Genomic DNA, 72,089 nt, shown 5'->3' on the forward strand with positions numbered 1-72,089 from the left:
TACATTCCTACCAACAGTGGATGAGGGTTCCTATTTCTCCACATCCTCACCAGCATTTATTTTCATTTGATTTTTTGGTGTTTGCTGTCCTTAATGGGGTAAGGTAGAATCTCATATTTGGTTTAATTTGCATTTCCCTGATGATTAGGGATGATGAACTTTTTCTTAAGTGTGTATTTGCCACTTGTATCCCTTCCTCTGTGAACTGCCTGTCCAGCACTTGTCCCATTTTGTAAGTGGTTTATTTGACTTTTTCTTGTTTAGGTTTTTGAGTTCTTTGTAGATTCTAGAGATTAGGCCTCTGTCTATTGGATATTCAGCAAATATTTCCTCCCATTCTGTGGTTAATTTATTGGCTTTGCTTATTGAAATTTTGTGAAGAAACTCTTCAGCTTCATGTGATCACATTGGTTGATTGAGTATTTAAGATCCTGTGCTACTGGGGTTTTGTTATAGAAGTCTTTTTCCATTTCTATATCATGGAAAGTTCCTCCTATATTTTCTTCCAGTACTTGCCAAGTTTCCTGACTTATATTGAGGTCTTTTATCCATTTGGACTTCATTGTTTTGTAAGGTAAGATCTGTGGATCAAGTTTCAATTTCCTTCATATGGTTATCCAGTTTGTTTAGCACCATTTGATGAAGATACTGTCTTTTATTCCAGCCTATATTGTTAGGGTCTTTGTCAAACATCAAGTATCTGTAGTTGCTTGACACAAAGTCTGGGTTCTCAATTCTATTCCATTGGTCAATACTCTTGTTTTTATGCCAGTACAGTGCTGTTTTTATTACTGATACTTTGCTAAAGAACTTAATCACATTCAAGAGTTTTGGGATGGAGACCCTCAGGTCTCCTACATATAGAATCATGTCATCACCAAATAGAACTAACTTAACTTATTCCTTTCCAAATTGTATCCTTTTATTTCCTTCTCCTGTCTTATTGCTTGAGCTAGGACTTCCAGTACTATATTGAAGAGCAGAGATGAGAGGGGACATACCTATCTTGTTCTTGATCTCAATGGGAATTCCTCTAGTCTCTCTCCATTAAGTATTATTTGGGCTTTAGGAGCTTTGTATATAGCCTATATTATGTTTAGATATAAACCTACTGTGCCAATTATCTCCAATGTTTTGATCATGAAGTGATGTGCTATTTTGTCAAAGGCCTTTTCTGCATCTGTTGAAATGATCATGTGGTTCTTGTGTTTAACCTTGTTTATATTGTGTATTACATTGACAGATTTCCATATGTTGAACCACTACTATGTTCCTGGGATGAATCCAACTTGATCAAGGTGGATAATTGTTTTAATGTGTTGTTGGATTAGGTTGGCAAGGATTTTGTTCAGGATCTTTGGATCTAAGTTCATCAGGGAAATAGGCTGGTAGTTTTCTTTTCTTGTGGCATCTCTGCCTGGTTTGGAAGTAAATTTATACTAGATTGATAGAAGGAGTTGGGGAGCTTTACCTGTTCTTGAATTGTGTGGCACATTTTGAGAAAGATTGGTTTGAGTTCTTCCATGAAGGTTTGGTAAAATTCAGCTGAGAAGCCATCTGGTCCAGGACTCTTCTTTTTGGGTAATTTTTTTTATTACCTTTTCAATCTTAATGAGTGTGTTTTTTGTTTAGGAGATTAATCTGTTAGGAGGTTAGCTTTGATAGATGGTATGTGTCCAGGAATTTATCCATTTCCTCCATATTATCATTTTGTGGAGTAGAGATTTTTGAAATAAGTCCTGATGGTTCAACCAATTTCACTTCTCTCTGTTGTGAGTTCTCCTTTTTCATTTCTAATTTTATTAATTTGAAGCATCTCTTTTTGCTTGATCAATCGGACAGGTATTTGTCAATCTTGTTCATTGTTTTGAAAGAACCAACTCTTTGTTTCATCAATTTTCTTAATTGTTTTCCTAGCTTCCAATTCATTAATTTCTCCTCTGATCTTAATTATTTCTTTCCATCTGAGGCTTTTTGGGTTCTATTCTTCTTGTTTTTACAGTGCCTTTAGGTGGATAGTTCTGGTATTGATTTGTGATTTCTCTGTATTTGTTATGAAGCCATGTAGTACTATGAATTTTCACCTGGGGACCACCTTCTTTGTGTCCTCTAAGTTTGGTATAACGTATTCTAATCATCATTCATTTCTAGAAATATCACATTTTTTTTTATTTCATCCACTACCCATTTAATGTGTAAATGTGTGCAGTTCAGTTTCCAGGAGCCAATGGGATTCTTTGTGGTTCTTTTGTTGTTAATGTCTAGCAATATAGAATTGTGGTCTGATATGCGGGGAATTATGACAATCTTCCTAAATATATGGAGGCAGGCTTTGTGCCCCAGTATATGATCTATTTTAGAGAATGCCCCATGGGCTGCTGAGAACAATGTATAGTCCATATACTTGGGCTGGAATATTCTGTAGATGTCTTTTAGGTCTAAGTGCTCTATGGTTTTGTTGAGCTCTTTTATATCCCTGTTGAGTTTCTGTTTGGACCATCAATCTATTACTGATAATGGTGTATTGAAGTTCCAACTATGATGGTCTTGGTGGTTATTTCTGTTTTATTGTCAAGTAGTTGTTTTTTTTAATGAACTGTGGTGCCCCTGTGTTTTGTGCATGAAGATTTATTATTGACTTCTGCTTAAAATGGCAGCATAGGTACCACACCAAAGCAGCCTAGGGGAAAAAAGACCAAAATCACTCAACAAAATACACACTACTACTAAAAAGTGAGGTGGAGACTTCTGGTTAAGATGGCGGCATACGTACCATGCCAAAGCAGCCTAGGGGGGAAAAAAGACCAAAAAATCTCAGCAAAATACACACTTTTACTAAAAAGTGAGGTGTATAGGAAATTGAAGCAGCAGCAGAGAGGTAGAAGAGTTCCAGAGCATCCAGAGCCCGCACAGGCGGGAAAAGTGGCTCCAGCAGCTTGGCCAACAGCCGCGGCTGCGGCGCACCAGAAAGCGGTCAGACTTGGCTCGAGCAGCAGGAAAAGCCAGGTGCGGGAGCTTTCCCTCACACCGCGCTCTCCGCAACTCGGGAAACATGAGGGGAGAGCAGCAGCAAGCAACGGAGGAGCAGACCGTGAGGTAGAAGAACGCTTGGAGCAGCGAGAGAACCAGAGCAGCTGCGGCTCCCTCCCCCACCGCCTGAGCCCAGCTCCGGTGAACAGAACAGCAGCCCGGGACCCGGCCACACAAACAGCGGGACCCAAGCAGGAGCAGAGTTCAGCAGCAACATCAGCGGCTCTGGCACAGGTAACAGCGGCCCCAGCAGCAGCAGACCCAGGAGTGGCAGCAGCGGCAGACTTGGCAGCAGCAGCTTCAGGAGGAGCAGCGGCAGTGGACACAGCAGCAGCAGCTTCAGCAGCAGTGGTGGCTCCAGCAGTGGCAGCTACAGCAGCAGCAGAGGCAGCAGCAGCGGTGGGTCCAGGAGCAACACCTTCAGCAGCAGTGGCTACAGTCCCAGCAGAGGCAGCTTGAGCAGCAGCAGTTCCAGCAGCAAGGGTGCTGATCTGCAGGGCCACACTTGCCAGGCTCGATTTGCCCCATAGGAAAAGCAAGTGCCCAGGTCCAGAAATCAGAACAGCAGCCCGATGGCCCAGGCAGCAACTTGACTGAGACCAAAATCATCCAAGGTAACTGGGATTGCACCAGGGAAGAGTCTCACTTGGTCACAAGCTGACTTGGATCCCTCAACAGACCAGAAATCTTATCCTCTTTGTTGATAGAGGATCTGGTCATTGTAATAATTACTCTTGCATACATACTTGGGGCTGTTTTTGTTTGAATGTGTACAGTGTTTAGTTAAATTTTAGAATCTACCTGTATTTTATTCCACTCAGCCTGCTTGAATACTCCTATAGCAGGGAAACTCAACCCCTAAGAACATCTTTGTAGATACTCTGAGAGTCTTAAGAGCCACACTTAATAACTTAAGGTCCTACCTTGAAAATATATTACATCAAATCAATTGATACAGCTGAGAATACACAGCTAGCTACAAAATCCAAGCATTAACTTAATCCAAGATGCAAAAATATATACATTATAACACAAGAAACACTAAAAAGCAAGACGATATAAACCCACCTAAAAGTATTAACGCATCAGAAATGTCCTCCAGTGAGAAAGAGTTAGAGGAAATGCCTGAGAAAGAGTTCAAAAGAATGATTGTAAATATGTTCAAAGAAGTCAGAGAACAAATCAAAGGAGTCAAAGAGGAACTTAAAGAGGAAATCAAAGGAATCAAAGAAGATGCAGGACACCAATTTCATGAAATAAAGAAGGCAATACAAGACATAAATAAGGGAATAGAAATAATAAAGAAAAACCAGTCAGAATTACTAGCAATGAAGAACACAGCTAATGAAATAAAAATCTCTGTAGAAAATCTCACCAGTAGGATGGATGAAGGAGAAGACAGAATATCTAAGCTAGAAGAACAGGTGGCAGACCTAATGCAGTCCAACAAAGAGAAAGACAAACTTATAGAAAAGTATGAGTGGGAATTTCAAAATATTCGGGACATTATGAAAAGATCCAATATATGAATTCAGGGCATAGTAGAAGGAGAAGAACTCCACTCCAGAGGCATAGTAGGTGTCTTCAACAAAATCATAGAAGAAAATTTCCCCCAAATTGGGAAAGAGGTGCCAATGCAGATACAGGAAGCCTTTAGAACCCCAGCCAGACAAAACCCAGAAAGAACCTCTCCTCGCCATATTATAATCAAACTTCCAAACACACATACCAAAGAAAAAATATTGAAAGCAGTTAGAGCGAAAAATCAAGTTACCTACAAAAGTAAGCCCATCAGGATTACAGCAGATTATTCAACACAAACTTTTAAAGCCAGAAGGGCTTGGAGTGATATCTTCCAAGTTCTGAAAGATAACAACTGTCAACCAAGGTTTCTTTATCCTGCAAAGTTATCCATTCAAATAGAAGGAGAAATAAAGACATTCCACGACAAAAGCAGGTTAAAGGAGTATTTGAAGACAAAACCAGCTCTACAGAAAATACTTGATAGAATCCTCCATGCTGAAGAAAAGGAAAAGCACACATATAAGGAACCTAGAAAAAGCAAGCAATACTCAAATACTAGTTAACAGAAGAGAGCGCAGGTAGAACCAGAAACACACACACACACACACAAATGGCAAACAAAAATACACACCTTTCAATAATATCTCTTTATATCAACGGCCTCAATGCCCCAATGAAAAGACATAGATTTGCAGACTGGGTTAAAAAGCAGGATCCTACAATTTGTTGTCTCCAAGAAACTCACCTTTCTACAAAGGAGAGACATTATCTTAGGGTGAAAGGTTGCAAGATGGTGTTTCAAGCAAATGGGCCTAGAAAACAAGAAGGGGTTGCTATCCTAACATCAGACAGGGTAGACTTTAGTCCGACGTTAGTCAAGAAAGATAAGGAAGGTCACTTTATATTGATTAAGGGCACACTCCAACAGGAGGACATTACAATCCTAAACATATATGCACCTAACATGTGGGCTCCCAAATTTGTCAAACAAACACTATTTGAACTAAGGTCACAGATAACACCAAACATAGTGGTGGTGGGTGACTTTAACACCCCACTCTCATCAATTGACAGGTCATGCCAGGAAAGAATAAACAGAGAGGCATCTGGACTAAATGAGGTCATAGAAGGAACGGACTTAACAGATATATAACAGGACATTTCATCCAAAGGCTGCAGAATATACATTCTTTTCAGCAGCACATGGAACATTCTCTAAAATAGACCATATGTTACGACACAAAGCAAATCTTAATAAATTCAGGAAAATTGAAATAATTCCTTGCATTCTATCTGACCACAATGGAATTAAACTACAAATCAGTAGCAAGAAAGGCTATAGAGCATACACAAAATTATGGAAACTAAACAATACACTACTAAATGATGAATGGCTCAATGAAGAAATGAAAAAGGAAATCAAAAAATTTATAGAGTCAAATGATAATGAGAATACAACATACCAAAATCTCTGGGACACAATGAAGGCAGTTCTAAGAGGTAAATTTATAGCCTTGAGTGCCTATATTAAGAAATTAGAAAGGTCACAAGTAAACCATCTAATGCTTCGCCTTAAAGCCTTGGAAAAAGAAGAACAAGGCAAACCAAAAATCAGTAGACGGGAAGAAATAATAAAGATTAGGGCAGAAATTAATGAAATAGAAACAAAAAGAACAATCCAAAGAATTAATGAAACAAAGAGTTGGTTCTTTGAAAGGATAAACAACATTGATAAACCCTTAGCAAATCTGACCAAAAGAAAGAGAGAAGAGACACAAACTGATAAAATCAGAGATGAACAAGGTAACATCACAACAGATTCAAGAGAAATTCAAAAAATCATAGGGACATACTATAAAAGCATATACTCCACAAAGTATGAATATCTGAAAGAAATGGATGATTTCCTTGATCTATATGACCTACCTAAATTAAATCAAAATGAGATTAATCACTTAAATAGACCTATAACAAACATGGAGATCCGAACAGTTATCAATAATCTTCCAACTAAAAAAAGCCCAGGCCCGGACGGATTCACTGCTGAATTTTACCAGACTTTTAAGGAAGAGCTAACACCATTGCTTCTTAAGCTTTTCCAGGAAATAGAAAAAGAAGGAATTCTACCAAACTCCTTCTATGAGGCCAGCATCACCCTGATACCAAAACCAGGCAAAGATAGAACAAAAAAAGAAATGTACAGACCAATCTCCCTCATGAACATAGATGCAAAAATTCTCAACAAAATATTGGCAAACAGAATACAAGAATATATCAAAAAGATCATTCACCCTGACCAAGTAGGCTTTATCCCAGAGATGCAGGGATGGTTCAACATATGCAAATCTATAAATGTAATACATTACATAAACGGGTTGAAGGACAAAAATCACATGATCATCTCATTAGACGCAGAGAAAGCATTTGACAAAATCCAACATCCCTTCATGATAAAAGTCCTACAGAGACTGGGAATAGAAGGAATATATCTCAATATAATAAAGGCTATTTATGATAAGCCTACAGCCAACATATTACTAAATGGGGAAAAACTGGAAGCTTTTCCACTAAAATCAGGAACAAGACAAGGGTGTCCACTATCCCCACTTTTATTTAATATACTTTTGGAAGTCTTAGCCATAGCAATAAGGCAAGAGACACACATAAAAGGGATACAAATTGGGGGCTGGGGAGATGGCTTAGTGGTTAAGCGCTTGCCTGTGAAGCCTAAGGACCCCGGTTCGAGGCTCGGTTCCCCAGGTCCCATGTTAGCCAGATGCACAAGGGGGCGCACGCGTCTGGAGTTCGTTTGCAGAGGCTGGAAGCCCTGGCGCGCCCATTCTCTCTCTCTCCCTCTGTCTTTCTCTCTGTGTCTGTCCCTCTCAAATAAATAAATTAAAAAAAAAAGGATACAAATTGGAAAGGAAGAAATCAAGTTATCATTATTTGCAGATGACATGATTCTATACATAAAGGACCCTAAAGACTCTACTAGCAAGCTGTTAGAGCTGATCAAAACCTACAGCAATGTAGCAGGATACAAAATAAATACACACAAATCAGTAGCCTTCATATATGCTAACAACAAACACACAGAGGATGAAATCAGAAAATCACTCCCATTCACAATTGCATCAAAAAAATAAAGTACCTTGGAATAAACCTAACTAAGGAAGTAATGAATCTCTACAATGAGAACTTTAAAACACTCAAGCGAGAAATTGCAGAAGACACTAGAAAGTGGAGAAACATCCCTTGTTCCTGGATTGGAACAATCAATATTGTGAAAATGGCAATCTTTCCTAAAGCAATCTACACATTTAATGCAATCCCTATCAAAATTCCAAAGGCTTTCTTCATGGAAATAGAAAAAACAATCCAAAAATTCATTTGGAATCACAAAAAACCTCGAATATCTAAAATAATACTGAGCAACAAAAAAGAGGCTGGTGGTATCACCATACCTGATTTTAACCTATACTACAGAGCCATAGTAACAAAAACAGCATGGTACTGGCACAAAAATAGACATGTAGATCAGTGGAACAGAATAGAGGATCCAGATGTCAGCCCAAGTAGCTATAGCCACCTGATATTCGATAAAAATGCCAAAAATACTCATTGGAGAAAAGACAGCCTCTTCAGCAAATGGTGTTTTGAAAACTGGATATATATCTGCAGAAGGATGAAAATAGATTATTCTCTCTCTCCATGCACAAGAATTAAGTCCAAATTGATTAAAGACCATCAGACCTGAAACTCTGAAACTGCTAGGGGAAAAAGTAGGGGAATCCCTTCTACATGTTGGTCTTGGCAAAGACTTTCTGAATACAACCCCAATTGCTCAGGCAATAAAACCAGAGATTAATCAGTGGGACCTTATGAAATTACAAAGATTTTGCACTACAAAGGACACAGTGAAAAAAGCAAAGAGGCAACCTACAGAATGGGAAACAATCTTCACCAGCTATATATCTGATAGAGGATTAATATCTAGGATATACAAAGAATTAAAATGTTCTTGCCTGGGCCTCCTTTTTTCTCTGGCTTCCTGATTGACTCCTCAGTCCCCAACTTCTAGTTCCCCTTGTCAGAGGGTTCATGCATGGAGTGAGTAGGCCAGAACTCCCAATTAGTTCACCACCACCCAGTTCCCCAGGTATCCTTGTTGCACTTACAAACTCCACAATCTGCACATCTACAGTTATAACCTCATCCTACTTAAATCAGGTTCAAATTTAAAATAGAACACTCACTGAAGATGCAACAAGGACAAATACTTGCTCCTTTCTTATAAAATAAGACTTTTACGTAGAGATGGATAGACCACAAAGCAAAAACAAAAAGAAAAGAAAAGAAAACTGAGAGATTGCCACCAAGGATTCCTTGTCCAAAATGGAAGTCTCCAGTGAAAACATAGAAAACAACAGAAACTGGATCCCCAAATGAAAACACAATAACCAATGTGGCCCTGAATAAGCCAGTTGCTTAAATGGAATCAATCATCAAAAAACCAACAATCACATAAATGAAACTGACCAGTAGCTTCTCTAATAGCACATAGCTTTTGTCACTAGGCTTAACTTAATTGAAGACAGCCAGAAAGGGCTGAAAGGAGAGATTAAAGAATTGAAGGTGAGTCAACAATAGAGGATTTCAACAACCAGCTGACTAAGCTTGATAAAGACATGATCAAATACAAGAAGGAATTCCAGGAAGCCCCAACAAAATCAGGCCCTAAACTACAATCATAACAAAAAAGAGATGGAAACAATGCAAGAAAACACACAAGAAACAAAAAAAACAAACAGAACTTTTAAAAAATATATATTTATTTGTTATTTAAGAGAGAGAGATAGGCAAGCAGATAGAATGGGTGTGTCAGGGCCTCTAGCCACTGCAAAGAAAATCCAGACCCATGTGCCACCTTCGGCACCTGGATAATGTAGGTTCTAGTGAATCGAACCCATTATCTTTGGCTTTGCAGCCCAGTGCCTTAATTGCTAACCCAGCTCTTCAGCCCAAATAGAGCTTTTAAAAGCCTCCCTAGAAGTCCTCACTAACAGTCACTCATGTGGAAGACAGAAACTCTGAACTGGGAAACAAGACAGAAGAAATTGATTGGGAGTCCAAAAAAATTGCTATGTTCAAAAAAATCTTGTGAACAGAATAAGAGGAAACTGTGGGATACCTAAATCACCAAACATCCAGATCATGGGTATGCCAGAAGGGGAAGAAATCCTGCCCAGAGGCATAGAGAATATATTCAACAAAATTATTGAAGAAAAATTTTCAAATCTCACAAAAGAGGGGCCCATCCAGATTAAAAAAAGAAAAGCTCACAGATCACCAAATATACAGGACCAAAGAAGAAATTATCCAGGGCATATCATAGTTAAATATCTAAACAATGAAAAAGAGGGAGAGTGCTATAAGCAGCAAGAGAGAAACAACTCATTACATACAAAAGCAATCCCACCAGAATTACCTCAATTTTCTCCATGGAAACTTTAAGAGCCAGAAGGCCTGAAAGGAAGCATGTCAAATTCTAAAAACTACAGCTTTCAACTCATACAACTGTAACTTTTCAAAGTACCTCTTATAATATGTGGTGAGAGGAAATATTTCATAATAAAAACCAGATATATGATTTTATGAATACAAAGTCAAATCCACAGAGAATACTTCAGGGAATACTCCACACAGAAAAGTCAAACAACTAATCTCAAGTGCCTATAAGAAGAACACAATAACCAACTACAGAAGGCTCAAAAGAGCACAAAGTCCACGAAAGCATCAAGCCCCATAAAACACCCCATGATGGCAGGGAATAGATCAAACCTCACAGTTATAACTTAAATGTAAAGCTCTTAACACACTCATCAAAAGACATAAGTTCACGGGGTATATTAGAAAAATGGTCCCTTTGATCTGCTGTCTTCAAGAAACTCACCTCACCACTAAAGACATACAACTCCATGGGGTGAAAGGATGGAAAGTGATATTACAAACAAATGGAAATATGAAAGCAGGTGTTGCTATATTATCTGATAAAATAGAATTCAACCCAAAAGTTCTTAAAAATGGCAAAGAAAGGCTGGAGAGATGGATTAATATTTAAAGTGCTTGACTGCAAAGCCTAGGGACCCATGTTAGAATCCCCAGATCCCACATGAGTCAGATGCACAAAGGTGAGGCAAGTACAAGATTGCACATACCCACAAGGTGGCACAAGTGCCTGGAGTTCAATTTCAGTGGCTGTGGCCCTGGTGCACCAATTCCCCCTCCCTTTTCTCTGTCTTTTACACTCTCTCTAAAATAGAAAAAGTAAAAGAAGACCACTTATTTCTCAACAGTGCAACAATCCAACAAAAGGACATCATAATCATAAATCTATGCACCATAAACAGGTACACCACATCTTATAAAAGAAAATCTACTTGACGACAAAGCAGGAATAGACCCCATCATAATTGGGGACTTAAATATTCCACTATCATATATAGACAGATCATACAATTAAGAAATCAACAGGGAAATAATAGAGCTTGACAACACCATTGATCAACTAGACCTAGTGGGCATCTACAGACATTCCAGTCCAGTTCTACAGGACACACAGTTTTCTCAGTAGCCCATGAAACCACCTCCTAAATAAATTATATATTAGGCCATAAAGCATGACTTCACAAATTCAGGAAAATTGATGTAACTTCTTGCATCATATTAGATCAAAATCCTTTAAAGCTAGAAATTAACAATAAGACACAGATCAGGAATTCAACCAGTTCCTACAGACTGAAGGACACTTTTAAACAATGAATGGGTTGGGGAAGAAATCAAAGAACAAATTGTAAAATTCCTAGAATTGAATGATAATAACAAAAAATTATCAAAACTTAGGGGATACAATGAAGGCAGTCCCAAGGGGGAAATTCATAGTGCTAATGTCTTCATAACAGGCAGAGAGATCTCAAGTTAATAACCTAACCACCTCCCTAAAGGCAATGGAAAAACAGGAAGCATTCAACCCTAAGAGCCCCGGATAGAAAGAAAGAATCAAGATTAGAACAGAAATTAATGAATTACAAACTAAGAAAACAATTAAGAAAGCTGGGTATGGTGGCACATGCCTTAAATCCCAGCAATCAGGAGGCAGAGGTAGGAGGATAGCCATGAATTCTAGGCCACCCTGAGAATACAGAGGGAATTCCAGGTCAGCTTGAGTCAGAGCTAGATTTATAATGCTTTGGCCAATTCAATCAAATGAAGAAAACAAAAAAAACAAAACAGATGCTTCAAATTAACAAAATCAGAAGTTAAAAGGAAGAGGTCACAATAGTCTTCAATGCAATTTGAAGAATCATCAGGAATTGATTCTAAAAACCTCAATTCCACAAAATCAGATAATCTGGAAGAAATGGATGAATTCCTAGATGCATAACACCTACCAAAACCAAACTCAGAGCAGATTAATCTACTAAATAAACCTATCAAATCCATTGAGATTGAAAAGGTAATCAAAAACCTCCCCAGATAGAAAAGTCCAGGACTAGATGGCTACTCATCTGGATTCTGTCAAACCTTAATTGAAGAAATGAAGCCAGTTGTTCTTAAACTTTTTCACATAACTAGAGAACATAAAATGCTCACCAATTCCTTTTTATGAAGCTAGCATCACCTTAATTCCAAAACCAGAATGAGATACAACTGGACTAGAAAACTATAGGCCTATATCCCTCATGAACTTAGATACAAAGATCCTAAAAAACTTCCTCGCCAACTGAATTCACCAACATATCAAAAGCATTATCTATCCTGATCAAGCAGATTTCATCCTAGGGATGCAGGGATGGTTCAACATATGGAAATCAGTTAACATAATTCACTGAATAAATAAACTTATTCACAAGAACCACATAATCATTTCAATAGATTCAGTGAAGGTCTTCAACAAAATACAACATCACCTCATGATCAAAACCCTTGAGAGAATAGGCATGGAGAGTTTATAGCTGAACACAATAAAGGCTATATATAAAGCTCCTAAAGCCCAAATAATATTTAATGGGGAAAACTTCAATGTGTTGCCATAGAGATTGGGAGCAAGAGAGGGGTGCCCACTCTCACCACTGCTCTTTAACACAGTACTATAAGTCCTAACCCAAGCAATAAGACAGGAGAATGAAATAAAATAGATTCAAATTGGAAAGTAAGAAGTCAAGCTAGCTCTATTTTTCAGATGACATGATCTTAATAAAATTCTCCATCTCAAAACTTCTAAAGGATATTAAGTTCTTTATCATATGGCAGGATACAAAATCAACACCAACAATCAGTAGCCTTATTTATGCAAAGGAAAGATATACCAAGAAATCAGTAAGGCTGTTCCATTTTTTTACTATTTATTTTTATTTTTTTCTTTATTAGTTATGTACATACTCAGTATGTAAACAGCACATGTTGGTACCATCATTAGCCTCCTCCTTGTATGCCCCCCTATGAAGGGACCCTCCTCATTGGGGATTGTGGGTTGTGCATTGTGAGGGTTGCCATCAGTTCATTATCAGGCTGTTCCATTTTTAATAGCCACAAAATGTTAAATACCTTAGAATAATACTAACCAAATAAATGCAAGACCTATACAATGAAAACATAAAACCACTCAAGAAATAAATTGACGAGCACTTGAGAAGATGGAAAAACCTCCTATGCTCCTAAATAGGTAGAATTAGTATTGTGAACTGGCAATTCTATCAAAACCAATATACAGATTTAATGCAATACCAATAAAAATCCCAGCAGAACTCTTCATGGAGGTAGAAAAAAATGATCTCAAAATTCATATTGAATGGCAGCAGGCCTCCGATGTACAAACATATCCTCAGCAAAAGAAATACCTCTGGAGGTATTACCATAACCAATCTAATGCTATACTAGAAATCCATAATAACACAAACATCATGTAATTGGGAAAAAAACCAGCAGGGGGCTGGAGAGATGGCTTAGTGCTTGCCTGTGAAGCCTAAGGAGCCTGGTTCGAGGCTCCATTCCCCAGGACCCACATTAGTCAGATGCACAAGGTGGCACATGTATCTGGAGTTCGTTTGCAGTGGCTGGAAGCCCTGGCATGCCCATTCTCTCTGTCTCTACCTGCCTCTTTATCTCTCTGTCACTTTCAAATAAATAAATAAAAATAATTAAAAAAAAAACAGAAGGACTGGAAATATGGCTTAGCACTTAAGGTGCATACCTGTGAAGCCTAAGGAACCAGGTTCAATTCTCCAGGTCCCACATAAGCCAGATGTGCATGGTGGCACATGCATCTGGAGTTTGTTTGCAGTGCCTAGAGGCCCTGGCATGCCCATTCTCCCTCTCTCTCTCTCCCTCTCTCTGTCTCTAATAATAATAATAAAAAATCAGAAATATAGACCAACAGAACATACCTGAAGAACAAGACCATAGGTCAAGTAGCTACAGCTACTTGATCTTTGACAAAGGTGCCAATAACCTAAACTCGAGAAAAGATAGTATCTTCAACAAATGGACAAATTTGATAACCATATGTAGAAAAATGAAACTAGACCCACTCATCTCATCATACACAAAAATTAGCCCCAAGTGGATTAAAGACTCAATATATGACCTGAAACTCTTCAAGTACTGGGAGAAAAAAAAATAGGAGGCACACTCTACCATATATAAGTGGGGAAAGACTTTCTGAACAAAACCTCAATAACCCAGGAAATTAAATATGCATTCAACCAATGGGATCTCATGAAGCTAAAAAGCTTTTGTGCTGACAAACTTATCACAATCAGAACCAATAGATTACCAACAGAATGGGAGAAGATTTTCACCATGTATATGACTGACAGAGACCTAATATCTAGATCGTACTTGGAACTCAAAAAACTAAGCAATAAAAATTCAAACAATCCACTCAAAAAATTGGGGTAGAGAACCTAATACGGTGTTCTTGGAGGAAGAAATAGAAATGGCTAATACACACTTGAGAAAATGTTCATATCCCTAACCATCCATGGAAATACTAATTAAAACCACTATGAGATTCCACCGTACTTCTGGAAGGATGGCAATCATTAAAACATCAAACAATAACAAATGTTGGTGAGGATGTGGGTAAGAGTAACCCTCACTCACTGTTGGTGAGAATGCAAATTTTTACAAGTATGGGAGTCAATATGGAGATTCCTGGGAAAATGAATATAGAACTACCTACAGATCCAGTTACTTCCTAAATTACCTAAATTACTCCCTAAATTCCCCATGGTTCACTAGAGAGATATTTGCTCAATCATGTTTATAGTTGCTCAATTCATAATAGGTAAAAACTGGGATCAACCTAGGTGCTCATCTTTGGACAAATGGATAATGAAGTTGTGGTACATTTACATGATGGAATTATACTCAGTAGTAAGAGAAAATAGATGCCATGAAATTTGTAGGAAAATGGATGAACTTAGAACAGATCATACTCAGAGATCACACACAGTCACAGAAGACAAATGCTACATGGTCTCACTCATCTGCAGCTTGAGTTGCTAGCATATGTGATATGTGATAGGCAACTAGAGGCCCAGAAAATACGGTTGGAAGGGTCTGGGTGAACGGGAAGAGGGTTTGGGGAAAGTAAACACAAAACTAATTACAAAATGAACTGGTACCATAGAAAACTTTATTCTTGAAGGTAGACTAAAAGATTTAATTCTCAACAGGAGTATAATGGGAGTGTCTGAAAAGAATTGTCCTGGAGAGGGTAGGATGAAGTCTAACCTTAAAAACTTTTGGCTCTGGCCTGTAACTTCCAGTAGAAGACATTGGTGCTATCCACATTGAGCTGTTGATTGGAGAGACCTATAATGTCCCCAAAACAATACAGATTTCTGTCGAAGAACTTCATTATATGATTGAGGTAAAAGATACGACCCTATTGCTGAAGAAAACATATGATGCCCACATAGAACAGCTGGAATCTGGAAGAGAGCTGGTCCCCAGACAGCCCATCTACTGCTACTGGGGGAAAGTGGCCAACAATGGCGTGAACAAGTAGGGGTTTAAGCTACTCAGAAGCAACCAGCCTGTCAATAAGTACAGACCAGTACAATGGTGACTCACAACCAATGACTTCTGATTGGCTTAGAGATCTGCTCAGTGGAAAGGAACCCATATCTAGAACTGGGACCCAGGTCTGAATCATATGGAGACAAAGCTTATGCTCCCCAATGTTAAGCTCCCACTAGTCTTTGTCTAGAAGGGGGGCTACATTGATGAAATTCTCCCTAAATTAACAACACTTATCCAGTTTAACCTATGCTGACTTCAGTCTCTGTTGGAGAATCTGATTTTCTTTTTCAGAAGGTAGGGAGACCTGAGGAGATAACCACCTCTCAGATCTCAGTCAAGGCCCTGGCAAAGCCACAGAGGAAGTGGGGAAACAGGCAAGAATGCCTCCATGGTAAGCCTGACAATCAGCACCTGGGTGAAAGAGACAGATGCTAAACATACTCAACTCATACCAAAGCAGAAATCTATAGGCTCCTGAGAGTACATCACTGAAGTAGACTTAAAACATGCACACCAAGGCTCAGGGAATTTTGTGGAAGAGGGGGCATTGCCTGCCCCCAGTAACTGCTGCTCCCACAATGCAAAACCCACAATCTCATGGGGAATACTAGCAATCCCATAAAGAAGGGCTGAAGCAGAATGGGGGCAAGAAGGGGGGAAAAGATGGAATGAACACATGATGTATGCATACAAATTATGTTATTAGTAAAAAATATAATTAAAAAAGCAGAATAAAATCTTATAATTTGTGGTGGTGTGGATATTAAGAGAATATTTCCTAAAGCCAGGCTTGTTAAGTGAAAAAAAAATATATGATTGTTGTGATAGTTAAGGTGTTGTCAACTTGATCTGTGACATTTAATTAATAATATACACATTTGTCAAATTTCACAATGATTATGTTTTAAAACCATATTGTACCTTCTAACTTTATCAAAGAAATTACCTAAATATTTTATTGTCTGTCATAATTTGTTGGATTAAATAAAGAATAACTTGAAAAAATAAAATGCCAAGAAATTTAAATAAGTGCTAGGCATTTTAGTTGTGAATGTCTGCTCTTTATAATACTTGTGGGAAGTAGATATTTTACAGTTATGAGTTAGTATTGTACCAGAATTCCTGCATATGCTTAAGTATATTTTTAATGCAAGCTTTCAAGAAAGTAACTTTAAAATTAAATATTATTGGGATTTTAAACAAGCATTGCAATGATGATTTCTGTGTTACTACAGAACAAAAATCATGATTACTGAGGGAAGATGTCAGAACTAAAATAATTATCATTGAAGAAATATTTGAGAATTAAAATCATGACTACTGAGGGAAGATGTCAGAACCAAAATCATTATAACTGATAGAAGATCTCAAAAATGTGCACCTTTGAAAGTAAAATTTAAAAGCATAAAAGAACTGATAGACTGGGAAGATAGTTCAGTTTGTAAAGTGCTTGCCTTGTGAGTTTGAATACCCAAGTAAAAGCAGGGTGTGGTAGCACACATGCAATCCCAGCCCTGGGGAGGTGGAGACAGAAGGATGCCTGAGGCTTCTTGGCTAGGGAGTCTAGTAAATCATGGGCTTTGGGTCTCAGTGAGAATCCATATGTCAAAACATAAGATAGTGATTTAGTAAGACAACTGACATTGACCTGGTCTCCACATGTACAAACACACATACATGTGTACCTAGACATACATATTTAAGCACACACTTGCAAACATGTAACCACATGCATGGATACCACACATATGTACATGCACAAAAATGATGGAACAAATAACTTAAATATCTTGATCTCCTGTATATAAGCAGAGAAAAAATATTAAGAACATTTTAAAATCTGAAGTTATCACCACCCAATTTGTTAGACAAGACCAAAAAGTGATGGACTCTCATGAAAATTTTGAGGAAATAAGATGGAAGGAAAGTTAAAGAAGGTTAATTACTAAACTGATTTTTCAAACTAATTAGGTATTTTAACTACTCTTAATTATTAAAAATATAGCACACATATTTAGTTTATATTTAGATATTCCCTAGCTCTTAAGCGTATGACATTATAAAACAAAACTATGGCATTAGGATGCTACATTAGAAGATATTGAAGAAAATTATATAAGACTATCAAACACTTTTAAATGTTATGATCTTTGGTTTCTTGAGAAACCAACATCACTATCAAATCCAATTTCCTTACCTTGTATAGCAACAGATAGTAAGGCTTTTAAATAAGGCAATTGGAAATCAATTTTTACTTATAGCCATGTTTATTCTTCCATTTTATAAACAGAAAGCAGTCATGGATCATCTCAAATTCCTTTTATGCAAAACCCCCATGATCCTCTGAGATCTAGCATCTGCAGGACTGCATTTGAAAACCACGATCACCCAAGTGTCAACCTGTGCAGCTTTTATTTCTTCACATCTATCATGCATTCTGCTTTCCCTGGTGTATTTTTCAGAGGCTGATTCTTCATATCTTTAAAATTCAAGTAGGCTTTTAAACCTAACTGATCCCTCCAGAGCTTTCCTCAACAAAGATTTATAGAATCACCTGGGGAATCAGTACAGAAGACATTCTAATAAAACAGAATATGTTCAAGCCTTTCACTGGGGTTGCATCTAAAGAGGGCATATCCACTCTTATTAGAGAGATCGTAGTTAAGAAAATTGGGTTAGAATTCTATGAAAAAAGTGGAAATAAATTGAGACCTTACATCAAGGCAGCAAAAACTATTTTTAAAAGTAGAACATGCAAGTTAGATGTGAATATAAAGGAACCATGGGGAAAGGTCTTTTATTTATTTGTAAGCAGAGAGTGAAAAAGAGGGCTGGGAGAATGAGCACACCAGGGACTCCAGTCACTGCAAATGAACTCCACATGCATGAGCTACTTCATGTGTCTGGCTTTACATGGGTACTGGGAAATCCAGCCCAGGCTGTTAGGGTTAGCAGGCAAATGCCTTAACCACTGAGCAATCTCTCTGGCCTGTGAAGAATATTTTTTAAATGACAATTAAAATGTAGTATTTAGCAAAACTTATCCCATTTCAGAAAATGCACAATGTATTTAACATAAGCTATAATATTTTGCATAAAAACCCAATCAACTCCACTTATTTATATAGCTACTGAGGTATAAATTACTCCTTTGACATTTATACTACTCCTTTTTTATACATATGTATATGTGAGTATATTGATGTGTGCATAGGTGCACCATCCACTGCTTTGGATTAATTTTTCGCTCACTTATCTGGAGGTAGACAAGTAAGTTATACTTCCCAGTGATCCACAGAGATCTCCCTGTTTCTACCTCCCCAGAACTGGGATTACAAGTACATATCACCATGCCTAGCTTTTTTCTCATGTGGGTTCCAGGAATTAAACTCATGTTCTCATACTTGCCAGACAAGCAATTTACTAGTTGAGCTATCTTCTCAGTCCATAGTCTTAATACACAGTAGATTAGTAACAGTGAGTACCCAAAACAAATACTTCTTAAAATTATAAAACCATAATAGAGACTGATTCCAAGGTATGCATAAGAACATCGCTTAGATTTCTGCTTATCCTTAAATAGCAATTTACCCTGAAAGGTTGTAATGAAGTTTCATTGTAACAATTAAAAGCTTAAATTAATATAAATTTAAATTTTTATATTTAAGCATGTACCTACATTATTTTCATTTTAAGCCCTAATACAGAACAAAATATGTTTATTTTTTAAAACTCTTTTGAGGTAAATATATCTCCATTATAATATATTAATGACCTTCCATGGTTTACATTTTCCTAAATGACAAAGATATTCAATCACTGTAATAGATATCCTGTTTATGGTAAAAATCAAACTACCAATGTTAGGGCAATGAATCATCAAAGTGATAAACAAATTACTGTCCCTGGTAAATTCAATAAACAACATTTAAAAGGAAGACCAAAGCCAAACAGAAATTACTAACAGAGATAAATCATGTAGTTAGCAATGACCTTTAAAACTGAGTACATGCACTTTAATAGATATTATCAGCTTCCATGGTTTCAGAAAGATAAACTGGGCACCACCCAATAATTCAAGGGTAAACTTTTAAAGAGCTTTGTAAGTGATGATTTTTTTTATTTCAGCTTACTGAAAAATTTTACCCTGGAGTGTTATTTAACATCATGCTTTAAAATGATCAATAGACTAAAACACACTGGTCCATCAACAGATATTTATTCAGTAATTGCAATGTGAAAGTGCTGTCAAACTCAAGGTTTTTTTGTAGATCTGAAGCCTCAAATGTGTTCTTTCTTCCTACAAACAAGAAATTTTTCATCTTGTTTCAGAACATAAAAACTTCCAAGGTTAGTAGTCAAGAGGCTTTATTATGTGTAAAATTTGTTATTGAAGCATATGATGTGCATATATATATATATATATATATATATATATATATATATATATATTGCAAGCAGAGAGAGAGAGAGAGATGGATGAGAGAGAGTGTGAGAGAATGGGTGCACTAGGACCTCTTGCCACTCCACTTTGGCATCTGGCTTTATATGGGTACCGGGAAATGGAATCTGGACTAGAAGGCTTTCCAAGCAATTTCCTTTAACTACTGAACAATCTTCCCAGCTCCTGAATCATATGGCATATAAATGGATGTATTTTATAAGTATGAATCTCAGTAACTCTTTCCTAAGTAGCTAATGATAGAATCAATACCTTGGTTAAGAACTAGAGAAGTATAGAAACTTCTTTATCTCTTCCTCCAACTCATTGCACTTATATAAAAACTATTATACTGACTCTAAAGTTATATATAAGCATTCACATGCCACTGCAGGCCTGTTCATAGAATCACATATTGTAGACTCTGGTCACTAGCTTATTTTAATATCTTATCTGAGTCCTTCATCCACATTGATGCATGTAATTGCAGTTAAAACTTACTTTATTACTTCCTGCTATCCTATTGTACAGCTGCACTAACAATATATTTATTTCTATGTTGGAGAATTTGAGTATTTTCAGTATAGAACTATCACAAGTAGTAACTCTAGGAACATATAATATAATATGTGCCTTTGGTAAACATATGGGTACATAACTAAGAATGAATTTTCTAGGCAATATAGCCTTATCAATTTGTAAATTCATTTTCAAACTTGAAAACTCGAACAAAGTGGTCAAAGGTAATTTAAATCCTAAATATATATATTCACAATATATAACACATACAGTAAGAAACTCAAGGACATCTCCCAATTCTTATTTAATGTCAAATCCTACATTTACTATGCATTACACACATATCTGGACTTTTTCTGTGCAATATGGAATTAATAAAGGCAAAACAATGAGTAAAAATGAGAGTTATGAGTTGAACTACATAATGCATCAAGTAGTAATGTAAATTCTTATCTCAACATTATTACCAATATAAACACTTTTTCTGACCATATCATCACGGTAACGAACTAAGAATATACTATCAGCCACCATTTCTTTCCCCCATGAAGAAGTTCTCTATGAGAACCAGAATAAATCCTTCCTCCATGGAGTTTTTTTCTGCCAGGTACTTTGTGTCAGTGATGAGAAAATAATTAATACAGGGAATAAAGATAGTATTTCTAGCTAAAATGATTGAGATAGTGGCAATAATATACTAAATGGCCAACAAATTTAAGTTTTGATAATAATATCTATTATATTGTTTTCATTTGATAAATGACAAATATGCCATTTTAGGATTCAAATATTGTCCAAGGTCATATATTTAATAAATGTTGAAACCTGGAATCATGCCCAGGGTTGACTGCTAGCAAAAATAAAAAAAAAAACCCACTATTTCTAAATATTGTGTGAGAGTTACATTAAATGTAAAGTTTTGACACATAAAACAGAAGGGAACTGTGATAGTTTGTATACCCTGGCCTCGACCTCCACAGTGCTTGCAGGCATGCATAATCATAACTGAGTTACATAATGTAGGAGATCAAAAGCAAAGCCAGATGCATGTTAGACAAGCACTGTAGCAACTTTGCAGCATTCATAGTACAGAAAAGTAACTTGTGTGGTTCTCTACCTTAAGCTTCTGGCCATGGTCTCTTATTGAACCTAGAGCTCACTGATGAAGTTATGCTATACATGCACTTTCTATTCAAAAAATAGAATTATTTTGTTTAAAAAGTGAATAAAATAAAAATAAAGTATTCTAGATAAAATATAACTTAACACTCAAATACAATTATCTTCATAGCCTTCAAATCCAGAAGAAATCCCCCCAAACATTAATAAACAAGAAATGAATGAAATCAATAAGTAGGATCTTAAACAAGATTTTCCATATTCTTTCCACAACTGTGTGCAGTCTTAAGTGGTACTATACAAGAGAAATAAACTATAAGCATCTTTGTGCCTAGAAAAGGAAAATAAAATTGAAACATTAAAAAAAAATGGCACCTACTTTCCTAAGCTATAAGTAAGGATTTATCTAAGGGAAATAAAACAATGAGCTCTACCTAACAAATAATTGTGGGACAGGATTCAAATGTATTATTATTTCAAGTTGGTAGCCATGTTATGCATCCAAAATGTCTCCATAATACTTTCCACATTTCAAGGAATACAAATCCCAGAGACATTTTAAATAGTATTCAATGAAGTAAACCTCCAAAGGAGAGCTAGCATATGTTCATATGCTGTAGAATTCATTACACAAGAAAAATGGGTAGAAGTGATGAATCAATTTTATGCCCTGTTGGGATCAAAGCAAAGTTGTATGTGGTAGGTAAGCACACCACCATTGAACTTCACACCTAGCCTTAGTAATCCTTTACAATGTATTCAGTTCCATAGTTTGAGGAAATCCTGGTCTACATGAGGTCCTGTATCAAAACAAACAAAAAAAACTATATTTTTCCTTTGCTTCTCATTAAAAACACAACCAGAGCAAGACATAGATCTAAAAGTCATTTCAAATCATGTAAAATATATTTAACTCACATACAAACATCTCAGTTCTAAATATGAACTACTAGATTTGTGATTCCCAAATCTAGACCCAAACAGCAATGGCACCATAAAATTCTACATCCTAAAAGGCAGACCAAACGGCTAAACCTTCACTAGGCCTTTAGAGGGAACACCTGAGCCACAAGACATTGGAGAGGGTATGATGAAGACTGACCTTAATCTTCTACAGCTTCTTTCTCTCTCTCTCTTTCTCTTTCTCTCTCTCTCCTCTCTAACTCTTTTATATTAGTTATCTTTCTTCCTTTTCTTAATGGGCACTGACCTGTAACTCCCAGTACCAGCATGTGGCTATCATCCACAATGAGCTTTTGATCAGAGAGACCTACAAGGTTTCCTAAAAGAAAGACAGATTTCTGTCAGAGTACTTGATGACCCACCAAATGTTAGTGGTAAGATTCTACTGCTGAAGACACCTTATGTGGTTGACATGTAAAATGGAATGGTATGGCTGGAAGCTGGAAGACAAGTCAGTGCCAGACAGTCAGCGCATCTAGTGCCAGAAGGTGCTACATGGGAGACTGGGGGAAAATGACCAATATCTGTCTAAGCAACTCATGGTCTAACCTACTTAGCAGAAAATAACTTGTTGTGATGTTCACACAAGTACAATAGTGGCACACAGCTGTGGTGGGAAACCACATGGTCTTAATTTGCCTAAGTGATCCCCTCAGTGGTATGGGACCCATAGCTGGAGCTGGGAAACAAGTCAGAACCATATCCAAACATAAGCCCGCTCTCCATTATCCAGCTACCACCAATCATGGGCTACAAGAGGGCCTACACCTATTAAATTCTCTATAAAAAAAAGTAAGGGTTATCTCATTTGTTCTGGTGCTAACTCACTCTCCATTGGAAAATCTGCTTCTCTTTTTTCAGATAGATGTAGATCCTAAGGAGAGAGCCACCCCATCATGCCTCAAAATGGCCCTGGTTGAAACTAAGAACAACTGGCGAAACATGCAAGGATGCTGTTTTCCTGGTGAACCAGATACCAGCACAAGGGTGAAGATCAACACAGAGAAAAATCAAGTCCTACTAAATCAGAGACAGACCCAGAGGCCCCCAACACCTCATCACTGAAGCAGACCAAAAATGAACCCAGCATGTCTCAGGGAAATTTTGCCACAGAGGGGGCGGAAAGCATGTCAGAGACACATGTTGGATGATGATAGCAAAACAAAAAATGATTTTACTGCATTGCTGCCATAGGTTATCATGCACTCTGGGCCCAGAAGAATGATGATTGTTTCTCTTATAGGTTTATTTTTCCATTTATTCTCTCAAAGCCTCTTCAAGGGAGATTCACTTGCACATTTTATGATGCAAAGGACTCTCCTCTTGAGATAGATCATTCTTTTTACATAGCTTTTCTATTGTTTTCCTGTGGCTCCTTATACTTATCCACTTTATACAAGACTTAAGAATCTCATGGCATACCTGTCTCCTCACCTGACCTGCATCAGGTCCAACCACATATTTTTAAAGATTTTTTTTTATTATTATCTATGAGAGAGAAAAAAATGCACATGGCAGGACCTCTAGCCACTGCAAATGAACTCCAGGCACAGGTGCCACCTTTTGCATCTGGTTTATGTGGGTCCTAGGGATTTGAACCTGGATCCTTTTGGCTTTGCAGGCAACCGCCTTAAATACTAAGCCATGTCTACAGACTTAATCACATCTTTTTTGTTTATGTTTTTGTTTTTGTTTTTCAAGGTAGGGTCTCACTGTAGCCCAGGCTGACCTGGAATTTACTATGAAGTCTCAGGGTGGCCTTGAACTCACAGCGATCCTCCTAGCTCTGCCTCCCTAGTGCTGGAATTAAAGGTGTGTGCCACCACACCTGGCCCACATCGTTTTAAATAGTCAAATTCCATGCCACTGCCCTTCTTGTCACACAATGAGACTCATAAATCCCATATAAAGCCAGTCAGATTTATACTCCGCAGCTGTGTATCAGATGATACTTACTCTATCCCTACATATAGAGAAACACAAATCAAGTTCCTTGAGCATTTCTGTCAAATATCAAACTGTTTCTCACCTGTGGTGAAATCAAATAGAATCCCTTATGTCTTTCCTCAGTGGCATGAATGCACAGCATGCTAGCTATTCTCCCCCAAGGAATACAAAATACCAACCCTTTTTAAATTACTGCTTCAGGTCAAAATTAACCCAAAACTCCTGAGATGCCAGCAATAAAACCTTTAATTTTGACTTAACAACTAAAAATCATTATTCTTATTTTCTATAGAATATGTAGAATTTAGATATAATACTGTACTAGTTACAAGGCAAGAAGGAGTCAACTGTAATTTTTGGTTATTTCTAAAATAAATATATAATATAATAAGAAATTTTCATCCTCCTTTTGAATTTAATTAGCTCTCTCTACAGATGGTTGTGCTGTAAGAAATATTTATGGATTGTAAACTTGTTTCCAACCTAACATAGGAATCCACTAATATTAAATTCCCCACTTGTGAAAAGATTTTGCAATGATTTTGAGCAGTGATTTCAATTTATCTTAGCAACTGTGTCAACCAGGAAAGGCCAGCATGAAAGACCATCATGTTAACAAAGAGGATTGGTTGAGAGATGTTGCAGTCTGGTTTGCATTGCTGGTAGAAATCACCCAACCAAGAGCAGCTTCTGAGAAAAAGAGATTTATTTTGGCTTACAGGCTCAACGGGAAGCTCCACGATGGCAGGGGAAAACGATGGCATGAGCAGAGGGTTGACATTAACCCCTGGCAAACATAAGGTGGACCACAGCAACAGGAGAGTGTGCCAAGCACTGGCATGGGAAAACTGGCTATAAAGCCCATAAGCCTGTGCCCAAGAATACACCCCTCCAGGAGGTTTTAATTCCCAAATATTCATCAGCTGGGAACCTAGCATTCAGAACACTTAAGTTTATGGGGGACACCTGAATCAAACCACCACATTCCGCCCCTGGCCCCCATAAACTGATATCCATACATGATGTAAAATACAATGCATTCAGTCTGACTTTAAAAGTCCCCATAGTTTTTATCAATTCCAATGATGTTTATACATCGCCATAGTCCAAGATCTTTTAACTGAGCCATAATACCAAAAAAAAAAAAAAAACCCTCAAAAAACCCATAATGGCACAGAATAAATATTCACACTGCAAAAGATGGCATTTGGCATAGCAAAGAAACGTTAAAGCACTACAAGATGTAAAACAACCAGGGAAAATATCAAACTCTGTAGCTTCAAGTCCAGCAACTCTACCCAGTGACAAATCTACAAGTGCAATAATTCTAACCAGCAACAAGTCTCTGGCATTCCAATTCCACCCCTCCAGCTAGGCTACTCACAGTACTGGAAAACTTCATCAGGGCCGGCAGCTCCTTAGCAGCCATCTCATGGTCCCAGCATCTCCACTGGGTCTCCACTGCAATCCATGGTTCATCCTCATGGCCCCATGGGGTCTCTATGCAGGCAACCAGCAAACCCGCTTCACACTGCCCATGGCCATTTCCAAACCACAAGACCGTGTTGCAAACTCAATGACCCTCTTTCCAGCATTTCTTATACTCCACGATCCCAGGAAGGGTGCCAATTTGTTAATCCAGGGGGGAATAAAGCCGACTTTGAAGAACAGGACACTCCTTGAGCACTCAGACCCCTTCAAAAGAGTCTACATTCTTCCTGTTATCCCAGCGCAGGTCAGCTAGCCCAGTCTCAAAGGTTGTAATCTCTCAGTTGCAGCTGAATGGGCAACAATTCACCCAAAGATTTTTCTTTCTGCGCCATATCCCTCTGCTCACACCAGTTTATTTCTACGCAAAGCAATCCTGCACAACTTCTCAGGACATGGGCATAAGAGCAAGCTTCTCACACAACCTGCTAACCCAGTCCAGGCAAAGCTCTTTCTCACCCTCATAAGCCAAACCTCATAGTCCTTATTTTTATTGCATTCAGGTCTTCCAGCTCTGACCAGAATAGTCCATCAAGCTGTACTTACAGCACTGCAAGGCATCTCTTAGGCCAAGGTTTCAACTCCTCCCACATTCCTCTTGAAAATCAGCTCCAAAAGGCCAAAGCTACACAGTCAGGTGTCTAGCAGCAACCCCTCTCCAGGTACCACTTTATTGTTGCAGTCCAGTTCACATTGCTGGTAGAAATCACACAACTAAGAGCAGCTTCTGGGAAAAAAGAGATTTATTTTGGTTTACAGGCTCAAGGGGAAGCTCCATGATGGCAGGGGAAAACGATGTCATGAACAGAGAGTGGATATCACCCCTTGGCCAACATAAGGTGGACAATAGCAACAGGAGAATATGCCAATCACTGGCATGGGGAAACTGATTATAACAGCCATAAGCCCACCCCCAACAATACACTCCTTCCAACAGGTGTTAATTCCAAAATCTCCATCAGCTGGAACCTAGCATTCAGAACACCTTAGTTTATGGGAGATACTTGAATCAAACCACCAGAGGAGAGAATAGGCTAATTGCATATCCTGTGGATTCATTACCAAATATGCTAATGTTGTGACAACCTTTTCTTGTCTTAAAAATTCACAAAAGAAGGTTTGGATAATGGACACCCACTCTATCCATGATCCATGAGCACATGTATGTTAGTAAGACAGGATAGCACATAGGAGGTCACTTTCCAATCACAAAGATGTGGACATTAATGGGTTAAATAACTGTCAGCTCTGGAATAGTTTTGACTAATGTATCTCCTCGTGATGGGTATTATTATCCAATTTCTTAGCATGCTTGCATGAATTTTAATTTATTAGGTCATGATTTTTTTTGTAATGATAAAATATCTGAGCTTGATTCTGGGATGCCAATAGGTGATTGAAAATCATTTGATTGTTTTCAATAATCCTTTCCTTACTAGTTTAAAAGGACAAGAGAATTGCTCACCTTCAGTGATAAGGCAAGACTTTTCTGTGTACTCCATCTAATGTCTCCTGTGTCATAAAGTAATCCAGTCTGGCTGGTGGGATTAAGCACTATTCCCAGAACTGAATGTATTTTGGCACTTTCAACTTTAATCATTTTAGACTTTTCTTTCTCATGCCTTGGATGGTTTCTCATTATGTGTTGCTGCACAGCAATTAGGTGAATACTTGCATAGAATTCCTTCCAGACTATTTGTTTTTCTGTATGTGAAGTACTTTCATCTCTGGTGCTCAGTTCTGTTTCCTCTACTCACTTTTTTCTCCCAAGACTGCAAATTCACTGCTATCATCTAGGTTTCCTATACCTCCATCTCTACTATGAGAGCCCCATATCCTATAAAACTACTATGGCTTTGAGCTAACTTCCTCATGAGAGATAGAGAATATGGAGAGCATCCATAGAACTCTATTTTCTCTGCCATTTCTGTCCTTCATCACCTGATATTGAAAGTTTCATTCTTTTTTTAAAAAAAAAATTTATTCATTTATTTGAGAGCGACAGACACAGAGAAAAAGACAGATAGAGGGAGAGAGAGAGAATGGGCGTGCCAGGGCTTCCAGCCACTGCAAACGAACTCCAGACGCGTGCGCCCCCTTGTGCATCTGGCTAACGTGGGACCTGGGGAACCAAGCCTCGAACCGGGGTCCTCAGGCTTCACAGGCAAGCGCTTAACCACTAAGCCATCTCTCCAGCCCCATTAATTTTTTTTAATTATTGATCTTGATTCAGCCATGATGGTAAATAATGTCCTTCATAGTCCTCATTACTTAGAAATGAAATCCTTGAAATTTGAAAAATATATATATACAGATACACCCACCTCTGTGTATCTATGAATGCACATGTGCCCATCTATACACAGGCATATGTGCACATACATGCACATACATATACTTTAAACCTGAGTACCATCTGAGGTGCTGTTTCATCACAGATTGTCAGAGATATTCCAACATAGTCACTAAAGCTGCTGAAATTGGCTGCTAATTATTCTATGGCTGCCACAAGGACATCCTGTTTAGGGACCAGTTCTTGTTTCTTTTTTTCTCTCTGTGAACTTGAAAGCTGCTTTTTAATGTTCCCAAGAGGAAAATTTGGAGCTTCCTGAGTTTGAAGCAAACTTCTCCAGGAGAATCCCATGGTGCTACTAAACTTACATGAAAAATATTATGGCTCTTCTCCCCCAAAACACACCAAACAACTCTTCTGGAGAGATGGAAACTTTTGTTTCCCTACACCTCTTTTCTCAAAACTTCCTAGAATCCATGAATTCTTATATCCTTACAAATATTTGATCTGGATGCTACATTTACACACACACACACACACACACACACACACACACTGGAGTTTTTGAGGTGTAGGGTCTCACACTAGCCCAAGCTAACCTGGAATTCACTCTGTAGTCTCAGGCTGGCATTACACTCACTGCGGCCCTCCTACCTCAGCTTTCAGGATGCTAGGATTAAAGGTGTGCACCACCACACCTGGCTCAGATTATATATTTTTTGATCCCTCCCTTTTGTATCTGTCTCACCTGGATTCTCCAAGTAGCTAGTTTATTTATGTATTTTATATATCCTTTTTTTTTTTTTTTTTTTTTTTTTTTGCTCCATAAGTAACGGTATTTCCCATGTTAGAGAATTTTTTTGACAAATAACATTAAAAAGTTGTTTTTGTCATATGAACGGGAGTTAACACTTGAAAATTTAAACAGATTGTGATCATAATGCATATAGAAAATATCAAATTTCTGTCTATGAATAAAGGAACACATTTTAAAGTTTCTCACATGAAATACACCAAGTCAATAATAGTGAAGACTTTTGTGGCTCCTTTTTGTCCCATCCTTCTCAGTTTTAATTCACTTTTCATTTGGAAGCCTTGAGCTTTTGTTTTACATTTGAAAACGTTTTACTTCATTTGGAGCAATCCTATTCCCTTTAGTTTATTTACCCTCCTCTGGATTGCCTTTGAATCTATTTTGTATCTTTACAGGAAAAGTGGTAGGAACAGTTGAAGTGTTTATTTTATTTGGCTAGCCTTTTCTCCTAATCCATTAATAATTGCCTAGTGGGCCCCTAAAACCTGAAGCTTAGAAACTGAATAGCACAATCATATTTGTTTTTCCCATAGAGAAATAAGTGTACTTGTAAGATTTAATCTCAAAATCCTTTAAGAAACTGGTCCAAAAGTCATTGACTTCCAACTGAGAAGTCAATCCTTTCAATTTAGGTAGCTAATGCACCATTTTTCATGAGACAAATCTTTTCCACTTTATGGTTTTTAAGAGTATTATCACTAAATATCAATTTAAAGTACACTTAATGTGAGAATCTGCAGATCAGACAAGAAGCCATTCATCCAAGATTCAGATTGCATTTGCTCTTAGGTTTTGAGAGTGTGTATGAGAGAGAGGAGAAAGATACTAAGGGGAGGAAGGGATAGTGGGTGATTAGCTACATGGAAAACACAATGATTATATAATGAAGGCTTTATGTATGGATAGAACAATGGCTGGATAGCATTGGAAATGTGTATAAGTTAACTCAATTAAAAAGGTAGTACACAAAAATGTTTGTATAGAATTACAAGAAAAAAATGCTATATGTATATTATATAAACTATATATAATATATATAGTTTTTCAAGGCTCTAGGCAAAGATGACCTAGAATTCATTCTATAGTCTCAAAGAGGCCTCAAACTCATGGTAATCCTCTTACCTCAACCTCCTGAGTGCTAGGATTAAAGTTGTGTGCCACCATCACCAGCAGAAATATTTTTAGTATGGTATTTGCTATTTATTTGAAAGAGAGAGAAAGAGGCAGATAGAGAGAATGAGTATGCCAGAGCCTCTAGCTACTTCAAACAAACTTGACATTTGTGCTACCTTGTGCATCTGGCTTTATGTGAGTAATGGGAATTGAACCTGGTTCAAATTGCTTTGTAGGAAAGAACCTGAGTCACTAAGCAGTTTTTCCAGCCCTTAAATTGCAATTTTATTGAATCTTTATTATGAATTGAAGTTTCAAAGACTCATTTTTGATAAGCTCAAAATATAGATAAGTGGCTAAGAATCATGTCTGATAAACTGAATTTATTGAATAAAAAAGCACAAATTCTGTAAATAAAGAATTCTTTAAGATTTGACTATTTGTCTAAAAATGTTTGAAATTGGAGGAATAAGGAATCAAAGATGAGGCTAAAATCATATGTTGGTATCTTACATACAGAAATATGAATAATAATAATCTTGTGGGTAATCAGTAAATTAAACTCCTTAGAGAATTTTGATTATATAGTAAGAAAGGGAGAAACATCTTTTTATAATGATAGTTAAATTGAAAATGTTCATTTATCTGAGTAGTACTGAAAAAATCTGAACCCAATGCCAAGAAAAAAATACACTGGAAAAATTAAATCATATACACTTCAGCCATACATCAGAGATGAAAGGTAGAGAAAACCAATAGGTTTAATGTTTTTTTTTATTAAACAAGAATTTCCTAATTACTTAATGGTTTTAAAATAGCTAATGTGTTGAGTAGTGAACTTAAAGCAGTGGAGGCTCCTAAACTAAGAAATGTTCTTTATTCAATAAATATACTCACAGGCTCGAGAGCTGGCTTAGCAGTTAAGGTGTTTGCCTGGAAAGCCAAAGGACACAGGTTTGATTCCCCAGGATCCACATCAGCCAGATGTACAAGGTGGCACATGCATCTGGAGTTTATTTGCATAGGCCAAAGGCCCTGGTGAGCCCATTCTCTCTCTCTCCCTATTTTTATCTCTTACTCAAATAAATAAAAAATTAAATTAAAATTAAAAATAAATACATAATTATATTCATATAAATAGCTATTTTAATAATGGTTTTGGTATCATCTACATAATAGGAGAAGTATTAATGACCTTTCTATAATAAAGCTGTCACATCATCTGGGGGCATTTTTACCTTTCGTGTTCCAATGCTAAGGAAGGGTGAGATCATATTTCTTTTCTACACCTGATGTTGAGAGCACTGTGTTCTTAAAAATACAGCCAAACTGGCTTTGGTGTTATGTTGAGGTGGGAGAATTACTGGAGTCCAATAGTTCACACCCAGACAGAAAAACAGTATAGCACTGTCACATAAACAAATGAAGTATATAAGCTTATATATGAGATAGTTAGGTATAATTACTTCACAAATTCATTAAAAGTGCCCTTGGAATCATTACAAACTCTAAACATGAAAACTCAACAAACTTAGAGAAAAAGGTTGTTCTAATTAGATCTACATTGATGGGATGCATTTCCAAACAGTCAGTTTATGGGAGGAAGAGATTCATTTCAGTTTACAAATCCAGAGGAAGTTTCATCAATGACAGAAGAAGCTGGTTCCCATTCATAAATCCAAGAAGAGTGTAAACATGCGCACACACACACACACACATACACGGCCAGCAAATGCCCAAACCAAGCAAGCAAACAAGCACTGCCATAACTCAAACTGCTCACTCCACATACCTTTGGACTGGAAATCAGATCATCCTTAAGTAATATGCCCCTCTGTGGCAGGAAATCTGCCTGTAGGAGCTGATTTTGCAAACCAATTTTAATAAAACACCTGAGGCTATGGGCTCATACATTTACACTATTATATTCAAATATAATTGAGGACCCAGACTTTGGTTCAAATACTACAAATACTTGATATTTGACAAAGTCCCTAATAATATAGGCTGGCAAAAAGACAGCATTTTCAATAAATGGTGCTGGACAAACTGGATAACCATATGCAGGAAATTGAAACTTGATCCACACATCTCACCATGCACAACAATCAAGTCCAAATGGATCAAAGACTTCAACATAACAACAGAAACTTGGCTACTACTGGAAGAAAATTAGGAAGAACATTCCTTGATCTAGGAATGGGAAAAGACTTCCTGAACAAATCCCCACTAGCACATGATCTTAAACAATCACTCAACTAATTGGATCTTATGAAGCTGAAAAGTTTCTTCACAGAAAAACATACAATAAGCAGATCCAATAAGTTACCCACAGAATAGGAGAAAATATTGGCTGAATATCCAACTGACAGAGGCCTAATTTCTAGAATCTACAAAGACCTCAAAAACCTAAACAATAAAAAGTCAAAAAATGGGGCAAGGAACTGCAGTTCACAGAGGAAGAAATACAAATGGCAAACACACACCTGAGGAAATGTTTCTCATCCTTAATCATCAGGGAAATGCAAATTAAAACTACTATGAGATTCCACCTTACACCAGTAAGTATAGCAAACATCAAAAAATCCAATGAAAATAAATGTTGCTGAGGATGTGAAAAAATAGGAACCCTCGTCTACTGTTGGTGGGAATGTAAGATGGTACAACCATTTTGGAAAGCAATATTGAGGCTCCTAAAGCAACTGACTATAAAGTTACCAATAGACCCAATTATTCCCTTACTGCAATTATACCCTAACAGTTCCATGCCTCAGCTCAGAGAGATATGCTCAACCATGTTTATAGCAGCTCAATTTGCAATAGCCAAGAGCTGGAATCAACCCAGATGTCCATCACTAGACAAACGAATAACTAAGATGTGGTATATCTACACAATGGAATTCTACACAGCAGTAAGGAAAAGTGACACAATAAAATTTGAAGAAAAATGGTTGAGCGTGGAACAGCTTATTCTCAGTTATCACCCAATCACAGAAAGATAATTGCCACATAGTTTCACATATCTATAGCTCCTAACCTGAATCTACCCAATTCACCGACATACCTACCAAGCATCTCAAGGACCGGAAAATAGGGAGGGAGGGGAGGGTAAGGAAGGGAGGATGGTACACAAAACTGGACCCAATTGCAATGATACCATAATACTCTACATCCTAAAAGACAGATCAACTGGATGAACTTCCACTAGGCCCTTAGAGGGAACACCAGATTCACAAGGCCCTTGAGATGGTATGAAAAAAACTGTTCATTATCTCCTCCTGCTTCTCTCTCTCTCTCTCCCTTCCTCCCTCTCTCTTCTCTCTCATTCCTCTATCTTTTTTATATCACTTACCTGGTTCTTCCTTCTCTTCTTGGCCGCTGACCTGTAACTCCCAGTACCAGCAGGTGGTAATCATCCACACTGAGTTTTTGATCACAGAGACCTACAAGGTTTCTCAAAAGAAGACATATTTATGTCAGAGTGCTCGAGGACCCACCATAGGTTAGTGGTAAGACCCTACTGGTGAAGACACCATACACTGTTGTATGTAGCATGGAGTGACATGGATGAAGGTTGGAAGGGAGTCAGTCCCCAGACAGGTACCATGTCTAGTGCCAGAAGGTGTTACATGAGTGACTGGGGGATAAAGACCAATATCTGGCCAAGTAACGGATGATCTAACTTACTGAGCAGCAAAACAACCTGATGTGATACTCATACAGCATGAACCCACTTTCCACTAAACTATCTCTAAAGAAACAATGGTTAACACATCTACTTGGTGCTAACTTTACTGTTTGTTGGAGAATCTGCTACTCTATTTCAGATACATGCAGATCCTAAGGAAAGAACCACCCCATCATACCTCAAAAGGTCCCCAGCTGAAACTAATAATAATTGGGGAAACATGAAAAAGTGCTGTTTTCTTGGTGATCTGGGAACCAGCACAATGGTGAAGGAGATAGACACAGAGAACAATCAACCCCTACCAAACCAGATATCCAGAGACATAGAAACACAAAAGATCTCAGCATGGAAGCAGACCTAATATGAATCCAACATGGCTCAGGGAAATTTTCAGAAGAGGGGGCGGACAGAATGTCAGAGCCACACGTTGGGTCATGACACACAGAGTTGTTTCCTCCTACCCCAAACTAAAAGCTAACCACACAATGCATGACCAGTATATCCAAACAAGGAGGGTCCTAGTGGAGGGGGGGGAGTAGGGAGGAGGCTAGCAATGGTACCAGCTTGACTGTATTCACCAAGTACAAAAATTTTAAAAAGTAAATAAATAAATTTTAAAAAGAATGCTGCTTTCTTGGTGAACCTGGTACCAGTACAAGTGTGTAGACACAGTGAACACTCAACTCTTAACCAAACAAGATATCCAGAGACACAGAAGCTCTCAAGACCTCATCACTGAAGCAGAGCTAAAATGACCCCAACATGGATCAGGGAAATTTGTGGGAGAGGGGCAGAAAGAATGTTAGAGCCACACATTGGGGCATTATGCACAGATACATTGCCTCTTACCCATAATTGATGGCTAATCCCACAATGCACAGCCCATATTCCCCAATGAAGAGTGTCCCTTCGGGGGGAAGGGCAGGGAGGAGGCTAATGATGGTACCAATATGACTATATGACTGTATACACTGTGTACATATCTAAAAAATGATTAGCAAAAAAGAATTGAGAATAAAAAAATAACAAACATAACTCAACCATATTCTGTGAGACAGAACAGAAAGATAGAATCCTGAATTTTCCATAGAACACCAATTCAATAATGATTATTTTCAGGCCATCCAGGCAGATTATTCATAAAGATGTGACAAATTAGCAGTAAGATGTAAGTGACCCATTTGGACATCCAATGGAAAGTAGTTTACCATGATAAAGTAGTTTACGTGATAATGATAAAAGTGATTTAAGGTTTCTTTTTTTCCTTGTTACTGGGAGCTGTGTTTGATTGCTGAAAGCACTTATACAAGTCTTCTGATAGTTTTTTTTTTTTTTTTTAAGAAATAGGTATAACAGAAACACACTTTTTCCCTTATCACTCCTGCTATGTGTGAGTCATACTATGTATGGGACTGATAGCACATACTGATGATAGAGTGATGCAGTTTTCTACCAGTCTTTCCTCTAATGCATGTGGTTCACACATAATTGCCAGAAGTTAGAGAAAGTTGTAGAGGGGTTCTGAACTTTTCTTATGATACTTCTCTCAAATTTGGAGTGCTGGCCAAGTATACAGGTGTCCTATTTGCCTATTGCCACACTCCTGCCATATCATTTAAGGCTATAAAAGTGCCAGGATAGAACAGATATTTCACTCTCATCGCACTTATACTTGAGATGGCGAGGTCACAGGTCCTTACCAGTAATAAACCTCAACTTTTTTTAAAAAAAATATTAATTAATTAATTAATTTATTTATTTATTTATTTATTTGAGAGTGACAGGTACAGAGAGAAAGACAGATGGAGAGAGAGAGAATGGGCGTGCCAGGGCTTCCAGCCTCTGCAAACGAACTCCAGACGCCTGCACCCCCTTGTGCATCTGGCTAACGTGGGACCTGGGGAACCGAGCCTCAAACCGGGGTCCTTAGGCTTCACAGGCAAGCGCTTAACCACTAAGCCATCTCTCCAGCCCAAACCTCAACATTTTTGTGTCTAAATAAATGGCCACATCCTTCCTGGGTCTACCATTCCTATTTCTGTAGTCCACCTGTCTGTGTACCACATCTGTGGAAGTGGCCAGTGTATTACCACCAGTCTTACTCCCTGAAATATGGGAGTCTTACATATAGGCATGGTATGCTCTTTACTCAAATCCATTGTTTACAACCAAAGAATCTAAGAAGACATGATGCAATAGTACCCATCTTCAATTAAAACAAAATTAACATTCTGAAATATAACTTCATGACAAAAAAAACCTTGCAGGGCTGGAGAGATGGCTTAGTGGTTAAGCGCTTGCCTGTGAAGCCTAAGGACCCCGGTTCGAGGCTCGGTTCCCCAGGTCCCACATTAGCCAGATGCACAAGGGGGCGCACGCGTCTGGAGTTCGTTTGCAGGGGCTGGAAGCCCTGTAGCGCCCATTCTCTCTCTCTCCCTACCTGTCTTTCTCTCTCAAATAAATAAATAAAAATTAAAAAAAAAAAACTGCCGGGCATGGTGGCACACACCTTTACTCCTAGCACTCGGGAGGTAGAGTTGGCGGATTGCCATGAGTTCGAGGCCACCCTGAGACTCCATAGTGAATTCCAGGCTAGAGTGAGACCCTACCTCGAGAAATCGAACAACAACAACAAAAAAAAAAAAAAAAAAAAAAGAAAAAAAAACTTGCAAAATTGGTAGACATAATTGATTTACCAGTTACTGCATATTCTAATATAGGTGCATAAGAAATATTTTAAAAATAAGGTAACAAACTCATCCTCAAGAGACTACAACAACTTTCTATCAATGGAAAATAATAGTGATGAAATGCATGATAATGACTTTGAAATAATATTTCACAAAGTTCAAGAAGATTAAAGATAATATAGATGCTTAACAAAACCAGAAATCTATGGATGCTGCGAATGAGAAATTCAGCAAAGACAGACATCTTGAGAAGCAACAGAAATATTACAGTCAAAAATAGTTCACTTACCGCCTGTTACTCAGGATTTTGATGAGTTCTGAGCAATAAATGATACACTTTTACCATAGCCTCCAAAGCTCACTGAGCACTGTAGGAGAGCAAGTGAAAAGAATTAAGATCCAGAGGAATGGGAAGAGTACTTTGAAACAATATCTTCCGGACATGAAGTGGCCACTGCATTCAGGAATTGAAAGTGGATGGGATTAACTGTTTAAGACATGCACAATATTGGGCTAATGAACAGTTCAACATGGATAATGCAGAAAGACAAAAAACGTACATCAAAATAGAAGAAGGAATAGTTGAAATGAAGAAGGGTTCAGTCAAGTAGGAATGGAGATGGGGGAGCAAAAGAAGGTAATGGGAGAGTATTATGTTCACAATACATCATGGAAAAATGATGCATTTATGTATAAATTGTAAATTAACAGAATGAAGTTAGGGCTAGAGAAATGGCTTAGTGGTTAAGACACTTGCCTGTTAAGTCTAAGGATCTATGTTTATTTCCCCTGTACACCTGTAAACTAGATGCAGAAAGTGGTGCATGTATCTAGAGTACATTTTCCAGTGGCTAGAGACCCTGATGCACATAGCCTCCCCCGTCTCAATAAATAAAATAATAAATGAACTATATTAAAAATGGTTAGGAAGGATTGGCAGAGCCACACATTGGGTCATGACATGCAGAGACATTTCCCCTTCCCCAAACTAAAGGCTAACCCCACAATGCATGACCCATATGCCCCAACAAGGAGGGTCCCTGTGTAGGGGGAAGGACAGGGAGGAGGCTAACAATGGTACCAACTTTAATTAGTTAAGAGACAACTTAAAAGAAAAGAAAAAACATAAAGGGATGGAAGGGTCTGGAGGTGCGCAGGGAGAGAAGAGGATGAATTACACAAACTGATGACAATATGAATCAGTACCACGGAAACCTTCCTGCTGTATAACATTCTACAAAATATAAGCTTCAATTAGTTGGGTGAGGGCCTGACAGAAGTTCCTCACAAAAGGTGGAGACAACTTAACCCTAAAACCATGGGCACTGGCTAGGAAACCCCAGGGCCAGAACTGGGTTAACACCCGCAGTGAGCTGCTACTTAGGGAGATCCATAAGTTCACCCAAAATAATGCAGGCCATTGCCAAACCATTTGGTTACATCTCAGAGCTAAAAAGTATTGCTGAAGACCCTACAACTGGTGGTACAAGACATCAAGAGACAACACTAAATCTAAGAGAGGAAGAAATTTCCTCCTGGCTGTCACTCACAGTACTGAAAAAATGCTATGTGAGCTGCTTCAAAATAATGGAAACCAACAGCTTGAATAAGCAGAAGATCATGCAAGTTTATAAAATAATTATCAGGGCAAATTTTACATACTTGTACTCTAGTAGCACAGAGCTTATGTGGGTAATCAACTATTCTTGGATCGGACAAGGGATCCTCTCATTGGTGAGAACTCATACTTAGTACTGGGAAACAAGTCAGATTCCCATGTATAAGAAACTTAAAACCAAGGAAAAAGAAGGAAGAGAAAGATAGTAATATAAAAGAGAAAGAGAGAAGAGAGAGAGAAACAGGAGAAAATTAAGGTTAGTCTTCATCATACCCTCTCCAGGGCCCTTTGATTCAAGTGTTCCCTCTAAGGACCTGATGAATGTTCAAACTTGTAGTCTTTCAGGATATAGGCTTTTATGGTACCAGTTCCATTTCAGTCCAGTTTTGTATCCCCTCCACCCTTTCCCTCCCCTCATGACCCACCCAACATATTGATCAGTGTGGTAATTTTCATAGATGGCCCCCAATATATTCAGTGTTTTATTAGCTTGTAGTTTGCATCTTGCTGGAGGAGGTGTCAGTGGGCAGATCTTAAGGTGTGGTGGTGGGTTTCAGATTTCAATCTAAAGATATGAAAAGTGTGCCTAGAGGTAGTTCCTGAAGTGTGATGTGCTGTGTGGCTTTTGGCTTGTGCTTCTCTCTGTGTTTGGCCCTGTGGAAGTAGGCCAGCTTCTTCTGCCATTATGGAACTTCTGCTGGATCTTTAAGCTTCAATAAATCCCTTCCTCCATAACTGTGCCTGGTCTGTAGGTTCATCTCAGTGAACCTGAGGCTGTCTGATACAGATGTTGGTACCAGAAGTGGGGTGAGATATACTTGACCATGTGGATGTTGGTCTTTTGTAATGTTTGTTTTGGAGGAATGGGCATAAACTTGGTGATTACATCTAAAGACACTTTCTAGAGTGGTAATCCAAGTTTTATGGACTATTCTAATGAGAGTTTGAGAATGCTAAGTACAGACAGTATTAAACTTTGAGGTTTGATTTATAAGCTTTCTAAGGGGAACAAAAGACTATAAAACTGGGCTACTGGCATAAGGGCTGACTACATTCTGTTGCCCAGGCCCAGAAAGGTTGACCAAGGCTAAATTTATTATGGACTGATATGCTTGGCTAAAGATATTAGACTGAGAGCCAGGCGTAGTGGCACACACCTTTAATCTCATCACTTGGGAGGCAGAGGTAGGAGGATTATCATCAATTTGAGGTCATCCTGAGACTACATAGTTAATTCCAGGTCAGCCTGTACCAGAGTGAGACCCTGCCTTGAAAAAAACAGAAAAAAAAAGATATTAGACTGAGAGATTTAAGATTTTAAACTGATAAATCTCAACTAAGTTAAAATTACAAACATTGAGACTGGTCTTACGTTACTGAAGCTGCTACTGTCAAACACATTAACAATCTTAAGAAAGATGGCCCAACTGTTTTACATTAAAACAATAAAAAGGATGCCTGAAAAAAGACTATCATAAAAATATAAACTCTTTTGAAAAGAGTTGACTGGAAAAGGAACCTGCTTTTCAAGGTTACAATTTATTTTGCCCCTGAATTAAGAATATGACTGTGTCCTTCACACCTGGTATTGGTTTCAGAAGCATAAAAAATATGAGGAGTGGTTATAAATTGCACATGGTTTCCAGGAGCCACTGATGAGATATGGCATGAGACAGGGCCTGATGCCTTGATAGGCTGAAAGAGCTTTTGAAAGATGGGCCAGGGTTTACATAAAGACCTAAAGATGTTTTAGATATACCAGGAATATGCAAGGGCTTTCATGGAGTGCACTGTTGGCCTAGGATGAAAGCATTTCCTGGCTACTCTGCCCAGCTAGAGGGACAGAATTGAAAAATCTGGAGACTGTTAGCCCCTGGTTGTATTAGACTTAAACTGCAAAATTTTGATGGTTGCTTGATGGTAGTTGAGCTTACATTGTTTTAGTCTCTCCTTACTATACATTATACTAGTTAAAAATATTTACTCTAGTCAGGCGTGGTGGTGCACGCCTTTAATGCCAGCACTCGGGAGGCAAAGTTAGGAGGATCACCGTGAGTTCAAGGCCACCCTGAGACTACACAGTGAATTCCAGGTCAGCCTGAGCCAGAGTGAGACCCTATCTCAAAAAAAAAAAAAAAAATGTTTACTCTGAGCCGGGCGTGGTGGCACATGCCTTTAATCCCAGCACTCGTGAGGCAGAGGTAGGAGGATTTCTGTGAGTTAAAGACCACCCTAAGACTCCATAGTGAATTACAGGCCAGACTGGGCTAGAGTGAGACCCTACCTCGAAAAAAACAAACAAAAAAATGTCTACTCTGTGCCTTTATGTGTTAAAATTATTTAACTTGTTTAATTTTACAGGGCATACTATCTTAAATTGGTCAAGACTGTGGGGACCTTTGAAATTGAGCTGAGTATAATTTATAATGTGTGATGGTATAAATCTATTGGGGATAGGAGTAGAATGTGGTAGCTTGAATAGATGGCCCCCAATATATTCAGTGTATTATTAGTTTGTAGCTTGCATCTGCAGTCACCTGGGTGAAGGAAGTGTCACTGGGCAGATCTAAAGGTGTAGTGTTGGGTTTTAGATTTCAACCTAAAGATATGCAAAGTGTGCCTAGAGGGAGTTCCTGAAGTGTGATGTGTTGTGTGGTTTTGGCTTGTGCGTCTCTCTGTGTGTTTGGTCCTGTGGCAGTAGGCCAGCTTCTACTGCCATTATGGAACTTCCACTGGATCTGTAAGCTTCAATAAATCCCTTCCTCCATAATTGTGCCTGGTCATTATGTTCATCTCAGTGAACCTGAGGCTATCTGAAACAATCAGTTTGTGGGTAGTCCATTGGCTCTGCTTATAGTATGTTTCCTCTGAAAAACCTTTTAAGCTTAATGCAATCCCAATGGTTGAGTGATTGCTTAACTTCCTGTGATATTGGGATTTTGTTCAAGAAGACTTTTCCCCCAACTATATTGTGGAAAGCGCTTCCTATTGATTTTTACAGTATTAGCAGAGTTTTCCCTATTATATTGAGGTCTTTGATCCATTTGGACTTGATGGTGAGATGTGTGGATCTAGTTTCATTTTCTTGCATATGGTTATCCCGATTGTCCAGCACCATTTGTTTAAGATGCTATCTTTTTTTCAGTGTATATTGTTAGGGTCTTTGTTGTATACAAAGTGGCTGTAGTTACTTGACCCAAAGTCTGGGTCCTCAATTCTGTTCCATTGGTCTATACTAATGTTTTTATGCCAGCACCATGCTATTTATTTTATTTTTAATTAATTAATTTTTTATTAATTAGTTTTGTACTCAGTGAATACAGTCAAGTTGGTACCATTGTTAAGCTTATCCATGTCCTATCCCCTCCCCATGGACCCTTCTTGTTGAGGTATATGGGTCATGCATTGTGAAGTTAGCCCACAGTTATGGATAGGAAAATTTCGCTGCATAAAATGACCCAATGTGTGGTTCTGACATTCTGTCCGCCCCCTCTTCCTCAAAATATTGCTGGGCCATGTTGGGTTCGTTTTTGGTATGCTTCCGTGAAGAAGTGTTGGGGCCACTGGGTCTCTGGATATCTGATTAGTTAGGAGTTGATGGTTCTCTGTGTCAATCTCCTTTGGCTCTGTGCTGATACCTGCTTCACCAAGAAAACAGCACTCTTGCTTGTTTTGCCAATTGTTCTTAGTTTCAGCTGGGGTCATTTTGAGGTATGATGTAGTGGTTCTTTCCTTAGGATCTGAATCTATCTAAAAAAGAGAAGCAGATTCTCCACAGAGAGTAAAGTTAGCAACAGACAAATGGGATAACCCTTATTTGATTCTGACTTGTTTCTCAGCTCCAGCAATGGGTCCTGTTCCACTGAGGCAATCAGTTAGACAAATCAAGAGCAGTTGGTTTCCCATCATGGCTGTGTGCCACTATTGTACTTGTGCGAGCATCACAACAGGTTATTTACTACTAAGTAGGTTAGACCATGAGTTGATTGTCCAGATATTGGTCATTTTCCCCCAGTCGCCCATGTAGCATCTTCCAGCACTAGATGAACTGACTGTCTGTGGACTGACTGTCTTCCAACTTCCAGCCATGCCATTCGACTTTACGTGTCAACTGCATATGGTGTCTTCAGCAGTAGGGTCTTACCACTTACCTTTGGTGGGTCATCAAGTACTCTGACAGAAATCTGTCTTTCTTTTAGGAAACCTTGTATGTCTCTCTGATCAAAAGTTCACTGTGGATGATACCCACCTTCTGGTACTGGGAGTTACAGGTCATTGCCCACTAAGAAAAGGAAGAAAAAGATAACTAATATAAAATAGTTAGAGAGGAGAGAGAGAGAGAGAGAAGCTTTAGAAGATTAAGGTCAGTCTTCATATCCTCTCCAGTGCCTTGTGGCTCAGGTGTTTCCTCTAAGGGCCTGGTTAAGGTTCAGCCATTTGATGTGCCTTTTAGAATGTAGAATTTTATGATACCATTGCCATTTTGGTCTAGATTTGTGTCTCCCCCCCCCTCCATGGCCCTCCCCTCCCTCCTCACCCTTTTGTCTAGTCCATGAGATGCTTTTCTGGGTATGCTGGTATCTTGTGTAGATTAAGGTTAAGTGCTATAGATGAGTGACAATGTGGCATTCTTTTTCTGTGATGGGGTAAGTTCACTGAGAATTATCTGTTCCAGGTTCAACCATTTTTCTTCAAATTTCATTGTGCCATTTTTTCTTAGTGATGTTTAGAATTCCATTGTGTAGATATATCACATCTTAATTATGATTCGTCTAGTGATGGACATCTGGGTTTATTCCAGCTCTTAGCTATTACAAATTGAGTTGCTATAAACATTGTTGAGCTAATCTCTCTGGAGTATGGTTTAAAGGTTTTAGGATATAGCCCAGAAAGGGAATAACTGGGTCTGTTGGTATCTCTATAGTCAGCTTTTTAAGAGTCTCTATATTGCTTTCCAAAGTGATTGTACCATCTTACATTCCCATCAACAGTGGATGATTGTTCCTAATTCTGCATATCCTCACCAGCATTTATTTTCATTTGATTTTTTGATGTTTGCTATGCTTACTGGGGTAAGGTGGAATTTCATAGTAGTTTTAATTTGTAATTCCCTGATGATTTGGGATGATGAACATTTTCTTAAGTGTGTGTTTGCATTTGTATTTCTTCTTCTGTGAACTACCTGTTCAGTCCTTGCCCCATTTTGTGAGTGGGTTATTTGAATTTTTATCATTCAGGATTTTGAGTCCTTTGTAGCTTCTAGAGATTGGGCCTTTGTCAGTTAGATAATTAGCAAATATTTTCTCCCATTTTGTGGGTAATCTATTGGCTTTCCTTATTGTATGCTTGCCTGTAAAGAAACTGTTCAGCTTCATATGATCCCATTGGTTGAGTGACTGTTTAACATCATGAGCTACTGAGGTTCTGTTCAGGAAGTCTTTTTCCATTCCTATGTCATGGAAAGTTCTTCCTATAGTTTCTTCCAGTACTAACCACGTTTCTGATATTATGTTGAAATCTTTGATCCATTTGGACTTGAGTGTATTGCATGGTGAGATTTGTGGATCAAGTTTCAATTTCTTGCATATAGTTATCCAGTTTGTCCAGCACCATTTGTTGAAGATGCTGTCTTTTTTCCAGCCTATATTTTTCATGCCTTGACCCAAATTCCAGGTGCTCAAGCCTATTCCTACGTTTATGCCAGTACCATGCTGTTTTTATTACTATGGCTTTATAATATAGTGGCTTCTTGAGGGGTTTGGGGGACTGGTGGGCTACCCGCAAGTGAGGGAATCAGTGATTCCCTGTTATTTCCCCTCTGTGCCCTCCCACTGGCAATCTATTAGAGATTGCTTTCCCCTAAAAGACCCAGTGAACCCGTAATACCTTGTCTTTCTTTCCCAGACATGTGCAATGCAGTTAGGCAGTCACCATCTTGGCTAGAAGTCCCATGCTATTTTTGTTACTGTGGCTTTGTCATATAGCTTTAAATCAGGTATGGTGATGCCTCCAGAATTATTTCTTTTGCTGAAGATGTGCTTGGATATCCAAGGCCTTCTGCCATTCATTATGAATTTTGAGATCAATTTTCTATCTCTGTGAAGAAAAATGTTGGGGTTTTTATTGTTATTGCATTAACTCTGTGTATTGCTTTTGGTAATATAGCTATTTTCACAATGTTAATTCTGTCTATCCATGAGCATGGGTGGTCTTTTCATTTTCTCCAATACTCCTCAATTAATTTCTTGAGGTCTTTTATGTTTTATTATATATTTCTTTCACAGCCTTGGTTAATGTCATTCAATGTATTTTTGTTGTTGTTGCTATTGAAAATGGGTAAATGTTGCTAATTTCTTTCTCCGTGTCTTTGTCTTTTGCATATAGAAAGGCTACTGACTTTTGTGCTTTAATTTTGTATTCTGCTACTTTGCTGAAGGAGTGAATCACCTTTAAGTGTTTTGAGATGGAGGATCTAGGGTCATTTATGTATAGAATCATGTCATATGCAAATAGGGCTAATGTAACTTCTTCCTTTTCAATTTGTATACTTTTTTTATTTCTTTATCCTGTCTTATTGCTTGACCTGGAACTTCTAGTACTATGTTGAAGAGTAGAGGTGAGAGTGGACACTCCTGTCTTGTTCCTGATCTCAATGGGCATTCCTTCAGTCACTCCCCATTAAGTATTATTTAGGCTTTAGGAACTTTATATGTAGCCTTTTTTGTTTAGATATAAACCATCCATGCCTATTCTCTCCAATGTATTGATCATGATGTTGCAGTTTGTTAAAAGCCTCTTCTGCATCTATTGAAGTGATCATGTGGTTTTTGTGTTTAAGCCTATTATGCAGTGTAGTACATTCACAGATTTCTGCATGTTGGTTGAACCACCCCTGTGTTCCTGTGATGAATCCCACTTGGTCAAGGTGGATAATGATTTTGATGTGTTTTTGAATTTGGTTTGCAAGGATTTTGTTCAGGATCTTTGTGTATAAGTTCATCAGGGATATAGGACTATAGTTTTCTTTTTTTGTGGCATCTGTGCCTGGTTTTTGTATTAGGGAGATACTACCTTCATAAAAGGAGTTGGGGATCTTTCCCAGTTCTCCAATATGTGGCAGAGTTTGAGTAACAAAATGGGTTCAGTTCTTTCTTGAAGGTTTGATAGAATTCAGCTGAGAAGCAATCTGGTCCTGGACTCTTCCTTTTGGGGAGAATTTTGATTACCTTTACAATCTTGATGGATGTGATAGGTTTTCATAGGAGATTAATCTGCTCTGAGTTTAGCTTTGTTAGGTGGTTTATGTCCAGGAATTCACTCATTTCCTCCATATTATCCAGTTTTGTGGAATAGAGGTTTTTCAAATAAGTCCCAGTGATGCTCCCAATTTCACTTATGTCTATTGTGACCTCTCCTTTTTCATTACTAGTTTTGTTAATTTGAAGCATCTATTTTTTTCACTTGATCCAATTGTCTAGGGGTTTATCAATCTTGTTTATTTTTTCAAAGAACCAGCTCTTTGTTTCATCAATTTTCTTAATTGTTTTCTTAGTTTCCAATTCATCAATTTCTGCTCTGACCTTAATTATTTCTTTCTGTCTGAACCTTTTTGGGATGGATTCTAATTGATTTTCCAGTGCCTGTAGGTGGATGGTTAGGCTATTGATTTGGACTCTCTCAGTATTTGTTGTGAAGGCATATAGTGCTATGAATAACCTGATGGGAATATGACTAATATGCAATAAGTTTATATAGTAAAGTTCTTAATAAAATATAATAAAGTAGGAAGATACTCTCTGAGATATTTGGAATATAATGAAAAATGAAAATTTTCATATTTTAGAAGTTTCTCAAAGGGGAATAAAATACAAGAAGCACAGAATATTCAGTGGAAGAATACCAGAAAGCTTCCTTTACATTGGGAAAGATTTGGACACCTAAGTGTAGGAGGCCCTTAGGATGCAACATATGTATAACCACAAATGGTCCTTATAATAATATACTATAGTCAAAATACATGACAAAGAAAGAATATTAAACACTATAAAGAATGTATCAAGTTACATGCAATCAAACCCCAATTATACAAATAACATATTTCTCAGTTAAAAAAAACAAAAAACAAAAAAACAAAAAAACGTACATGCCAGGAAGAAGTGGACTGACATATTTTTTTTCAAATTTTTTTGTTCATTTTTTATTTATTTATTTGAGAGCGACAGACATAGAGAGAAAGACAGATAGAGGGAGAGAGAGAGAATGGGCGCACCAGGGCTTCCAGCCACTGCAAACGAACTCCAGACGCGTGCGCCCCCTTGTGCATCTGGCTCACGTGGGACCTGGGGAACCGAGCCTCAAACCGGGGTCCTTAGGCTTCACAGGCAAGCGCTTAACTGCTAAGCCATCTCTCCAGCCCATATTTTAAGTTCTAAAAGAAAACAATTGTCAGACAAGAATATTATATGGAATTTATCACCACCAGACTGGCTTTCCAAACAATGCTTTAGGGAATCCAACATCCAGAAGATAAAGAAAGATAATTACTATCATGAAAACAAGGACTTATAAGAAGCACTAGAAAATTAAATGCACATAAGACAAATAGAATAAATAACCTTATTAATATAATCCCCAAACAACAAATATGAACAACAAATGATATTCCAATCAAAAGGAATGTGTAGTAAATGAAAGGAATAAAACATTAGTTAATCAACAAAACCCATAAATGTAAATGTACTAAATTTCTCAATGGAAAACCTATAAAGACTGGTTGCATGGAAAGAGAGAGAAGACTCATAGACATGCCATCTCTAATAAAGTCACTTCACTAGGAAAATCCATAGACTGAAAGTGAAATTCTAGTAAAAGATCCTCCATGCAACTGGGAAACAAAAGAAGGAGTAGCTGTTCTCATAACTGCCGAGCTCCTCCTCAGCAGGTAGGTAGTGCTGAGGAGCGACCAGCCCACTGGTTCCTCCCAAGGGGTTGAGGAGAAGAGTGGACTTCCGATGACTCAGAATCTCTCCTAGTCACCGGAGAAAAACCACACTGAGTTAGGAGTCTTGTGGAAGCAGGAACTCACAGGTACTCACTTTATTGTTACAAGCAGTTGCCTATATAATGTTGGGGACGAAGGTGGGGATTTTAGGATGGGGGGAGAGGGAAGGGCCAATAGTAAACTGTAACTATTGAAAAGATAATTCCAACTCCTGCATGGAAGTAGCAGACAAGAAGCCATTAGGCATCTTGCTGAGTCCTAGCTGGCCAGAGGCATATTACCAAACTTTAGCTAGGCTCAGGAATTCCACTAGGCCTCATGCCTGAGCCTCTCAAGGTCCAACATCTCCCCCTTTTGTTTTTGTAAGAGCATTAGTCACCATGGCCCCTGCCTTAGGTTGCCCCCCTCTGGGGATCTTACCCATTACTGGGTACCATATGTTTAGCTCACTGAGAACCCACTCTATGGCCTGTCTTAGGTTGTCTCAGTCAGTCTGAGATCTTACCCATCATTGGTTACATGGAGGGCAGTGGAGATGGCAGTGGATTATCTGAGGAACTTAATTCCTGAGTTGCCAGCCTGTGGTAATGTATCTCAACTTGAAGGAGTTTTATTGCCTCTAGCCGCTGGTGAATGAATTATGTAAACTTATTAATTACACAAGGCCTGACAGTGAGGATAAGGAGGAGGAGAAGGAGGGGCCTAAGTAGAGGGAGGAGGTAGGGTAAGAAGCCATGTAAGCCCGTCCACAGTGTGTTGTACTGGAGGTCCTGCCACATCCTCTCCAAGTCTTCCTGGAGCCTCTTAATCTTGTCCTGGATGATTCCCAATTTATTGGCATAAAAGCAGCATTTTTCCTATAAAACAAGCATATGCCTCCTTTTTCGGCCATTTGTAGGTCTAGTCCCCTCCTGTTTTGAAGGACTACCTCAGCCAGGGAATCTAGCTTCCTTCCAGGAATGATATCTACATGTGGGATTAAGGTGACTGGGGCATAAGGGCCCATCCAATTGGTGGGCAGAAATTTATAGGCCATCCCGCCTCCACAAACATAAACCATTCCAGAAGGTAGGCAGCATTGAGCACTGGGCTCAGTTGTGTTTAAAGTACAGCAGGAAGGATGAATGTATCCCACATCTATACTGGGATTATTAGGGGAAGGTGAGGCCCAAATGCAAGTTCCAGAGGAAACATTGGGAAAAGCTGGACGGGGATGGGGAAGGTGGCTGAGCAATTGTACTGCAAGCAGCCAGGGAGGCCCAGATATTTTAGGTCTCTAGCTGCTACCCAAATGGGTCTTTTTCTTTTTACAAAGTTTTCCCATGGACAAAAATTCCATGAGCTTCACACAAGTTTCTATCAAAAAACTCCTTTCTTATAACAGATGGTGAAAGGAAAACTTTCCATGGCAAAACTCAGCTTTACAATTATTTGAACACAAAACCAAACCTACAGAAAGTATTCCAGGAAATTCTCCACAGAGAAGAAACAAATAACCGAACACAAATGCCTACAAGAAGCAGATCACAGCAACCAAACCCAGAGTAGACAGAAAAAAATTTAAATTCCATGGAAATGCCAACAGACCTCTACCACCACAACATGACAGGGATCAAATCAAATCTCACAGTCATCACCCTAAATATTAATGGCCTTAATTCACCCATCAAGAGACACAAGCGAACAGGGTGGATCAAAAAATTAGACCCCTCAATATGCTGCCTTCAAGAAACCCATCTTACCACTAAAGACAGAAACCTCCTCAGGGTGAAAGGGTGGAAAACAATATTACAAGCAAATGGGAATAAGAAACAAGCAGGTATAGCTATATTAATATCAGATAAAGTTGACTTCAAACCAAAAACAATCAAAAAAGACAAAGAAGGCTACTTCCTACTTATAAAGGGAACAATCCATCAAGAAGATATTACAATCATAAATCTGTATGCACCAAACACAGGGGCACCACAGTTCATAAAACAAAACCTACTTGACAATAAAACAGAAATAACCACCAACACCATCATAGCTGGGGACATCAATACACCATTATCAGTAATAGACAGATCATCCAAACAGAAGCTCAACAGGGAAGTAAGAGAGCTCAACAAAACCATAGAGCACTTAGACCTAACAGACATCTACAGAACTTTCCATCCCAAATCCACAGACTACACATTCTTCTCAGCACCCCATGTAATATTATCTAAAATAGATCATATACTGGGTCACAAAGACAGCCTCCAAATATTTAGGAAAATCGACATAATTCCCTGTATGATATCAGATCATAATGCTATATTCCTAGAAATCAACAACAAAAAAACCAACAAGAACCCCAATGGCAACTGGAAACTCAATAGCACACTCTTAAACAATAAATGGATAGTGGATGAAATAAAAAATGAAATTGCAAAATTCCTGGAATTGAATAACAATGAGAACACATCATACCAAAACTTATGGGACACAATGAAGGCAGTCCTCAGGGGAAAATTCATAGCACTCAATGCCTTCATAAAAAAGACAGAAAGATCCCAAATCAATAGCCTAACCATCCACCTAAAGGCATTGGAAAAACAAGAAAAATCCAACCCAAAGAGCTCCAGAAGGAAAGAAATAATTAAAATCACAGCAGAAATTAATGAATTGGAAACCAAGGAAACAATTAAGGGAATTGACAAAACAAAGAGCTGGTTCTTTGAAAAAATGAACAAGATTGACAAACCTCTGGCCAATTTGTTCAAGTAAAAAAGGAGAGACTCCAAATTAACAAAATTGAAAATGAAAAAGGAGAGATCACAACAGACATCAGTGAAATCGGCAGAATCATCAGGACTTATTTCAGAAACCTCTACTCCACAAAACTGGAAAATGTGGAGGAGATGGATAAATTCCTGGATGCATATCATCTACCAAAGCTAAACTCAGAGCAGATCAACCACCTCAATGAACCCATCACGCTCATGGAGATCGAAAAAGGAATAAAAAACCTCCCAAAAAAGAAGAGTCCAGGACCAAGTGGATTCCCAGCTGAATTTTATCAAACCTTAATGCAAGAACTCAAACCAATCATTCTAAAACTGTGCCACACAATTGAAGAACAGGGAAAGCTACCCAACTCCTTCTATGAAGCTAGTATCACCCTAATCCCAAAACCAGGCAAAGCTGCCACAAGGAAAGAAAACTACCGGACTATTTCCCTAATGAACATAGATGCAAAGATCCTCAACAAAATACTCCCAAACCAAATCCAACAACACATCAAAAGCATTATCCACCTTGACCAAGTGGGATTTATCCCAGGAACACAAGGGTGGTTCAACATATGAAAATCTGTCAATGTAATACACCACATAAACAAACTTAAACATAAAAACCACATGATCATTTCGATAGATGCAGAAAAGGCATTGACAAGATAAAACATCACTTCATGTTCAAAACATTGGAGAGAATCTGCATGGCCAGTTCACATCTTACCATAATAAAGGCAATATACAAAGCTCCAAAGGCCCAAATAATACTTAATGGAGAGAGATTGGAGGAATTTCCTTTGAGATCAGGAACAAGACAGGGATGTCCTCTCTCACCTCTGCTTTTCAATATAGTTCTGGAAGTTCTACCCCAAGCAATAAGACAGGAGAAGGAAATAAAAGGGATACAATTTGGAAAGGAAGAAGTTCAGTTAGCTCTATTCGCTGATGACATGATTGTATATGTAAGAGACCCGAGAGACTGCATCCCAAAACTCCTGAAGGTCAAGCAACTATAGCTACTTGATATTCGACAAAGACCCAAAAAATATAGACTGTAAAAAGATAGCATCTTCCACAAATGGTGCCGGACAAACTGGATAACCACATGCAGGTAACTAAAACTTGATCCACACATTTCACCATGCACTACACTCAAATCCAAATGGATCAAAGACCTCAACATAAGACCAGAAACTTGAATACTACTGGAAGAAAATTTAGGAAATACTTTCATGATATAGGAATGGAAAAAGACTTCCTGAACAAAACCCCAGTGGCTCAAGTTCTTAAACAGTCACTCAACCATTGGGATCATATGAAGCTGAAGAGTCTCTTTACAGACAAGCTTATAATAAGCAGAGCCAATAGAATACCCACAGAATGGGAGAAAATATTTGCAGGTTATCCAACTGATAGAGGCCTTATCTCTAGAATTTACAAGGAGCTCAAAAGTCTAAACAATAAGAAGACAAATACCCCACTCACAAAATGGGGCACAGAGTTGAACAGGCAATTCACAGAGGAAGATATACAAATGGCAAACACACACTTGAGAAAATGTTTATCATCCCTAATCATCAGAGAAATGCAAATTAAAACAACTATGAGATTCCACCTTACCCCAATAGGATAGCCAACATCAAAAAGTCAAATGAAAATAAATGCTGGCGAGGATGTGGAGAAGCAGGGACACTCATTCACTGTTGGTGGGAATGCAGGATGGTACAACCACTTTGGAAAGCAATATGGAGACTCCTGAAAAAGCTGACTATAGAAATACCAACAGACCCAGTTATACCCTTACTGGGCATCTACCCTAAAACCTTGTAACCAAAGGCCAGAGAGATTTGCTCAACCAGGTGTGTAGTAGATCAATTCGTAATAGCTAAAAGCTGGAATCAACCCAGATGTCCATCATTAGAAGAATTGATAAGAAAGATGTGGTATATCTACATAATGGAATTCTATACAGCAGTAAGAAAAAATGACATAAAGAAATTTGAGGAAAAATGGTTGAACCTGGAACAGATCATTCTCAGCGAACTTACCCAATCACAGAAAAAAAAAAAATCAACACATAGTCTCACTCATCTACAACGCCTAACCTGAATGTACCAAAGATACGTTACATAGCCAGCAAGGACCTCATGGACTAGACAATAGGATGGATGGGAGGGCAGGGAGGGCATTGAAGGGGGGAAAACAGTAATCTAGACCCAAACGGCAATGGTACCATAAAATTCTACTTCCTAAAAGACAGACCAAATGGCTGAACCTTCACTAGACCCTTACTGGAAACACCTGAACCACAAGACACTGGAGAGGGTAGGATCAAGACTATCCTAAATCTTCTACATCTTCCCTCCCTCCCTCTACCCCCTCCCCTCTATCTCTCTCCTCTCTAACTCTTGTATATTAGTTATGTTCTTCCTCAATTTCTTAGTGGATACTGACCTGTAACCCCCACTTCCAGATTGGGCCTACCATCCACAATGAGCTTTTGATCAGAGAAACCTACAAGATTTCCCAAAACAATGACAGACTTCTGTCAGAGTACTTGATGACCCACCAAAGGCCAGTGATAAGACCCTATTGCTGAAAACTCCATACGCAGCTGACACGTAAAATGGAATGACATGGCTGGAAGCCAGGAGAAAGTCAGTCCCCAGACAGTCAGCGTGTCTAGTGCCAGAAGGTGCTACATAGGCAACTGGGGGAAATGACCAAGATCTGTCCAAGCAACTCATTGTCTAACCTAATTAGCAACAAATAACCTGATGTGATGCCCACACAAGTGCAATAGTGGTACACAGCCATGGTGAGGAACCAACTGCTCTTGATTTGGCTAACTGATCCACTCAGTGGTACGAGACCCATAGCTGGAGCTGGGAAACAAATGAGAACCATACCCAAACACAAGTCCACTCTACAATATCAAGCTACCATCAATCTCAGGGTATAAGAGGGCCTACACCTATCAAACTATCAAAAAAGTAAGTGTTATCTCAATTTTCCGGGTGCTAACTTACTCTCTGTTGGAGAATCTGCTTCTCTTTTTCAGATAGATGGATATCCTAAGGAGAGAGCTGCCCCAACATACCTCTGAAGGGGCCCAACTGAAACTAAGGACAATTGGCGAAACAAGCAAGGGTGATGTTTCCCTGATGAACTGGATACCAGCACAAAGGGGAAGGAGACCTACACCGAGAAAAATCAACTCATACCAAATCAGAGAGCCAGAACCTCAGAGGCCCCCAACACCTCAGCACTGAAGCAGACCAAAAACGAACCCAACATGGCTCAGGGAAATTTTGCGGAAGAGGGGGCGGAAAGAATGTCAGAGTCACATGTTGGGTCATGATTTGCAGAGACATTTATAATACCAATAACTGGGGGCTAAATCCACAATGCACGACCCATTTACATCAACAAGGAGGGTCCAATGGGAGGGGGTAGATCACAGATGAGCCTAAACAATGGCACCAAACTGCGTGTATTTATTGAAAAGAAAACTAATAAATTAAATTTAAAAAATAAATAAGAAATAAACTACAAAAAAAATAAAAAACCTCCTTTCTGTTACAGAGTTTTTGTACTTCAATCACTTCTCAGTACAAAATATTATCCCAAGGTTGGGAAACAAACAAATGCTTTTATCCCAGCAATACAAACATAAATCTTAAGGTATGGCGATCTCTTATCCGTAACACTTAATGTGTATAATCTTGCTTTCATGTAGGTGTTAAAGTCTTGCTGTCAAATGGCCCAGAGCTATGGATACAAGGCCAGCCAAATGTCTTCAGACAATTCCCTCCCCCTTTTTTATTTTTTATGAACCAGGCCCTTCTGGGCCTTGGTGCAGAAAGACTGTCTGTCTTAGGTTGTCCTCTATGATATTTAGGCCTTACCTGTCATTGGTACATGAATTCCATCATTTATGCCCTGTCTTAGGTTGACCTAACCATAGAGAATCTTACCCATCTTTGCCTACCAGCCTCTGCAGGGGCTTTAAGATAATGTCTCAGGAAGCCGGGGTTAGTCTGTAGCTGTATCCCATGTACTTCAGCATGGATATCCATAATGGATCTCCAAAGGCATTTAGGGAGTATGGGCAGCAGACATAGAATGAGCAAAAGACAAACACCTGTAGCAGTAAAGCTTCCTATCCAAGAAGTGAGAGAATACCATTCAGGCAAGGCAGATATTAAAAGCAGATATTAAGTCATCAGCTGCTTTAGCTGCATCAAAAGTAAGATGATTATTGTGCAAAGACAAAATCTCTGAAAATAACTGAATTAGAGTCAAAAAAATATTATTATTATGTCAAATATCTCTTAAATGCATTTTCCCAACGCTGTTGTCTGTCATTGTATTTTTTTAGAAGTAACACAAATCCATTGAAAATCTACATGACACTCCAAACGAGTTATAACTTTCAACCCTAGTATACAGAGCATCTAACAGGTGAAACTGTATCTAGGGTAAGGATCGAGCCCAAGATCTTAAAGGGAAGCACAGTCTGAAGTTTCTCAGGAGCTAGTTTTAAACTGTGAGTATGAAGGATAGTTAGACATTAAAAGTACAAGCCTAAAGCCAAAAGCCACAGCACACTTCAGGAACTCATGCTGGGCACACTTTTCATATCTTTATATTGAAATCTGAAACCTACTACCACACTTTAAGATCCACAAAATGGCACCGACTACATCCAGGTGGCTGTAGAATGTAAACAACAAGCAAATAAACAATTGAATATATTGGGGACCATTTATTTAAATTACCACATTCCGCCCCTGGAGCCCAATAAATTTATAACCATCACATGTTATAAATTGTTAGAAAAAATTAAAATATTTAGGGTAAATAATGTGTTTTTTAGTTGGTCATGTGGGGGTAAGGATTTCACCTTTTGTTTTTGTAATTGAGACTGGAGAGTTTGATAATATCTTTCAATAATAGCCTGGCCCTGGGGGTTGTATGGGGTGTCTGTGGAATGTGAGATTTTCCAGGTCTGGAGAAAATCTATAAAGGCCTTGTTTATGAAGCAGGGGCCATTATCTGTTTTAATTTGATTAGGCACTCTGAGAGTGGCAAAACATTGAAGTATATGACTAATGGTATGTTTAGATTTTTCCCCCCAGCATGTGCTGATGTCCAGCAGGGTAGGAAAAGGTATTGACTAAAAGAAAAATATCAGTGAGCCCAGTTACCACGAGAGGGTGTATTTTTCCCTTGTCCCCACCTGGATCAGTAAGGGAGCCATGTGGCAGTCTCCCAGGAGGTGGACTGCCTGCCAACTCCCAGTAGAGGATGGCTGGGCACAAGCTGCCAGGAGAGGCTCCATCTATTTAAATTACCACATTTTGTCCCTGGCTCACAATAGGTTTATAACCATCACACATTATATATAAGTTGTAGTCAGTTTAATTTTAATGGTCCCCACAGTCTTGACCAATTTAGGATATTAAGATCTGTAAAATTAAACACTTCTAACATATAAAGGCACATAGTAAACCTTTTTAACTGGTATAAGGCATAGCAAGGAGAGGCAAAAACAATGTAAATTGAACCACAATAACCTAAAATTAGTCTCAGTGCCTCTAATTTTAACTTGTTTGAGGTTTTTCAGCTTAAAATCTTAAATCTCAGTCAGGTGTGGTAGTGCACACCTTTAATCCCAGCACTCGGGAGGTGGAGGTCGGAAGATTACCATGAGTTTTAGGCCACCCTGAGGCTCCATAGGGAATTCCAGGTAGGCCTGGGCTAGAGTGAAACCCTACTTTGAAAAACCAAAACAAAATCTTAAATCTCTCAGCCCAATATCTCTATCTAAGCACATCAGTCCATTACAAATTTAACCTTGATTAAACTCTCTGGGCCTGGGCAGCAGGATGCAGCCAGTCCTTATGCCAGTAACCCAGTTCCAACAAAGTCTCCTGCAGTCTTTCCTTTCCCTTAGAAATCTCATAAGCCAAGCCTTGAAGTTTAATGTTGTCTGCATTTAGCATTCTCAGACTCATCAGATTAGTCCATAAAATTTGGCTTACCACTCCAGAAGGCAACTTCAGTTGCAAGCACCAAGTCCATGCCTATTCCTCCAAAACAAAGGTTCCAAAAGATCAACATCCACATGGTCAGGTTCATCTCAGTCCACTTATCAGACAGCTTCAGGTTTGCTGAGTTAAACTTCCAGACCAGGTAAAGTTATGGAGGATATTTATTGAAGCTTATAGATCCAGGGGAAGTTCCAAAATGGCAGAAAAAGCTGGCCTGCCTTCACGGGCCCAAGGACAGAGAGAGAGAGAGAGAGAGAGAAGCCTTTAGAAATACAAAAGCCACAAATGCAGCTTGCTAGGTCCCATTTAGTAATACAAAAGCCACCGGCCAACCAAAAGTGAAAGGAAAGAGAAAGGAAATGAGGAGATGTTGACAAACAAGTACAGGTTATAGAAGCAAAGTTTAACACATTAAATATAAAGACTGCCTCATAACTTATGAGGATACACTCACCCCCACATGTTTACCGATTACCTCCTCAACAAATGCCTCTCACAGAGCACTAGTCAGTTGGGTTCCCGGAGCTCCACGTTAGACACCAGAGGCCAGGCTCCTCCCTCACAGGGTAGGTAGTGCTGAGGAGGGACCAGGCCCAGTGGTTCCTCCCAAGGGGTTGAGGAGAAGCTGGACATCCGACAACTCAGAACCTCTCCTAATCACTGGAGAAAAACCACACTGAGTAGGGAGTCTTGTGGAAGCAGGAACTCACTTTATTGTTACAAGCAGTTGCCTATATAATGTTGGGGACAAAGGCAGAGATTTTAGGATGGGGGAAGAGGTAAGGGCCAATAGTAAACTGTGACTAATGAAATGATAATTCCAACTCCTGCACGGAAGTAGCAGACAAGAAGCCATTAGGCATCTTGCTGAGTCCTAGCTGGCCAGAGACAGGTCGCCAAACTTTAGCTAGGCTCAGGAATTTCCACTAGGCCTCATGCCTGGGCCTCTCAATGCCCAACAATATCAGACAAGATAGATTTAAAATGAAAATGGATAGAAAGAGGTGAAAAGTAAATACTTAATGAATAAGTTAAGTTATAAAGAAGATATAGCTATTGTAAATTAAATGCATGTAATGCTAAAACACTTAATTGAAAAGGAATATGGGGTGTTTTCATGATATAAGAGTAAAACAAGGGCCTTGTATTTCAGAACCCTGATTTTATACGGAAATATTGGTAAAGCAAAAATAATAGAAATTGAAATTCAATAGTAGTGAGAAAACTTACAACATCACACTTAAGCTTTATTATAGAACTAATGGACTAAGAGACATTTGTAGCTGAAAATGGTGAACACCTATAAACTCAAAACTCAATCATAACTTCAAGGCTAGCCAAGAGTCCAAAATGAGAGAGGGCTAAGGAAGGACAAGATTTGTAGAACAATTGATTCATTGAACATATTATTAGAAACTTCAGCCAGACCAATTGGGCAAGGAAATAGATGAAATTGGCCCCATTTATAAATAACATGAGTTTATACACAGAAAAACCTGAAGACTTTGTTCATACTATTAGAACTGACTAATGAATTTTATATAATTACAAGATACAAAATCAATGTGTAATAACGAGTCAAGTTTATATTGGCAATTTTTATTCTTGTATATAATTATATGTTTATTTATGCATATATATAAATTTATCATAATCTGTCTTAACTTCTCTTGACCTTCCTCTCTAAACTCTTTCCATTGAACACCTTCTCCTCAACTATTCCTCTTCTACTTTGTTCCACATTGATGTCTCATTTTTTCTTATGTGTGGGTGTGACCATGAGTTTAATTGAGATTGCCTATATGGACAGTGGGTGAGGGATTTTTTTTTAACCAGAGTATGTGGGTCCTACCAATGACCCTATCATTGATAAAAATGTCTCCCAGTCCACAGCCTCCAGAATCTGCCTATAAGTCCTCCCAGGCTGGTGTGGAACTTAAACCCTCTTCTTTCATCCGTGGCCAAATTTTGGTGGGTCCAGTTATGTGGGTCTTGTGAAGCTTGTGACAGTCAATATGAGGTCATGAATGCAATATACCAATATTGTTGAGAAGAAAATCATGAAATGAATCTCATTCATTCATGATAGCTTCAAAAGTTAAAATACTTATGAACAAGTATAACCATGGAACTGAAAAAAAATCTCTATAATGAAAACTACAAAACTGAAGAAAGAAGTCAAAGAGGACACAAAAATATGCAAAGAATTCCCATGGTTAATGTATTGGAAGAATTAACATTGCTATATCATACTGCTCACCAATTTATACGTTCAGTGTAACTTGATTAAAATACCAATGATATTTGTTCATACAATTTGAAATTATAACTGGGGAGTTGGGGATATGACTCAGTAGTTAAACCAGCTCAGTAGGTTTCAATCTCTAGTACCCACATAAAGCCAGACACAAAGTGCTATATGTGTCTAAAATACACCTATGACAATGGGAAGTAGAGCCAAGAAATTCTAAAGCTCACTGGCCATCTACTCTGCCCTCCCTAGCAAAAAAAACAAAAAAGATCATGTCTCTAAGAAGGTGGAAAAAGAGATTCAACATGCTGAGTTTGTCTTCCACATATGCACAGTGATACACACACACACACACACACACACACACACACACAGGAAAAAATTAGAAATATCACATGGAAGCACAAAAATTCCCAAATACCCAAAGAAATATTGAGCAAATATAACAAAAATGTATGTTTCATACTATCTGACTTCAAAATATACTAATCAAAGCATATGGTATTGGCATTAAAACAGAAAACAGTTGAACAAATTACTGTGCCCAGAAATATACTCATTCATTCACAGCCAACTAATTCTCAATTAGGTTGCCAAAACATACTTTGAAGGAAAGGAAGCTGGGAAACTGGATATTCATAGTCATAAGACTAAAGCTGGACCTCTATCATTCATCTTATGTAAAAAAATAAACTCAAAATAGATCTAAAAAACCTAAATTTAAGAACTGAAACTATGGAATTGTTAGAAGAGAATTATTATTTTCTATAAGGCAAATACCTCAAAACAAAAATATAGGTAGGGCTGGAGAGATGGCTTAGCAGTTAAGGCATTTGCCTACAAAGCTGAAGGACCCTGGTTTAATGTCCCAGGACCCACGTAAGCCAGATAAACAAGGAGGTGCATGTGTCTGGAATTCATTGCCAGTGACTAGAGGCCCTAGCATACCCATTCTCTCTCTTTCTCTCTTTCTTTCTGTCTCTTTGTCAAATAAATAAATAATATATATCAAAACCCCAAACTATAGGCAAACCACTTTTAGGATAAGTCACTGAAAACCACGATAAATAAAACTAAAAACAATGGAATCATATTAAACTAAGTAACTACTACAAAAAAATGATAATAATTGACAAAGTGACCATATAACTTATAGAAATGTGTAATAGTTGAAAAAAGGAAGCATATGACCCTTAACTATATTAAAATCAGTGTTTCAGTTTATGAGAAGAGATAAATATTTATAACATAAATAACTGAAAGTGAGTAAAGGATATGATTAGACACTTCTCAAAGGAAGAAATTTAAATGGCTAACAATTCGTGATAATAAATATTCAACTAATAAGCTTTCAGAAAAATGGAAATGAAAACCATGATATAGTTTCACCTCTGTTAAATATTGCAATTATCAAAACAATAAAACTAACAAAGGGCAGTAAGAATGTGGGCAAAAGGGAATTCATGCACTATTTTTTTGAATGTAAGTTAGTATAGCAACTATGAATAATAATATAGGGGTATCTCAAGAATCTAAATATAGACCTACCTATAACCTAGGTACTATGTCTCTGGATATATATTAAATAAAATTAAATAAGAGCACCATGAAGATACCTCTGTGTGCATTATTACTATGGCACCATAGTGAGATAGGGAGATAGAGAATCAATCTATGTGCCTTACAATAGAGGGATAAATAAAATATGGCATATAAAATAGAACAGTTTTCAATCACAGAGAATGGAATCCTGGTAATTTTAGGAAATAGATAGAATTAGAAAATATCATGCTAAAACAAATAAGTCAGATAAAGACAGACAAATTCCAAAATGAATGTTTCATATGTGAATGTTCAAAAAGTAGTTGAATTAGCCAGGCACACTGGGTTACATGGGTAATACCACTAATCAGGAAGCACAGACAGGAAGAGCGTGAGTTCAAGGCCAGCCAGGCTACATATAAATTTGATACCAGCCAGGGCTGCTTAGTGAGACTCTCTAAAAAAAAAATAAGGAATATTAATGAAATACTAAATTGAAATCTATGAAAGGATGATAAAAATGTAAAATAGTGATTATGATTATTAGAGGCTAGTTAAGATTGAAATGATACTGGCAGTTTAAATAATGGGTGCATGAATAAAATTAGACAGAAGTAGGTAGTGAGAAATCTGTTATACATTTTATTTATAAGTAGGAAATAGATGCTCAATTACTTTAAACATTAATAATAATGAGATAGAAACATTAATTATCCTAATTTGATCTACATGTACCATATGCATATACCAATGATCACACTGCACATCATAAATATGTATGATCATTTTATGTTAATCAAAATATTTTTTCAAGTTTTAAGGACATGGAAAAAATAGAATCATTATATACTGTATACATGTCTCAAATCATCACAGAATACTCCATAAATGTGTACAAATAAAATAATTTAAAATACATTTTAAAAGAAAAAGAGGTCAAGAAATTAGAAATAAATCATTCCTTCTACTATTATCTTTATCACATTCAGTAAATCATTTATCATTTGTGTTTATGATATGACTTGCTATGATAAATTAAATCTATAGTTGCATTATAGCCATCAAATTCTGACTTTCTAATTCCAGTACTTACTGAGTTTCTATGTATTTATAGCAATATCTTTCTATTTAACTGTTGTCTTACAATCACAGTCTATAATTAATGAATCATTCTTGATTCTAAATTACTACTTCAGTAAAGAGAGCTCTCTTCAATAAATCTAATATATGAATTTAAAAAGATACCTTAAAATGTTTAAAAATGAATTGAAAAGCAAATGTGACAGATAAAAGTAAGCATATAACCTTTGACTATATATAAAAAGTCAGTGTTTTATTTTCAGTTAAGACCATGAGCTAGATTCTGTAGCCAGTGGCAAAAGTATGAAGTCAATGAAGGGTCTTATGTTCTCTGACCATGGCAGGGGATTGAAATGAGCTAAGGAACATTTATATTGTTGTTTGAAAGTGTTCTATGTTCCACAGTCCCTGTCTTCATTGAATTTAGTGTGGCTATAAAATGTTAAATAATTACATTAATATTTTACTCATAATAGTTGTTACTAGGAAGTGCCAAGAGCAGAGGGAATATAAAATAGCGGAAATATACATATATAGGATTAAAGAATACTTTTCCAAAGAAGTGATTTTATCTTATGAGATGGAGGAATTTTTTTCAGGCATAATAGTACACGCTTATAATCATGGTACATGGAAGGCAGATGCTGGAGATCTATCACAAGTTTCTAGCAAGCCAGAGCTACTAAGGAAGGCCCTGACTCAAAAGGTCTAAAAACAAACAAAACTGGAGTAAACTGTGTTTCTTAAAAGTGGGAAAATAAGACTGTTTCTGGTGGACAGCATGTGCAAAAGCCTGTGATATAATTGGTATTAGGAGAAATAAAAGGCAACTGAGTGTGATGAGCAGTAGAGTAAATCAGAGGTAGGATGACATAACAACATATTGAGAAGATGGGCAGTTATTAGATCAGGTAGTACTTTGTTGTCAATTTTCTCACTGATCTTAAAATGACAAAAACTTTTAAAACATAATTTACCAAATCTAAAATACTGATACAAAATAGTTTAACATATCTTTAAAAAATATTTTATTTTAATTTTATAAAGAAAGAGAAGCAGAGATAGAGAAAGAGAGAATGGGTGTGCCAGGACCTCCAGCCACTGTAAACAAATTCCAGACACATGTTCTGCCTTGTGCATTTGGCTCATGTGGGTTCTGGGGATTTGAACCAAGGTCATTTGGCTTTGCAGGCAAATGCCTTAACTGCTAAGCCATTTCCCCAGCCCTAACATTTGAAAGGAGAGGAAAAATAATATGTAAAGCTATTATTATCAAATGTTTGAAATAGTAATTTCAGCAAGTGTGTGTATGTACACATCCATGTAATATTGAAATTTCAAGATTATATGAACTCTCTTTCCATAACTACACAAACTGCATTACCATGGGGGAAATGACATTGTACAAGTAAATTTATAGGGCAGTTCCAAGTATTCTATATACTTATTTTACATGTTAATTAACAAAGCAAAACAACCTGAGGTTCGGGGAGCAGATTCTGATTCATACAACTTACTTTTTCTTTATGAAAAGCTTCATCAAGCCAAATAAACACAGTAAGGAATCAAACTTCCTTTTATGAGTCACATTGAGTAGTAGTAAATATAATGGAAATGAATTCTATTCTTCAGACATTGTATCTTTAAGATATCAGCAAACTATTGGTAAGGTTTATCCTAATATGTAGGTATTCCAGGGTTTAATGGAAGCTATGGTAGAAAATCCTCACAGCCAGATTATTGATAAGGTCTGCCAGAAGAAACAAAGCAGTCCTTGCATTTGAATACTAGCAGGTGCCCCTACATCACCATTTTCTATTCAGTTCAGAACACTTAATGGCCACAACATGAATTTATACTCATTCCCATTATTGAGCATAAGTTAAGAACATACTGTCATAAACTAATGAGCAAAACTGCAGTGTATGTGTAAACATTTATTTCTGAGGATGTTAAACTTCCTGTTTCAGTTCTCTTAAGTCTTTCTACATTTTCACTTCTTTTCTTTCTCCACTTTGTTCCTAAATTATCCTTCTGTGAATCACTGATGAATATATGAAGCAAAGGTATTAGTTTCTTTTTATTGAATATAAGATGCTATTGTAGATGGGTTTGGATTCCAGCTTTGAGTCTAACATCATTTTCAGCCTTCACTTTTTTTTCAGAATATGAAGCAAAAGGTTCATACTTCAAGCAAATAGCTAACAAACTCAATATGCCAAGTGTTTTTATATTCAGCCTATACATCTTTAGCATAAGTTTTTTCTGCTTTATGTTCTCCTTATCTCAGAGAGATTGGACAACAGGAAATTTTAAAACAAATAGATTCTTTTTTTTTTTAAATTTAATTTATTAGTTTTCTTTTCAGTAAATACAGGCAGTTTGGTACCATTATTTAGGCTCATCTGTGATCTACCCCCTCCCATTAGACCCTCCTTGTTATTGAAAATGGGTCGTGCATTGTGGAGTTAGCCCCCAGTTATTAGTATGATAAATGTCTCTGAAAATCATGACCCAACATGTAACTCTGACATTCTTTCCGCCCCCTCTTCCGCAAGATTTCCCTGAGCCATGTTGGGTTCATTTTTGGTCTGCTTCAGTGCTGAGGTGTTGGGGGCCTCTGAGGCTCTGGCTCTCTGATTTGGTAGGAGTTGATTTTTCTCTGCATTGATCTCCTTCCCCTTTGTGCTGGTATCCAGTTCACAGGAAAACATCACCCTTGCTTATTTCTTGCTTATTTATTATTAGATTCTTTTTTAACACCATGTTAAAAGGTAAGTTGAAACATATACCAATTCATAATAAATGTCTGATTGTAAAGTGAGACATCAGGTGATTATGTGGAAAATTATAAATGAAAAGAAGCATTTCTCACTTCTTGGATGTACACTGAAATAAGCTGAGTAGCCAAAATAAATACTGATGCCTGAATTCAATCTTCAAGAATTTTTACATTTACCTGTATGAGGCCTAGGAATTAACATATTTAAAATTTTACCTAAGAGATACTAAAAACCATAATTTCAGCCAGTTGTAATGCTTAAAGAATGTTAAAAGGACATAAATTTTCCAGGTAAATAACTGCTGTAGTTATCCAGTAAATGTACATTGAATTAAATTAATAACATGGTGCTTCAAATCCTTAAGCCTAATGAAATATGAATGTAAGAATACTGTTTAAACTAGGGAAATAGAGGGTGAAATATCTTTCCATTGGATTGTTGTATGGAATTTTTTCCCCTTGAAACTGTATGGCTGAAGATAAGTTTTCTGATATTTTTTTAATTCATACTGTTGGTTTACATTGGTTTCATATTCATTTATTTATTTAAATTATTTATTGGAGAGAGAAATGAGAGAGACAGAGAGAGAGAGAGAGAGAGAGAGAGAGAGAGAAATAGAAAAAGAAAGAATGGGCACACCAGGGCATCTATCCACTGCAAACAAACTCCACACACATGTGAAACCTTATGTATCTGGCACAAGTGGGTACTGGGAAATCGAATCTGGGCCTATATGCTTTGCAGGCAAGTGTCTTAACTGCTAAGTCACCTTTACAGCCCCAAGATTGGTTATAATTTGATCATATGCATTGTGACTTTTATAAAACTCTAAAAAACAATGATTTTGAAGTGCATATTATCAGAAAATTCCATTCCCAGAATATATCCCATCTATTTCATTAGTAGGTAATGTGTTATAAAAGAAGTAAAGGTAATTCTGGGGCTGGGGAGATGGCTCAGTTGTTAAAGGTGCTTGCTTGATAAGCCTGGGTTCTATTACCCATTACCCACATAAAGCCAGATGTACAACATGGCTTAGTGGTTAAGCACTTGCCTGTAAAACCTAAGAACCCAGGTTCAAGGTTGAATTCCCCAGGATCCACGTAAGCCAGAGGCACAAGGTGGCGTATGCATCTGGAGTTTGCTTTCAGTGGCTGGAGACCCTGATGTGCCCATTCTCTCTCTCTCTCTTTCTCTCTGTCTGTTGCTATCAAATGAATAAAAATAAACAAATAAAATAATAATAAACCACTATGTTGAGACATGCTATGTAGTACAGGGATGAAGGTAAAATAGCAGCATAGAGGGCTGGAGAGATGGCTTAGCGGTTAAGCGCTTGCCTGTGAAGCCTAAGGACCCCGGTTCAAGGCTCGGTTCCCCAGGTCCCACGTTAGCCAGATGCACAAGGGGGCGCACGTGTCTGGAGTTCGTTTGCAGAGGCTGGAAGCCCTGGCGCGCCCATTTTCTCTCTCTCCCTCTCTCTGTCGTTCTCTCTGTGTCTATCGCTCTCAAATACATAAATAAAAAAATTTAAAAAAAAAATAGCAGCATAGAAATGAGAAAGCTGGAAGGAAGATTTTAGACAGCCGGCCTTTTCTTTGGCCAACAGTGATAGGAATTCTTTCATGAGCTGCTGAGAAGAATGTGTATTCTGTAGAGTTGGGGTTGAAAGTTCTGTACATGTCCCTTAAGGCTAGTAGATCTATGATATTGTTGAACTCTATTATTTCCCTGTTGATTTGCTGCTTGGATGATCTGTCTATTAATGATAGTGGAATATTGAATCTCCGACTATGATGGTGTTTATTTCTGTTTTGTTGTCAAGTAGATTTTGTTTTATAAACTGTGGTGCACCTGTGTTTGATGCATATAGATTTATTATTGTAATGTTCTCTTGTTGGATAATTCCCTTGATGTGAAGAAGTAGATTTCTTTGTCCTTTTTGATTAATTTGGATTTGATGTCCATTTTCTCAGATATTAATAGAGCAATACCTACTTGTTTCTTTTTTTCCGTTTGCTTGGACTATCATTTCCTATCCTTTATCCTGAGGAGGTGTCTGTCTTTAGTGGTGAGGTGGATTTTTGAAGACAGACCCACCCTTTTAACTTGTGTCTTTTCATGGGTGAGTTAAGAACATTAATACTTAAGGTTATAACTATGAGGCTCATTTGAATCCCTGCCATGATGAGGTGTTTTATGGGGTGTGATTGAATTTCTGTTGATTTCTCTATGATTCAATGGAAGCATCCATTGTGGGTCTAGGCATCCTTGGCGGAGATCACTCAGTTTTTTGACTTTCATAAGCTTTTATGCATTGCAGTATACCCAATTTGGGGAACTGCTTTATTCTACTGAGGATGATATGTCCTTGTAGGTCCTTCAGGGGGCATTCTGTTTTAAATGTGAACTAGCTTGATGTCGTAGTATACAATGGGGTTATAACCACAGATGCACAGGTTGTGGAGCTTGCAGGTACATATAAAGTACTTGGGGAACTGGGAGCTTTGGCCTACTCACACCAGTTGCATGTACTGTTCAGCACATGAGGATCATGGGTTGGGGAACCAGGAGCCAGGAAGCTGGAGAGCTGTGGGTAAGAGGCCAGCTCCTAAAGTGGTTTGTGCACTCTCTCAGGGGAGTTGGGATTTGAGTACCCTGGGGCCAGTCAGGATACCAGAGAAAAATGCCTACTTCCAAAGCCCAGACACAGGGAGCAGGCTTCCCCAAGGCAGCAGCAGGGGTACTAGGACAATGTAACTGAGTGGGGAACTAACCAGTAGCTCTGGCTTACTCACTGCATGTACATCCTTTGGCAAAGGGTATCCAGGAATTGGGTGCCCAGGGGTACTTGAATCAGGAAGGCAGAACAAGTGGATTGCTTCCACAGCAAGCTTCCAGGGCCCAAGTAGCCCCAAGCTAGCCAAAGGAGAACCTACCAGGACCAGGAAACTGGGAGGAGGGAGTAGAGAACAGGGATATCTGGCCTTGGAGATACTATCTTTTAGATAGAAAAAAAAGTTACAAATGACCAGAAGATGAAAGGCTAGTCTTGAGCAAGAGATTTTTGGTAGGTTATGCGGTGTTTTGCTTCAGGGGTCCCCCATAAACTTAAGTGTTCTCAATGCTGGGTTCCTAGCTGATGGAGATTTGGGAATTAGCGCCTCCTGGAGGCAGTGTATTGTTGGGGGTGGGCTTATGGGTGCTATAACCTGCTCCCCCTTGCTAATGTCTGGTACAAACTCCTGTTCCTGTTGTCTACCTTATGTGGGCCCAGTAGTGATGACCACCCTCTGCTCATGCCATGGATTTTCCCTGCCAGCGTGGAGCTTCCCCTCAAGCCTGTAAGCTAAAATAAACCTCTTTTTTTGTCCACAAGCTACTCTTGGTTGGGTGATTTCTACCAACAATGCAAACCTGACTATAACAGATTATATGATGAAAATATATTTGTAAGGAGGCAAAGAAGTGGCTGGTATGCCCTACCAAGAATTTTGTTTTTCCCTAACTTTAATAAGAAGCCATTAAAACATTTTGAGCAAGGACTAATATTGTATTCATTCTAGAAAAACAATTTGAGAATTATTTTAGATAATAGGTTGGAGACTGGTTAAAAATTAAGGTAGAAGACAGGTGTATTAGCTCACACCTATATCCTAACACTTGAGAAGCTGATGTATGAGAATAGTCATGGGTTTGAGGCTAGCCTGGGCTACATAGTTAGTTCTAGTTCAGTCTGAGCTAAAATTAGACTTTGACTCAAAATATCTTTAAAAATTAAGGAAAAGAGTATAGCAAATAAGGTATTAAATAGCATGTGTAAATTTAGTCAGGGTGGCTGAAGGGTTGGAGAATAAGTCAATAGATCAAAATTTAATTTATGGAATAGAGTTAATAAATATGCAAACAAGTTTAGTATATCACATTGGGACATCACAAAGGACATTTTGGTCTTGGATTTGAACAGCTAAATGGATGGCAACTCTTCCTTATGAAGGTAAGAAAATTCAAATGTAGTAGGTAGAAATGGGGAGGTAATAATTGGATTCTAAGTTTCTAGAATATAGGGTGCTTATAGGGCATTCACTTGGAAACAGAAAACATCTGAATAAAGAAACTCACATGTAGCAGTCAGTAAATTATAGTTAACCTCCTTTTTTCCTTTTTATTTTATTTTTTTCTCAATTTTTATTAACATTTTACATGATTATAAAAAGTATCCCATAGTAATACCCTCCCTCTCACCCCCCACTTTCCTCTTTGAAATTCCATTCTCCATCATATCCCCTCCCCATCTCAATCAGTCTCTCTTTTATTTTGATGTCATGGTCTTTTACTCCTCTTATGATGGTCTTGTGTAGTTAGTGTCAGGCACTATGAGGTCATGGATATCCAGGCTATTTTATGTCTGGAGGGAGCATGTTGTAAGGAGTCCTACCCTTCTTTTGGCTCTTACATTCTTTCAGCCACCTCTTCTGCATTAGACCCTGAGCCTTGGAAGGTGTGATCGAGATGTTACTCAGTACTCCAGTCACTTCTTTCCAGCACTATGATACCTTCTGAGTCATCCCAAAGTCACTGCCATCTGAAAAGAGAAGATTCTCTACCCAAAGTCAGAGTAGTGTTAATATAAGGGTATAAATATTAAAATAAGTGCTTACTGGGCAGTTTGATAAGCATAGTATAAACATTTTCCCAGACATCAGCAGATGTTACACCCCTGGGGCTCATGAATACCCCCGTTTTAAGTTTTCAGCATCAGTGATGTATTTCCCCCCATGGAGTGGGCCTCCAGTCCAATTGGAGGGCAGTTAGTTTCCACCATGACAGATGTGCCACTATTGCACCTGTTGGCTCATTCGGGCTGGCTTTCCAACTATAAGGCTTGCAGTGTCCACTGTTGAGTATCTTCACTGGTGGTATCTCTTTCTCCCATTGAACTAGATGTAGAATGACTTCTTCCAGCTTTCTGCCAGCTGGTCTACATGGAGGAGGTTATCAGCTCAGTTCCAGCAAGGTTTCTCAGTGGCCTTGCAGGCCAAGTATGTGGAGTCTTCAGCAATAGGGTCTTACCATCTATTCCTCGTTCACCTCCTTTTTTAACCAAGTAGAAATGTCATTAAGCTATAAAACAGATGCAATTAAAACATGAAGAGAAACAATCTCCTTTCATTTTAATAACAAGTTCTTCCCTACAGATTTTTTTGCATGTTTTTCCCTTTTCCTAAAGGGTCTTTCCTGGCTAGTCCTTCATAGAGTTGGCTCCTTTCATCTTTAAAATCTTGATTTGAACAGTCTAGTTCTAGCCTTCCTCCAGCTGACTACAAATCACAACTTCCTATTCATGAAATTCACAGAACATTTCTCAATGTTCAGGTAAATAACTAATGATTCATTTGCTTATTAGCTTGACTTTCAACCTAGATTATAAGGTCTACACTGTATAAATGAATAAATTAAAACGGTAGTTTTATGCTGAAATTAAGTATCTAACTTAACAAAAATGTGTAAATTGCTCATATTAATAATTCATTAATAACCCACATTGTGCCTGGCATGGCAACACATGCCTTTAATTCCAATACTCAGGAGGCTGAGGTAGGATGATAATTGAGTTTGATGCCAGCCTGAGACTATACAGTGAATTCCAGGTCAGCTTGGGCAATAGTAAGACCCTACCTTGAAAAATTAAATAAATAAAAGCCACAGTGTCCTCAGTTTTTGTGCACTTCACTGCTTAACATTTAAAATAAACCAAAGCAGCTACTTAATAAAACTAAAATCAAATTGTATAACAATATTTTAACAAATAGTCATGGATACGTAAAGTTTGTGGACCATCCCATGACAGATATTTTGAAATTTAGAACTCAAAGAAATAATATGAGAAAACAGGGCTGGGGAGATGGCTCAGGGGCTAAAAGTACTTGCTTGCAAAGCCTGAAAGACTGAGTTCAAATCCCTGATATCCACATAAAGTCAAATGCAAAAAGTGACATGCACATCTGGAGTTGATTTAAAGTGGTAACAGATCCTGGCATTCTCTTTCTCTCTTTCATAAAAACACTGGGAATTCTCAGTAAGTAATCACAGCCCTGAACAAAGCAAGAGACTACTCTCCCTCTTCATTCACAAATCAATAAAAATATAAGAAACATTAGAAAACAAGCAACTATTTCTCAGAACAGTGCAAGAAAAAAAAATCTGTTTTATTTGAGCAACTACTATGGACAAAACATTATGCTATTCTTGCCAGGTGATAAAAAGCATGGTGAATTTTCAATTTTTTAAGGAGGATAAGAAAATTTAAAATGACTACACCATATGACAGAATATTAAATGAGCTATGAGAGCTTTACAAACACAGCAACTGCCAAAACTGTTAAAGTCTTTCCACAAATCAACAATGAAAGGTCTTAAAATGTAGTGGCAAAAATAGCTGAATTTGGTGCCACATGCTCATAATCTCAGAACTCAGAGATGGAGACAAGAAGATTGGCTGTTATTTCAAGGACAATCTGAGCTATATAAAAAGAGTCTACCTTTATATGTTTGTTTAAAACACCAGATTAGAAATCTATACACAGTAGTGGGTTTCAGTGAAAATAATAAGTCTAGCCAATTGTAAGTGCTGTTTTATTAGATTTTTTCCATTTATAAATTTTTTAAAAATAAAAATAGAGTCTACCTAAAAAAAATAAGATGTGGGCTGGAGAGATGGCTTAGCTGTTAAGGTGCTTACCTGTGAAGCCTAAGGACTCAGGTTAAATTACCCCAGGACCCACCTAAGCCAGATGAACAAGGTGACACTTGAATCTGGAGTTCATTTCTTGTGGCTGTAGGCCCTGGAATGTCTATTTTCTATCTGCTTCTTTCCCTCTCTCTAATAAATAAATTAAATAAATAAGATGCCACTAAGTAGTACATACACACACACACACATACACACATCACCATTCACTTCAGGCTGGCCTCAAACTCTTTATTTAGTCTACTGTCAGAGAAAGTATATTTGAGACAATTTTATTTATGTTCTACTGTTTAGTTAATCACTTAAGGCATTAGAAGCAGAAATTAGAGATCAGATACTTTCTCTTAATGATGTAAGAGCAAGTAAAATCTATTTAAATGCTCATGATTTTGAAGTGAAATAAACCACAAATTTTGTCAAAGTAAGATATGGAGACAATGAATAATAACATATTGAATAAGATTTCAATGATACAGTGATCATTTTCAATAATTTCTCAATTTAACTGTTAAATCTCTCCTTCTGTCTAAGCTGACTTAATCATCAGAAAACATTTTGCAACTAGATGCATATGGCACAATTAACAATATACAGTGGAAAGTCAATGCTACATTTCTGATATCAAGGTGTAGCAATATTTGAGGAATCTCTATTAAGGAGAAATCAGGGTTATGGAGATGACTTAACAGTTAAGTTGCTTGCATGCAGAGCAAAAACTCAGGTTCAATTCCACAGGTCCACATAAACCAGGTGCACAAGATGCTGCATGCATCTTGAGTTTATTTTCAGAGGCTAGAGTCCCTGGCTCACTTGCTCTCTCTCTCTCTTTCTCTCTGTCTCTTTCCCTCAATCTTTATCTCAAATAAATAAAACATTAAAAATATATTAAAAGATGAGAAATCTTAATGGGAAAATGTTTTATTTTTATTTGTCTAAAAGCACAAATATGAATTTAAGGCAAATATTTTTAAAATAAATTAATTGATCCTGGGGGTGTACAAAAACTATAAGGAAGGAAATATTATCGCAGTGTGTTAATAAAATAAACAAGACATGAGGAACTAAATTTGTGTGCATGGACATGTTTTTGCAAACATTGTTATGTTTGTAGAAATGCTATTCTTTGTTTCAGTTTTTCAGTTTGTTGCTTTATAACTATTTGGTTATTTTTTTGCTTTTTTTTTGCATTTTTTTAAATTAGTTTTTTATTCAGCAAATACAGGCAGTTTGGTACCATTATTAGGCTCATCCATGACCTACCCCCTCCCCATTGGCTCCTCCTTGTTGAGGTATATGGGTCATGCATTGTGGAGTTAGCCCACAGTTACTGGTACAATAAATGTCTCTGCATAATTTAACCCAACATGTGGCTCTGACATTCTTTCCGACCCCTCTTCTGCAAAATTTCCCTGAGCCATGTTGGGTTCATTTTTGGTCTGCTTCAGTGATGAGGTGTTGGGGGCCTCTACAAGTTTTAACTCTTAAGGAAGGTGTGGTTCAGTGGGAGAACATTTGCCTAATATGCACATGT

Source organism: Jaculus jaculus, chromosome X (assembly GCF_020740685.1).
Source record: "Jaculus jaculus isolate mJacJac1 chromosome X, mJacJac1.mat.Y.cur, whole genome shotgun sequence".
NCBI classification, from domain to species: Eukaryota; Metazoa; Chordata; class Mammalia; order Rodentia; family Dipodidae; genus Jaculus; species Jaculus jaculus.